The sequence below is a fragment of the Gymnogyps californianus genome, chromosome 2 (genome assembly GCF_018139145.2).
Source record: "Gymnogyps californianus isolate 813 chromosome 2, ASM1813914v2, whole genome shotgun sequence".
In the NCBI taxonomy this organism is placed as follows: Eukaryota; Metazoa; Chordata; class Aves; order Accipitriformes; family Cathartidae; genus Gymnogyps; species Gymnogyps californianus.
In genome coordinates this window covers 120,642,374-120,706,218 of record NC_059472.1, presented here as the reverse complement: position 1 = coordinate 120,706,218, position 63,845 = coordinate 120,642,374, and the positions used below count along the sequence as shown (strand labels likewise).

At 39.6% G+C, this 63,845-nt stretch overlaps 1 pseudogene; it reads left to right on the top strand.

The window, feature by feature from the left end:
• Positions 1–9,978: 9,978 nt before the first annotated feature.
• LOC127012682 (collagen alpha-6(VI) chain-like) lies at positions 9,979–62,320 on the top strand (annotated as a pseudogene).
• Positions 62,321–63,845: the final 1,525 nt, after the last annotated feature.

Below are 63,845 nucleotides of genomic sequence, written 5' to 3'. Positions count from 1 at the left end.
AGCCAACAGCGTATTGCTTAAAAGGGATAAGTATTGAAATTTGTCTTTCTTCCATAAACACCAAAATGTGCACTTTCTAAGTGTACTGAATAAAATAAAACAATACCTCAGAGATTTTAATGAAATAACATTGAATGCGAGACACTAATGTCAAAATGTTTTGATGCATTTACTTGCATTTATCCTGCTTATAGAAAATACCAAAAAGCATTTAGCTCTCAAATGACATAGACTTATTAGAACTTACTTCACTTTGATTTAGAGGATTTTCTACCATAGAGTCATTCTTGGCTTTTTAATTTTTTTCTGAATAATCCAACATGTGAATAAAATCAATCATTCTCACCTATTTCACTTCTGCTGTTAGTTCTTGAAACAGATGTAAGCCTATTCTCATAGTGTGGCTTCTCATATGTAAATAAGCATTGATCCCTTTCCCTTGTTACCAAAGGTTGGACAAGTGCATTCATTTTAGAACATTAGATTTTTGTGGTTGCTCTTGAGGGAAAGAAAAAGTCCTGAGGACATCTTCTGATTAAACATCATAAATGCTTTGCCCTGCAGAAGGGTGGGACTTAGCTGAGCTGTCACACTCCGCTGACTTACTCAAACTCTGCTGTTGCCCATTTTATGTCTGTAGAAGTCATGGTGCATTTAACTTTGTCACCTTGGGCCGCTCTTTGTAGAGGTGGCTGTACTCACCTGGAATTTTGTTCTTTGTATTTGTCTACAACAAGATAGATAAAATATCTCTAATAAATTTGCATGGACTGCTGGCCAAGAGTTCCTCAACAAACTTTTAAGGAACATACATGAACTTGGATTTCCAGAGCCTGGTGCTTTTGGCTCACCCAGAGGGAGTCTATTGTGAACAGTGACTTTGAACAGAGTGGACTCTTGTGAGGCTCTGCCAGCCTCGGGGCTATAATAATGCTGAGCAACTCAGCGCTAAAGGTGACAATGCCACCCTTAGCTCAGCTGAGGAAGGGTCAAAATGTCTCATGGGTTACTGCTACTGACCCAAACTCTAAGTGGGGATGAGTGAGTTGATGAAGCAACTTTGGGTTTTCACCTTTGGGTTTTCTTGCAAGTGACAGAATGGGACTGCCATGGAGTGGGAGATACTCTCTGTTTCTGTTCTTTTTCTACATTTGTGACTGGGAATGGTGCTTAAGGAGGGTACCTTAGCTGTCTGTTTGGGGGCTAGAGCTGGTCTCTTTATTTGGTGAAGCAATAAATTGAACCTGGGTTTGTTTTTTACTACAATATGTACAGTGCTTTTAATTCTAAAGTGTATAATATCTAGATTTCCAAAATGCTCTTCTCTGTGTCTAACAGCTGTTTCTCCACAGCCACTGCCAGTTGGCAGTAGTTTCTCTCCTCTTTCAAAATCAATGGCTCCCTCCCCTTAAGTCAGGTGTACATGAGAAGTGAGTTTGCCTTTTTTGGAGAACTAGGTTGGTTTTTACATGAGACTCACAGAAATCTTGTCTCTAAGACAGGACAGCTTGGTAGTTTGATCTCCTGTTTTCTTTAGAACTTTAATGTTCTCATTTTGTTCAGATAAGTAAATAATTCTTTTGCTTGGAAGAGAGAAGTGAAAAATCAAACATCTCTGTTCTTGTAGCAGAAGCAATTTTCGATATCTCAGGTTCTCTTTGGCCCGGGAGACATGGGGTCCCCTGCTGGCTCTCAGCTGCCTGCGATCCATCTCTTCCTTTCAGTTGGCTCTTGTTATCTGGGGCTAGTCTTGCTGCTGGCTCAAAATTCTTGTTTTTCAGTGTTTTTTTCCTTTTCAGACATATGGAATACTATAGGAATTCAGGTCAGTTACAGAAGGTAACATATGAAAAGAGTTATTTTGCGGGCAACTGACCAGACTTCTCTGACTGCTGGCTTCACTGAGTTGTGAAACATCAGCATTCAGCAGATGGTAAAATGTTTTTGTGAAATATTAAGTTCTAATGCCAGTGAAATATTCTGGTGTTGCTGCTTGTAGGCACTTAACAGGCTTTTGTGAGAAATCTAGGTGCTGAATTTCATACGTTGTCTGAGTTGATACTGTACTTTTGGTGCTGTGGGTGCTTAAACTTCAGAACATTGCTCTAGGTAATGGAATACATAGCACCTACTTTTTTTTGAACCCTTGGCATTCTTTTGAATCCTTGGGTCAGGGCATGCCCTTCCTCCCACCCTGTCCCCCAGGTGCCTTTGTGCAGCTATGCTGACATAGCCTGTGCTACCCTATGTCTTCTCCTGCAGCTGGCTCCAGTTTGAAAGCAGTTTAAACACCGTAGCTCAAGGCCTTTGTGCCAATGCTAATAAACTCTGCTTTTTAAAGACAGATTAATTAGTATAAGAATAGCTGTCCATTAACAGAGTAGAAACTGGGGTATGACTATTTGTACTGGGATATGACTGTCTGCCATGAGATAACATTCTCTCTTCTAATGAAAGCAGTCTTCTGAAGATGTACCCAGTGCTCAGTTGAGTGAATTAAGAGCAACCTCTCCCTGCTCAATCCCAAATTCCTCCCAAACTATAAAAGAAACATGAACCTCTCAGAAGTAACAAGGAAGTGGCTTCTTTATGGATGTTGTCAGAGGTTGTATTTAGAGAGTCAAGCCACACACTTATAAATCTGTTTAGGGAGCAATTTAGTTTTGCCACAGTAAACCTGTGTGTGGTGTTTATGCTGGTGAGGGCCTTAGTTTAGGTAATCTAGTTTAAAAAGTGCAAGAAGGGAGATCTACTAAACCTAATGCTACTACTGTCATATGTCAGCCCAAATGCGTGTATTCTATCTAAGTTTTGTAATCCAGAGTAGCTGAATTCTGAGGCCCAATCCTCTGAAAAGGAAGGTGATGAACAGAGAACAGATGTCCCTGGGACCAAAACACTGCCTGTGAGTTCTGCTGAATGAAAGTGAGTAAATTTAATGCCCTTGCTTATTTGGTTATTTTTTGTTATAAGGGTTATAATGATGTGAAAATGCTCATAATCTAGTACTAATTTGTAAAAGGTTTCAGATTGCATCTTATATTAATTAGACCTAGTGATACATATCTTAATTAATTTAAGGGGGCCAGATTGTGTTAGAGAGAGAAAAGATCTGAAGCACATTTGAGAGAAAACATCCAGCTTTCTGGCTTTGCGTTATGTTCTAGCTCCTATTGCAGAATTAGGCTGCATATCTGACAGGTGAATTGACCAGCTTTTCTAATGAGAAAGGAGCCCAGCTCATCTAAAACATGTAAGAGGTAAATTTTACCTTTTGTAACAAGGCTGGTACAAGTCCTGGCCATAACTTGAACCCACTGTGCATGGAATGCAAGTCTTATGCTCTTCCTCAAGACATGACGTGAATGCCATCGCATCTTGGCAAGGTGCAATGTATGTGCAGAATTTGAATTGGATTGGCGTAAGAAGTCAGTGTTGCTCTTTTCACTGACCCATAGAGCCTTGGTGCTTGCAGGGTTGCTGGTAGTGGCCTGGTGCTGTTTCCCAGCATGTGACAGGCCTTCAAGAATCCCAGGTCCTGGAGACCAGGGGGATAATGGAGCAAGGAGGAACTACCTTTGGTGGAAGAGGATCAGGTCAGGGAATGCTTAAGCAAACTGGACATATGTAAGTTCATGGGCCCTGACGGGATGCACCCATGAGACAGCTGAAAGATTTAATTGCGAGGCCACTCTTGATAATCTTTGATCAATCGTGGTGATTGGGAGAAGTGCCCAAAGACTGGAGGAAAGTAGATGTCACTCCTCTCTTCAAGAAGGGCGAAAAGGAGGAGCCAGGGAACTACAGGCCAGTCAGCCTCATCTCAATCCCTGGGAAGGTGACGGAGCAGCTAATCCTGGAAACCATTCCAGGCACAGGAAAGACAAGAAAATCATCAGGAGTAATCATCATGGATTAGCCAAGGGGGAAGTCATGCTTGACCAACTCGACAAACTTCTACGATGAAATGACTGGCCTGGTAGATGAGGAGAGAGCAGTGGATATCGTTTACCTGGACTTCAGTAAGGCCTTTGACACTGTCTCCCGTAAAATCCTCATAGACAAGCTAGTGATGTGTGGGCTGGATGAGCACTGAGGTAGATTGAAAACTGGCTGAATGGCCAGGCCCAGAGGATGGTAATCAGTGGTACAAAGTCTAGTTGGAGGCCAGTAACTAGCAGTGTACTGCCGGGGTCAATACTGGGTCCAGTCCAGTTCAACATCTTCATTAATGATCTGGATGATGGGGCAGAGTGTACCCTCAGCAAGTCTGCAGATGACACAAAACTGGAAGAAGTGTCTGATATGCCAGAGGGTCATGCTGCCATCCAGAGAGACCTGGACAGGTTGGAGAAATGGGCTGACAGGAATCTCGTGAAATTCAACAAGAAGTGTGACTTCAAGAACTCCTTTCTCATTTTTCGTTCAACATTAGATCAACAAAGGGAAGTGCAAAGTCCTGCACCTGGGGAGCAACAACCCCCTGCACCAATATATGCTGGGGGCCACCCAGCTGGAAAGCATCTTTGCAGAAAAAGACCTGGGGGTCCTGGTGGACACAGAGTTGAACATGAGCCAGCAATGTGCCCTTGTTGCAAAGGCTAATTGTATCCTTGGCTGCGTTAGTTAAAGTATTGCCAGCAGATGAAAGGGGGTGATCTTTCCCTTCTACTCAGCACTGGTGAGGCCCCACCTGGAGTACTGTGTCCAGTTCTGGGCTCCTCAGAAGTGGAGCAATGTTGACATACTGGAGAGACACCAGCAAAGGGCCACAGGGATGATGAAGGGACTGGAGCACTTCACAACAGAGCTAGGACTGTTTAGCCTAGAGAAGAGAAGGCTCAGGGGTGGATCTTATCAATATATATAAATACCTGAAGGGAGGGTGCAAAGAAGACAGAAGCGAGCTCTTTTCAGAGGTGCCCAGTGACAGGACAAGAGGCAGTGCGCACCAACTGAAACACAGAAGGTTCCCTCTGAACATCTGGAAACACTTTTTTACTGTGAGGGTGACTGAGTACTGGCACAGGTTGCTCAGAGAGGTTGTGGAGTCTCCCTCCCTGGAGATATTCAGAAGTCATCTGGACGTGGTCCTGGGCAACTGGCTCTAGGTGGCCCTACTTGAGCAGGTGGGTTGGACCAGATGACCTCTGGAGGTCCCTTTCAGCCTCCGCCATGCCGTGATGCTGTGGTTCTGTGACCACGTAGCTACTGCTTCTTTGGGAACTCTGCTAACTGCCAAAATATACAGCAGTTTCTCTCTTGTTGAGACAGGGTGAAACAATTTGCCACGAGAGCAAACCAGCTATTGTGATTTCAAATTTTTGCACAAAAAATTGCACAAAACCATTAGCAGGGCTTTGTGCAGTTAATTGGACACAGAGCCTTTACCAGTGTGTGGCAGACAGGAAGCCCTTTTCTCTTTACCACAAAGGCTCTCAGTATTTTCTCTTCTTATGTCTTGTTTTTCCATTCCCTTACCCCATTAGCCATTCATGTTGCTACCTCTTTCACTGAGGCTTAAGCTAGTATGTTTTACTTAATGACTAACCCCACATGTCCACAATGGAGCAACATAGTCTCATTTGTCATTTTGGGACATTCAAGTAAAAGTCTCCCATAACATGTGCAAGTACATGGCATCATGGCTGAACAAGGTAGTGTCATCCAAAGCCTGCTTGGAATGGACTGCACAGACCTCTAAAGCAAACTGAGGGCTTGGAGGGAGCTGTGTTTGCTTTCAAAATTTTAAGTTACTTTGTTGTGCTAAGTAGAATGTGCAACACAACCATCCACCCTTCCTTTTTAACAGGTCATATACATACATATAATACATGTACAAATACAGGTAAGCTCCAAACATCAGCTTTCCTAGCCAACCCTAGTCTTGGTTTCTCCAGAATAACTCTGCTGCCTGCAGTCGGGTTGCATGAGTGAATCCAGCTGGAAAACATGCTTCCAGCAGCAATTGCGTGTTCTGGTATCCAGCCACTGTCATAAAAGATACATAAAAGTTTCTTGTTAAATAAAACCTTTTAATTATAACCAGCAAAACATTTACATTCCTTGCTTCCTCTTCACTCTTCATCTTGCCAAAAGCAACCAGTTTTAGCAGGGTTTTCTGTAACTCTGAACAGGGGACAGCTGGACACATCATGCTTTATTGATGCATGACAAGCCAAACTCCAAGAGTCCAGTGGAGGGACATGACTGACTCCATACTGAGAACTCCTGCAAAGAAGGCAGATTTCCCCATGATTCATCTCTGTGCTTAGCAGCTTTGTCTTCCAGCAGAAGGACTGTGGTGCCCTGGACCAGCCCCACTGCCTGCTTACACCTTTGCAATGGCAGGCATAAAGCTTCCTTTACTATGAATAAATTGTTGCATAGTGCCTGAGGTACCTTAACCTTTGTATTGCTGAGGGCCTGCCATTTGCACACCTGTGGGTAGCAGTACTAACTGGGAGGTCACTGCCTCTGCTGTCTTTTCACCCTGTCAGATCTGCTGATGTAGCTGCTGGTGTTAAGGCTCCCTAACCCACTTCTGACAAAATAATCCTGGTTTGGGGAAAAACGAAAGTTTTGCAAGTCTCAGGGCTAAGCCTGAACATTTTACCTGATAGGATCTGGGAGCTCTGATGTAAGAAGTTTGGCTGGCGGATCTGCAGGGTGAGACACTTCCCTGGAGTGGAAGGGGGACGCAGAGGTTGATCTCTTCCTATAGTTTGTTGGTGGTCAAAACAAATTCTTTGTGACTTTAGCAGTGCAGCTGTTGCAGTCTGTACTTGTTGAGGGAATGCCACTAGCACCATGGCAAACCTTAGCTTTCCCTTAAGGCAGCAAGAATCCCTTGGGAACGTGCTGGGTTATTGGCTGTATGGTGGCAGTGGCAGAAATGAAGAGTATTTAACTTGCACTGAGACTGATTCCATTTTCATAACCATGTGCTGATAAACCTGATAACGCAGCACAGCAGAGCAGTGTTATACCAAGCAGTATGCCACTGAGGAAAAGAGGAGAAATAAGAACAAACTAGTAATAGGCATCTCCAAAAGGGCATTTAAGAACACATTTGGTCTGAATTTGTTTCATTTTCAGGAATGAAAGCATTGATTCTCTCTTCTTGGGAAAACTTGCTTTCAAAGTATAATGCCAAAAGGATTAGCAGTAGGCTTGACCTCATTGATTTACTAGAAATTACAAGAACAGATCTAGCTTTCTTTTTGCTTCCTTGAAAAAAAAAAAAAGATTAAACTGGAAGAGCTGTAAAAATTACACACAAAATGTTTCTTACTGAAGAAATAAAGTGAAATAAAGACATATATTCTATAGCTGCCACTGAATACAGAACAATATGTGTCCACGCCCCTTAAAATAAAAATTTCCCTTAAAAAATATAGGCTTTGCTCTGATTCAAAGGAATCACCCGCACAATAACAAGCCCTTCCTAGCAAGTTTTAATTCAAATATTTTGTAACCAAGAAATTAGATTTTTTTTTTTTTTCTTTTTTTCTATTTCTAGACCAGAGATTCTCTGTGCCCTTTTTATAGCCTCACGTAAAACTGCACTTCTGGAGACAGAGTATGTTATAGTGGTCATCAGCCATTCTTTCCTGTCTCTCCTCTTCCCCTCAGCTAGGCCAAATCTCCGAGCAAAGCCTGTGTTACTGTGGAAACCTGGTAGAAGTCTGTAATAAAGTTTTGTAAAGGCTGATAATTTCATGCTTGGATATTGTCATAGTCCAGATCTTTGTCAGGTCTGTCAGGTGAAGGCACTGTCCCAGTGCCCTGGAGATGGTGCTAATATTGTATCAGGCTGTCCATCAATGACAAATCCAGGAGTTTTCATGAACTGAGAAGCTGATTTGACAGGGTAACACCACGCTGGGATCTTTAGTCAAACAAGGTTTCTCTGCAGATGCAAATTCATCCCGGTGCCGCCTTCTGCTCATTGATATCAGCTCTGCTTTGTGCAAGGTCAATGTCCGCTGTCTGTTTTATCTTCCCAGACTGATCTTTGTGCCCTTTTCTACATTGTATGTGCTCTGCTCGTGGGACCTGCACTTTCTTATGAAATGAAAGAAGAGAGAAGGAAGTGTCCAGACAGCCTCTGAACCTCTGTACCAAGTTTCTTGACAGCCTCATAGCAGTGCTTCTCTCCAGCAACTCGGCAGGTCAGTCTGTTAGCAGGTGTACATCACTGTGTCTCACTTGAAGCCAAAGGAAAGATCCCAATGACTTTAGAGGCAGCTGGCATTAAGTCCAACTCACATTAAACCTGAATGCACCTGCTGGACTATATACACCTTTGCCATGTACATCCACTGTTTTCTGGAGTCAATTAGTGTTGTGAAGCATCTTATATGACCCATTTCTGCCCAGACTGCTTGCTTTCTGGGTGAATGCATGTTTCATGCTCCAGGGATGTCTGTCAGCAGTTTTCAAGACCTTAGGGAAAATCAAGGATTACTTACTTCCAAATCCCATCCCCCCTTTTTGGCGGGGGGGCGGAAATCTTATTGCTAGCTCTAAAGTGTTTCTAATGGAAGATCATCTCTATTTCATTTGAGAAGTACAGTGTTTGATTGTGAAAACCAGGGACTGTTTGATGTCTTTATTGAATTAAGACATCTGTTAGGTAGAAGCTGTGTATTACATCTTCCCAGATATTTACTGCAAGCCTGTACAAATAGCTGAGAACACATGAACAACCAGTTAACTTAGATCTACAGCAAGGGAGCTTACTGTAAAAGTGATGTGAAAAAAAAGATCAAGTGTTCTCTAGGGGAATCTAACGGGGAAAAAACATATGATTCCTCTTCTTTAATTAGTTTTCTTGGCTAGTTTAAACCACAGCTTTAAGTTCTGAAAGATTCTCTTTTCTTTACACTTTCAGTGACAAGAAGTCTCTGAGTTGCCACAGAATTCCCAAGGCAAGGCAGTGCTAGCAGCCACGGCCCCAGGAAAGAGCATGTCTGAAGGGCCATCAGGAGCCAAGTCTCTAGATAATTACTGTTGAAATGCAGAACTGCCAGTGCTGGCAAAGACGACGTTCTACTAGTGAAAGACCATGTTGCAATTATCCTATTCCTGTTCTGGTCCTGTCTCCCTGTCTCAGCTGCGCCTAACTTTCCTCTTCTGGTCCTGTCTCCCTATCTCAGCTGTGCCTACCTTACCCCCAGTATCTGTGATGGAGTGCAGTATGCTCTGCCAGACTCCTTAGATTAACAGAGCCCGAGCTCCTGAGGAAACAAAGTGCTTGTCTGTAACCTTGCTGGAGTTTTAAAAGAGCTACTGGCTTTATGCCCAGAAATACTGCATTGCTGTAGTCTACACTAGAGTTTGTCCAAAGCTGGCCAGCTCAGAGCAGAGTCTCCTAGCCAAGCAGTGGTGAAAGGAACCATTACTAGCAAATGCTGTTATATCAGAATTTATTGTTGATAAGGAAGACTCCCAAAATATTCCTAAACTGCATTGAAAAAACAAGGGTGAGCACAGCCAATCCAAGAAGACTAAATCATGGCTACAAATTATTCCAGATACCTTCCTCTCCCATCCACATCATTCCTGGCCTGTTCAGGCTCAGCTTCTGCCAGGTGATTTACGTCCACCAGCTGATCTTGCTGGAGGTCTGTGTTATAGCAGAAGAAGTGTCAGTGTCCTATATGCTGTGAAAGGGAGGCAGAAATTCGTAGCACCTGATTGCTGAGTCCCAGAGGCTCTAGTCTGTGTCAGACTGACTCATTCAGCAGAGGTGAAACAGGGACAAGTTTCTTTGCTAGCATCTCATGAGATTGGTATACTGTTATCCCTCACAAAAAAAAAAAAAGCCCAAAATACTCCTGTGATTTTGAAGGGAGCTGGAGTAGGCCCTGTGAAGGTGAAACACAGCTATGGGAGAACATACATCTCCTCCATAAATATCTTGGAGAATATTTCCATGCTTTTCCCTTTGTGAGGTGAGGTCTGTGGGTCAACATGATGCGGTTTGTTTACTTGTACCCTCGCTGCCCCTGGATCCAGAAAGCATTTCAGGATTTTGGTAAATCAAGGCTTTAATTTACTATCAAATTCTTATCATGGTGAAATTTCCTTTGAAATCAATGGAGATAAGTAAGTAGTTAGTGCTGTCAGGCCCATCACTCTGTGGGATTATCTTAAAAAAGATTTCCTATGTCCTACAATATCATCCACTAGCAACTTGAAGTGGAAATAAATGTGAGAACAACAAATTGCATTAAAAAAAAAATTCCAGTTGCCTAGAAATGCTCTACAACCCTACAAATATTTTCAGATAGCCTCAAAGGCTCTAGATAGATTTACAAGGCTTTATATAGATTTTCTTCTTACAGCACCTAATTTTAGGCTTAAAATCAACATATTTCTATATGTTACATAGACACAGAGCAACTGCAGCTTTTGGCTAACTGTTCATCATCTATACACTAAATCTGTTTTTTAAATTCCAAGAAGTCACTGTGATATTACAGATTTATTGAATTTTGAGAAGTGAAACAATGAAAGTGTGGTCCAAGAATGCAGGATAGCAAGGCCAGAAATACCATGGTGTTAATGAGGCATTCAGAGCCAGTGAATCTCTGTAGCAGCCCCTTTATTTTCTCTGATATATTCCAATGAGACTGTGCCAACGCCCCATCCCCAACCAGTTTGGTCAAGACTTGAAAAATGGTGACTGGGAGAGTCAAGGTGTTAGTCCCAACTAGGGAAGAGAGCACCAGCAACCTTGAAGACCCTGAAGGAGCTGCTGTCCACTGCCTCACTGCTAAGGATGTACAGGGCTGAGGGATGCCGTGGGTGACTGCACTGCCAAAATCCCAGAAGAGGGATGTCATGGAGGAGCGAGATGTGAATTCCAGAGCTGCTGCTCCTGATGTCTGAAGCAGCTCAGCCCTGAAGGTCAGCTTGGTGCTCGGTCCAGAGAAAAAGAGGTGGGAGGTGAAGAAGAGAAAAGGGAAAGAATAGGAGGAGGGGAAGACAATAAATATGTATTTTTTTAGAGGTTTCCAAACTACCAAAATGTATTTATTTAATACCATTGTGGGAGGATTTTCCGTGGCCAATTAACTGAAATCCTATAAAAAGGGTATCAGTCTCTATAAGCCATTTAGGGACCCTGATGGTCTGAAATGTTCCATTCAGACACCTTTCCCTTTGTCTGGTAAGTGTTACAAACTGGCTCTTCTGCTCATCAGAAAAGGTCTTCTTTAAAAAAAACAGCAACAACAAAAAATTTTTCCTTGTGAGAAATTTGTCTCTTTGTATTCATTTGCTAATACGTGCAAATGATATTATCCAAGTAAATATCAGTGACTTAATAAGTATACCTGATTACAATGATATAGCTGTGCAAGAAGGTAAGCTGTGCTATTTCATGTCAGTCCCATAGAGTGTAATGATCATTTTCAGTATTCTAATGAAAAAAAATCCATCAGAAAAATTGGACTGTATTGCATTGTATTTCCAAATGTTAAGATAACTTTTGTGTAGCATTAAAAAAGGAACATTAGTTAGCAAATATTTCATCTGGGCTTGTAGCTAGATATCAGGTTCTGAACACTAGTTCAATATTGCATGTGTGATCTGTAATGTATATTGTGTGGTCTATACTGAGAAGCAGCTGGAAGAGAGAGAAAAAGAAAGAGCACAACATCACCTGTGGGCTTTTCCTTGATGGAGTAGGCTTCTTACCGTTCAGCTGGACTAAGGTAATAGCTCTGTAGCAGATAAAATGGGAAGATTGCTTGTAGTCTTAATCTTTTCTTTCCCCTCTTTAGACTCCTCCTACTTTTTAAGTGTGTGTATTGCATTTCTGAAATACAGTTTTTGGCATATGCAGTAGACTTTGCACTGGAGCTTTAGTGTAAGCCATATTTCTTCCCTAACTGCATCCTCAGTGAGAGCTGTAAGAGAGTCAACAGGCATGCAGGCTTTTGAGTGGCACAGTAAATTTCTGTGCTGAAGATCAGACCTTGCTGATGTAGGGAACTTCTTACAGATATTATGACAGTGCATAATTTTCATATTTCAATTTACAGTACTAGAGTTCCACAGGATGAATGCATTTGCAAGGAATTAGAAGATATTACTCTCAGATTAGGGCAGCTTTTTATTACTTTTAAAGTGTTTGTCAGATAGGGTGTCCTAAACCATGCATTCCTTGCATGGAATAAACATTATTTTCCTGGAGTTTGTCTACCATCCAGAGGGACATTAGGAAGGGAAGGAGGGGAAGAGTTACGATTTGTTACAGGAGAAACAGAGTGATTGCGCCAAGTGATCTCATGTCCCATTTCAGGCAACCCCTGCGCGGTTGTGCTGCTTGGGGGTGGTGTGACTTTTACTGCTTTGAGCATTTCTGGCTGGCAGTTGTTTCATCCCGCTGCCTGAACTCTCCTTGGTAAGAGCTGCAAAGTAAAAGAAATATTAATTTTTAGCTGTATGCAGATTTTCTAAATCTGGATAAAACTTCTGTGGGATAAAGCTGTTTTCTCACCTTGTCTGAAAGGGCCATGGTAGACAAAGGATGTGTAGGGTTTCCTTTAAAAAAATCACTAAACTTTTTCAGCAGAAAGTCTTAAATAACTCTAAACATAGTTAGTGAAACTATGAATTCTCCTGTATTGGACAAACATCACACAGAGAGAAAGTTAAGGTTGCCAAAATGATCACTGCAAAGGTAGGAAAGCATAAACTGGAAGTTTCCTGAGCAATGTTAAATTGTGCTCCCTCTTGCATGTTAACTACAGACTTGTCTTTAATGACTTTCTAATTTTTCCCATGGCAACTCTGTGTCATGCATAAACAGGGTGTACGGGTGGCAAAATTGGTGCTGACAAGCAGTTCTGAATCTGCCAACTTCCAAATGATGGATTTTGCAGCTTTGTTGTGTGTTTTATTCCATTATTTGAAAAATTTGTTTCCATTTCCGTAACAACTGGTATTAAAGGGTCTGTGAAGAATTAGTTGGAGCAGAACTCCTGTGCTGGGTTTTGACAAAAATGAAATATGAACTGAATCCAGGCCCTTGATATTTGTAAATGAAAGAAGGCACAGGAAAGAAATTGCTTTCAAGAATTCAAATTCTGAAAGAAATTGAGTACTTGAAAGCATTTTCTTTACTAGGAGTAATGTAAAGAATTCATTTCCTTAATAAGAAATGTGAGATCTCAGCATTTTCTCAAAATGAAGTTACAGTCTGATCTTGAGGAATCACGGATGTGGCAGCCTCTGTTAAAGTCAGGAAGAATTTGGGATGTTGGGCAAGTCGGCATTTGTCTAGAACCCCATTAGTTAAATGTTGTAACAGTGAAAAGGTTTTTTAAAAGGTAAAAACTATGTAGACCAGCTTCTAGGTATAGAAACTGTTTAAGCTTTTGTATTTCTGTTCCTGGACTATCGCTGAGTGAGCACTATGTCACTTTATTGCCTCAACATTCTGTTCTTTGTGTCTGGAGACTTAGTTAAAAATTGTTAATGCTATGTTTTTGTGTGGCCTCTGCAGATACTACAGATATTGTCCTGTTGCTTCCTGGCCAACAGGACACAGAAAATTACACATTTCCTTACATGAAAGACTTTATTAGCAAATTGATATACAATCTGCCACTGGAATCTAACCAATACCGTCTTGCACTTGTTCAGTACAACGATGATGATCATGAAGAGTTTGAACTGGACACATACAAAACAAAGAAGCATATGTTGATGCATGTGCAAGAAATGCAAGCATTGCAAGGTGGGCCGCTAAAAACTGGCAATGCCCTCCGTTACATTTATGAAAGGTATTTTGAAGAACCAGTTAATGGAGCAGATAGAAATCAGGTTTTAGTGGTGCTGTCTTCTTTGCCTTCTGAAGATGATGTGGAAGAGTCAACGAAAATGTTACAAGACTAGAGTAAAAGTGATAGTCCTTGGGATACATGAAGCTGTGACACAACAACTGAGCTTGATGGCTACACAGGCATTCTCTTATTATTTTCCTAAGGAATGGGACCTCCCTCTGTTTTCTAAAAATGTCTTCAATATTATTGCAGAGTTCCAAATGGATAGCATTAAAGAAGTAGAAGGTAAGAAAATCAATAATGTGGGAGATGACATTTAAGGACTTAGACCTTCAGTCTGATGCTAGCCACTCTAGGCATCATGTACCTTCTCATCTCCAGCAACTTGTGTAATGTTCAAGGTACACAGGCTGCTGAAAAACAAAGAACAGGAATGTGTTAGCCAGGGTTTTCAATACTTTGCCTAGCTTTAGCATGTTTTAAAATAGGGAAGTAGGAATATGGATGAGATGGACATACACTCGTGCACATGAAGTTTTGCGCTTGGCATTATTCTTAAAACTTGGTGCTTTTACATGTGTAGGGGTGTGTGTGAGGCACTTGTACTCTGATACTAAGAAGAATGGAGATGAAGTCATCTTTTTTGCTTTTACTCATTGGTAATTGATACAACTAGTATCTGTTAATGAAATACAAATCCTTATGAGGCTATGGACCCTCCACAATTAGTAAATTAATGAACAGTCTTTCAGGACATTTGGCAAGTGTGAATTAAAGGAATTATATTAGACTCTCCATTATCAAATCCTTAATGGTACAGCTAAGAAACTTATACTTTTCATGTAGCATTGAAAATAGATTTGTGTATTGGGATTTTTCTTATATATATATATCAGATGAGTGATTAAAAAATAAAAACCCCTGTACTTGAAGATTTTTAGCATGCATGGTCCAGCCAATATCCTTACATATGTATCTTCTGGATCAATACACTAGAAAATACAGGCAAGAGTTGAAGTTACAAGAATATGCTTCATATAAAACCATAAACACTTCTGCTATTATATCTCCTAGCTTTTTCTGATCTTTTGGTCGTTTATTTTAACTTAAAATGAGGTTTTATCAGTTTGTCTTTCAGTAGCTTGTCATCTTTGGCTAAAAAAAACATTTTTACAAACTTGTTTTACTTTAAAGCAGAAAACCTTGTCTTAGAAAAAAACTAAAAACAACTGTTGATAGTTAATTATAGAAATAGCATAGAAGATGGCCACTAACATTGCTTTATTCTCATCCTTTTTCCACTGCAGTATGTGATGGAGACTTGGTTGCTGACATTGTGTTTATAGTTGATCATGGTACTTCAAAGTCAAACGTTGAAGAGTTAAAAAAATTCCTGCAAAACCTAACATCCTCATTTGATGTGAAGGAGAAATGCATAATTGGCCTGGTGATGTACACTGGACAAGAAGTGGTGTCTCATCTGAACACAGACACAAACAAAGCTGAAATTCTGCAGATAATACAGAACCTTTCTGCTGGATCAGGAAAAGCCAACGCTGGTGCATCTATTAATGTCACGAGGCTAAAACTCTTTACTGAAAGTGCTGGGAACGGAAAGAAGCAAGGGGTAGAGCAAATAGCTGTTCTGGTTACCCACAGACTCTCTCAAGACATGGTGAGTGATGTTGCTACTCTTCTGCGGAGAAGTGGCATGACCGTGTTTGCCATAGGTGTTGAAGATGCTTCTGATCAACAGCTGGTCTAGATAGCCACTCATCCTCAAGAGCAGTATGTTACCAGTCTCAAGGTGTTCTTTGATCTGCAAAGGCAAAATACAGTTTTTCGAAAGAAGCTCTTGAATCAAATACAAAACAAGCTCTGTGTCCTCTCTGAAAGAAAGGAGATTCTCAAAAGAGGTAAAGCTTTCCAAAAAACTTTGGTTCTTTCCAGGTTAAGGGGTTTTAACTGAAGACTATCCTGAACTATGATTGAGGTTTTGAGAACCTTCTCATGTTCTCAAGCTGAACTTTTCAGTTTGAACCTTTGAGAAGAGGAATTTGTATTTAAAGTTGAATATGGATTCACATTTTACTCACTAGCATACTGCTAAAGTTCAGTAGTGTTAAAAACCTGTTTATTTGTACCATTATTTAATAGGAAGGACTAATACTGGCAGAAACTTCAACTGTTCCTGTTAGAGAGTGAGTTAAAAACCTACTAAGGCACTGTTAGAGGTTGATCTGTTGGAAGATACTGCATCTGAATGAGATTTCCCTTGGAATGTTAACCTTCCAGTCAGTCTACCCTTTATTTTGGTCAAACCTAGAAAATAGACGAGAATGTGTACATCATGGGGTTTTTGGCAGATCTTAAGCCATCAGGGTGTATGTCCTGGCAAAATGAAGTGGCTGAAGTTTTCAGACTGGTCTAGAAGTAGTAATAACAATAGAGTAGCCTTAGATATTTTATTAAAAATTACCAGTGGATTTATTCCTAAAAACACTGAAAGTCAGTGGTTTCCTGCTGTGGACTACCAGAACATTAAGTGGACTGCTGCTGGTCCATGGAACCTTATTCAACAGTAAAATCAGTCATACTGGTTAAATGTTTAACATGGCTGTGTAATGATGCGTGATGAATTCTGATGGTTGATAAAAGTTGTTCTCAGAATTCTGGGAATTGCTGGATGTAGTTGCTTAAAAGTATTTCAGATGTGTTTGACAACTCCAAGCTATCAGTTTTGTTGTCTGTGGGGAAAACAGTCATATAGCCATGGATCAATAGCCTTTTGTTTCTTGCTGCCATGCCTAAGATGCCTAGCAGGTTAAGTTTGCCAACTTTTTTGTTACCAAATGGAGAATTTATCCATGTATTAGTTTATTATGTATTACAAAAGGAGTGGAGATAGGTGATCTGTGCATGCACACAACGGTGATGTAACGGAGACTTTCTCGTTCCACATAGGATGCCTGGACACAGAAGCAGCTGATATTTATTTGCTCATTGATGGTTCATCAAGTCTTGACTACTGGGATTTTGTGGGTGTGAAGAATTTTTTGAAGGAAATTATTAGGTTGTTTGACATAGGAATGAATAAAGTTCAACTTGGACTCGTGCAGTTCTCACATTTCAATTAACTGGAGTTTGAACTTAATAAGCGATTTGATAAAAGGGATTGAAAATATTCGGCAAATAGGTGGAAATACCAGTATAGGGGGAGCTCTAGCTTACATGAAGCCATTGTTTGAAAAGTCCAGGAGGCAGCGAGGAATTACAGTGCCTTGCCATCTAGTTGTTCTCACAGATGGAGAGTCACAGGACAGCGTGAAGGAACCAGCCATGAAACTCAGGGAAGACCAGATTAACATTTATGCCATTGGTGTGAGGGAAGGTAATATAACGCAGCTTTATGAGATTGCAGGAGTGAAAAACAGAGTGTACTTTGTACATGATTTTGACTTGCTGAAAGACATTAAAAATGAAGTTGTCTGAGAGATCTGTACCGTAGAAGGTAAGACCGTGCTTTCACTTTGTCCTGACAACACAGAAAATAAGCAGATTCCTTTTGATTTGATAGAGAAATTATTTCATGAATAATGTAAGATACCTTTTTTCTAGCTTGAACAATTTCACTGTCAGTCAGTTGAAGTTTTCAGAGGGTGATGGTGATTTTTGTGTAGCTTAAATGTTGGCCAATATCATGAAAACGTCTTATTTCCAGAACACACCAGGCATCTCTTGCCTGTATATTACAGACTTTATTCTCTGGTTGCCCAGAGAAGTTGTGGATGCCCCATCTTTGGAAGTGTTCAGGGTCAGGCTGGATGGGGCTTTGAGCAACCTGGTCTAGTGGAAGGTGTCCCTGCCCATGGCAGGGGGTTGGACTAGATGATCTTTAAAGGTCCCTTCCAACCCAAACAATTCTATGATTCCATGATTCTATGAAATTGAGCTACCAATGTCAAAGGCACCCAAAATCACATATCACTGTAGAACAGCTAGGTCTGTGAATGTATCTAATTTTGAACATATCTTTCTTAAAGCTAGCTATTGAGCCTGCTGTTTTTCTTATCTCAAACAAGCCAGTCTCTTTTATCAGGTGTAGATAGGCACAGCATACCCCTCAAATAGGATTCTAGAATTGAGATCTGCGGAAGTCAAAATAGGACAGTTTTACAATTTAAAGTAGTGATGTAGAAATAAGTGTTCTCTAAATGGTAGCGTTTTGGCCAGCATTCACCAGGAAACAAGCAAAACTTGTGTTGCACTAATACCTCCATCCCTGGTTTATTTCTTACAACCCTATAAAACATTAATGAAAAAATGTGCTTGAATGTGACCTACCAGCATGCAGGCTGTCCATTTGTACCTATCTACCATTTGGCTCGCCTCTTTGTGTAAAACAAGTTGCTGTTTCCTACCTTAGTGAAACGAAGAGAAAAGTTTCAGGTTTCTCAGGGTCCAAAACTTGATCAGCAATAGGCTTTAGATTTTTATTTTAGAAATTCCTTGCTGATCTTAAGATGCTGCTTCAGTTGCTTGGCTGTGATTTAATGCTGACTGATCGAATTGCAACTGATGAAGTTAATAATGCCCTTGTTCAGATCTGAGGGGGTAAAGTATTTTAGTCACAGTCATAACTTAACAATGAACTACTAAAATCTAGAGTTTGAAAAGCCTTATGCTGAATATTTTTCTTTCTTTTCTGTCTCTGAGGTTATTCTGTCTAACCTGTTTGTTTTTTCTCAAAAAAATGTAGAAAAATCTAAGCTTAAAAATATTTTTTTCCTTGACAGTCTGCAAAGAAGTGAAAACTGACGTCATTTCTAGTGGACAGTGCAAGTATTGGAAATGAGAATTTTCTGAAAATTAAAAACTTCATGAGAGAGCTGGTGAACAGAACAGATGTTGGTGCAGACAGAGTGCAGATTTGTGTTGTCCAATTCAGTCACAAACCAAAGGAAGAGTTCAAGCTCAACACCTACTCCACCAAAAGAGATATCCTCAGTGCTATTGATAGGGTATCTCCCCTTCAATCCACCACACTGACAGAAGAAGCACTGCAGTTCATGCTTAAATACTTTCAAGCCAGTAGTGGTTCATGTCATGGAGTTTAAAAAGTTCTCATCCTGATCACAGATGGGGAATTGCAAGGTGAAGTTAAAGCCTCTGCCACAGTGCTCCTAGATAAAGGCATTATCATCTACTTTGCTGGAGTTTTTAATGCAAACAAAACTCAGCTTGAAGAGATTAGTGGGAAGCATGAAATGGTATTCTATGTTGAAAATTTTGATATTCTAAGCCAAATAAAAAGCAACCTCGTTTTTGACATTTGCAGTAGTCCTCCTGATGATAGTAAGTATGGTAATTGTCATCTCATTATGCACGGCTTTCAGCTGCTATTTCTGTGGACTCCACACAGGGGCAAGAGAGGGAGCTTCTGATGACTCAGTCTTGTTTTTTTCTGAGTAGCAGTGTTGGAAGGGCCCACACTGTCACTGAATGCAGTTCTCTGGGGCCAGAGGCAACTAGGATGCAATCAGTGTCTTTGGCAAGAGTACATTTGTAATCCCACTTGAAATTTCTTATTCTTCTGTGTTCCCAGATGTTGCCCTTTCTGGACAAAACGAATTAAGAATTCAAGCCATTCTCTTCTTTAATTTTTTTTTTCCCCCCTATGCGGATTAAATGAATGGAGTCATATTAAACCACACTGGCAGGCAAGCTTGCATACAATATTTATAATCTTTACAGACCTGGCCAACTATGTGAACTGGATTGTTTTTTTCTTGGGATGATACCTTTAGCTGAGAGTGTAAATGGGGAAAGTGGTCAGGCTGCAAAAAGAAGCAGATGGGGTGTCCTGCTGCTGTGGCTCTCATGGATGTCAGCCATGCTTGCAAACATGAGACAGGATTTTAAAAAACACTTGAGTAGCAGCTATGCATTGTCTGACTCAGTTGCACTAAGGCATACTGTATTGCTGTGACAGTGCAAAAGACTTTAAAGCGTGTGTACTTTTTGATCTCTGTCTGCTGTATAAAGGTAGAACATAGAGTAGCTTGCTAAAACTTGGATTCAAAGTCGCTGCTTCAGTCATGGAAATTGCACTCATTTAAAAGAAGTGGGGTTATCTGTTGAGTTCAGTACTGAAGTCTACCCAGCATCCAGTTTCTGAGCTTTCAGAACTCCCTTTCTTCACCTAGGGGTAGGGGGGCGGAGAGGAGAGTGGGGAGAAGAGCAAAGCATGCAAGGGTGATTTATTCAGAGTCCTAAGAGGTCCAGTCAGTGTTTAGACATGTGGCTATGTCTTTGCGCTACTGTAATACAGAACTTGTAACTAAGGAGAGTTTTTGAGTACTACTACAATTAGCCAAGATGCTAAGCATCATTTTTTCTTCTCAGCAGTTTTGGAAAAGGCATCAGTAGCTTATGTAGTGAGAAAGATCAGGTGTAAACAGGGAAGCTTGAAATATAATGAGTTACAAGCTATCATCTGTGCTGCTCTGTATGTCTGTAACTGGGACAACACTGCCCTTTGGGGGGACCAGACCGTTCTCCCACCAGGGAGTAAGCTGGAGGGTGTTAGCCCAGCTCTTCAAAGCAATAATTTACAACACTGAGACAGTAGGAGGCAAACCCACTGCTATGTTTAATTCAGATATGAAATAAACATTTGGATTTTTTCTGCTAGATGTTAAGTATGAACTGACAAAATGTGCTGTATGCAAGAGAGGGGAAAGTTTCAATTAATATTCAAATCCTGTGGAAGGATAGCTTTAGATATTGTAAGCTAATAGAAATATTTCCACAGTATCAACTGAAATATGACAGTTTCTGTTGGCTCTATAAGCTGTGTACTGTGGTGTCCAGAGCAAAAGGACAGCATTTTTGATAACTAAGAAAACATTCAGTTTAGTCTAACTCTGCTCTGGTTACTGGAATCATGAAGTTCACACTGAACAGTCTCAGAAGAAGCAACAAGAATCTGTCACATGTGCAACTTATTGATAGCAACAAGACAGTTATCTGTGCATACACCATTCAGTTAGCAAAGTTATACAGACATTGCATAGAACTGAGAAATGGACTTGAGTTATAATAATCAGTAAGATTCTGCATAATTTTACACATGAAATCTTCACTTTTCTCTGTTTGTTTTTACAGAATGCAGAAGAGTGGAACGTTTAGACATTGTGTTTGTTATGGACAGCTCTGGAAGCATAAGCTCCTCACAGTACCAGGCCATGAAAGACTTCATGATTGTCCTGGTGAAGCAATCTGGTTGGCCCAGATGGAGTTCAGTTTGGAGCACTGAAATATTCTAATAAACCAGTAGTGCTCTTCTACCTCAATAAGTATACTACAAAACTGGAGATTACTGAGGCAGTCCAGAGAGATGACCCTCTAGGACAAACAACTTACATGGCAAAGGCACTGGTCCATTCAGAAACGTTCTTCACTGAAGAACATGGCAGCTGCATGAGCAAAGAAGTTCCCCAGGTGCTGATAGTGATAACTGATGGGGAATCCCATGATAAAGCCATGCTGGATGATGTGGCCCAGAGATTAAGGAGCAAAGGAATTACCACCTACGCAGTTGGAGTAGAAGGAGCAAATCGAAATGAGCTTCTGACAAGGGCTGGATCAGAGGACAAATGTTTCTGTGTGGATACCTTTGAAGGACTTGAGAACTTAACTGCAAATATAACAAATAATATATGTGATATTTCAGTACCAGGTAAGTGTAGACTCACTATTGGCTGTTGTGCTCAACTTCCTCTTCCCCTACAACTGTGTTTGAAGGAAAATCTTGCAAAGGCATCTGTCAGATCAATACAGATAATGTAATCTGTTCTGATTAATGTCATTTAAATAGCAGTCATCTCTGTTTCCTGCTTGTTCGGTTCAGCTCTCGTAGTGGCTACTCTTTCCTACCTTCTCCTTCTGCCATCTTTCTGAATGGAAGTAGCTATGGCTGCTGTGCTTTATTTGGAAGTTGGTCCTTTTGGACGATGGTAAGCATGCTGAGAGCAATTTGGTTCTCAGACAGGGGAGACACCTCGTCTATGAATCCTGAAGAGTCTCAATTTTGTATATACACATAGGATGGGATTTAGCCTACTTAGCTTTAGCTGTCTACAGCTGTCATGTGTAGTCACTGTAGTTTCCCTTTCTCAGAAGCATGGAGAGAAATAGGCATTTTTGATGTGTGTGTCACCTGACCTCTTTAGGCATTTGCATGAGGCTGAGATGAAATGTGCCCTTGCCCTGTGGACATTTGGTTACGCTAATGTAACTTTGTTTGCTCAGTAGGTAAGAGGGAAATGTACCTATGGTTACTCTGCAATATATGTGCTTACAGGAGTATGTTTTGTGTTCTGGGACTAGATGTCTGAATTTCCGTGTACATTACATTTTATATCCTTAACTTTCTTTTTGTAGATCTATTTGTTGGGGTTTTTTTTGTCATTATGACAAGTAGGATGTGGGAGGTAGAGGCAGGATTACTAATGATAGACATAGAATTGTGTACTTTATTAATAATATATTTTCCTTTATCTTCTGCAGACTGTCCAAAGAAAGCAGATGTTATTTTCCTAATGGACGGTTCCAGAAACATAGATAAAGAAAACTTCAGGATAATGATGGACTTTGTGACAAGTATGATCAATCCAGCTGTTAGTGTTCAAAATACCAAAATTGGCTTTGCATTGTACGGTGGTGTCTATAAAGAAGAGTTCAACCTAGGCATTTTTCCAAACATCAGAACAAGAATTTAAAATTCAAAGCATCAAACAAATGAAAGGACACCAAAGTAATATTGAAAATGCATGTGGGAAAGTGAAACTCAACTTCCAACCAGAAAAGGGTAGCAGAATACATGAAAATATCCAACAGATTTTACTGGTAATCATTGCTGGATGAACAACCAGTAAAGCTGCAAGAGCAGCAGAAAGCCTGAGGAAGAAAAGTGTTGATATATATGCCATAGGCATGGGAAACGTTGATCAGTCCCAGCTAACACAGATAACTGGATCATCAGGTAGGAAATATGCCATTGATGATTTTTCTAACTTGAAGACCATAAAAAAAAGACTAGTTAATGTTATTTGTGAGGATAATAATAGAAAAGGTAAACATCCCTGAATCAAACTGTTCTAAGATCTCCGTGTGCTGCTTTAAGTATGCTTCCCAGTTAGAGTGGTTCTTTAGAATACATTTGGCTGATCTTCTGCAACATTCTGAAAACAGAATAGAAAAATTCTTCTGACTCACATGAAGATAATGATCTCTGTGGAATAAGTTAGGTACATCCAGTCTCTCTAAAATTGCTGAAAGAAATGACCTGATGACTCTTTGCTCCCTCCATAGAATAAAGGATATGAGCTGACAAACAAATAGCCACCCATGTCAGTTTGCATTGTGTTAGCTTCTTCCTTGCTGCCCATGCAAATACTCTCCTTCCCTGGTACGTAAGGTAGTTCCCATTTTTTCCCCTTCAGGAAGGATAAGAAGACACACATGAACAGTTACTGTGAATTTAGTAAGTTTTCTGCAAGCTCATAGCCTACTGTACTCATTAACTTATCCATGTATTTACGTTCTCACTTCTGCAAATTTGAACTGATTGATTAAGATCACACAACCCAGGCTTGAAGATTTTAGTTTTAATTGTTTAAACTTCTATCTGAGCTTTAGAGTGTATAATTTTCATCCGCTTCCTTAAAGTACAGCTTTAGCACTTTCAAATAGGTTTTGTTTCTGGGTTAACAACAACTGTGATGCCATATCATCCAAACACTAGTTTGAGAAAGTTAGAAGCAGTTACAACTATTGCAAAGCAGAAATAAAGTACTACTAGCAATAGGTGTAATTCTTAAAAACATGTATTTTCTCTTCTTCTGAGTTGCAGACAGAAATAATAAGAGAAAGACATTAATCTCATAGAATACCCATGCAGTGGCTCAGTCATATTACAGATTAGAGTGACGTTACATCTAATTAAACAAGGGACATGGTGGCAGTACTTCTCATTTTGTGGTATGTGTGGCCATTTTGCTTCTGATTTTCCCGTTACCTCACATGCAGTGAGAAATTATGCTAAAATGCATACTGAGAGTTGGGGGCCCCTGCTCTGTCTGCTAACTGTGCAGAGCTGTGCATGCCACAATGAATGTGCAAGCACAGGTAAAAAGCATGATGAGGAGCAAAGAAGGGAAGTGATTTAGTATTAACCCAAATCTTAAACATTAGGCATAGCATTGCTTTTAAAGTACTGAGAATACTACAGCAGTTATGTGTTAACTCTCCAGTACAACATGTTAAAAACAAACAGCCCTCTGATCTTCTAAATGATACCTGCTCAATTGCCTGTAGCTGGGGAATAAGGGGAAGGAAGGGACAAAAACTGCTAAACCGAGAAGTACCTCCAGTGAAATAATTCCTGAAACTGATGCTGATGTTGCTATTAAGAAGGATGGGCTCTCAGATTTGTTATATAAGGATAATCACAGAAGACATTTTCAGTTAAAGGCATTTAGGGATTTTTTGACAGCTTTATCCAATATGCTTTTCATTTCCACAATTTTTCTCTAGAAATTAAAAATGCGTCTGAGTGGGTTTAAGATTAACATGTCTCTAAATGAATTGGAGACCTAAAGATTCATTTTAGGTAATCTACCTGAGGCTTGGAGATGACAGACTCCAGAGGCTCCTGCCTACTTAGCTGATGTGCATTGGTCTGGCATCATTGTGTTTTTTCTCTTCTGTTTTTCTTTACCTGAAACGAAAATTGTTTGATGCATTTATTTATGATTTTCCCTACAGTAGCTTGTTTTGTGGATGTCACTGTGGGATTTGGCATCTCATCACAGAGGGAAGGCCGCCACTTATTTCATGGACAGACTAAACTGGAAAAGCATTTCCCTGAGATTTTGCAAGCCCTCCTGTCTCTAAGGGACGTGAGCTGCAATGCTGAGTCCAAGGCACAGAGCAGCGTGGCTGTTCAAGTGAAGAATACTGTTATTCCAATATCCGCAAAGTTCTACGTCGACAGTGAATTTCTCCTGCGTGACCTGTCAGATGCTGTGATCAAAAGACCATTCCAACTTAATGTTGAACTCTTGCAGTCACTCTGGAAAACGTTTCAGAACGAGACCCGACAAAAGGTAATGTGATGACTTAGGCAAAATCCTTTCGTCAAAATTGTGTAAGAAAGATTGAAATACAGTTGTTCTTTGCTTCTGTGTGATTTAAATTCTCTCTTTTATGTCTTTGTAGATATTACATGTGTTTTCAGATGGTGTGGATGATGACTTAGAAGCACTCGAACAAAAATCTGAAGAACTTAAAAACAAAGGTATCTTTTTTAGAAAAGTCACAATGTTTCATTTCTCAGGTCACCTAGCAATGGGGTGAGAAGAGGTATTTAATATTTTTCTGCAGAAAGAGCAGAGGGAGATTAGCAGCAAATACAAGGAGTTATAGTCTCAGATGCCCAGTCAATATAAATCAGAATAGCTCTATTGAAGTGAGATTGACACTGCCAGGTAAGACTGTCCTCCTAGTTTGGCCCATATCTTTGTCTGTGGCCAGTAGTGGATGTTTTGGAAAACATCTAGTAACAGGACTAAGTAAACAGTAATGCTTCTTTGGGATGACTTCCCCATTTAGAGATTTTAGGATCTGAAACAATCTGTCTTACAATGTTTAACTAACTTTCCCACAGCCACAGATATCCGTGCCCTTCTGATGCGTGCAGGAGACTGTCATGCAAGAAACAGTGAAACACAGAACTGGAGATGGAAAGGGTAGATTTGCTACAGGGAGATGCAAGGGGCTTCTCAATTGGTACCAGTCCGTTTGGTATGTGCTTGTCCCTCATCCCATACAGACATCTGCAGTCTTCTCTTTTCCCAACAACAATCTTGCAAAGAATTACCTGTTCTGAACAGCAGGCAAGTGGCAAGAAGAGCTGTGGTGGAGTACAAGGGTGACAAGTGCAGGCAGTAAAATGGAGCATAACAGTCCTTTTAGCAATGATGCTATTAACTGCAGAGCAGTAACAATGGGGAGAACATGAGGCTTCTTTTGACGCTATGGCAGCCGCACGGGAAAGATGAGGAGATACATAGATATGCCTAACAGCTCGCTCAGCTGTACCAAAGAATGTATTCCTTGGGGTGTTGTGTATTGTTGGTCAGTTGTCCTATGTCAATCAGCAAATTAGGTGTAGAAGTGTGATTTGGGATTGAGTTTTAAAATACATTTTAAAATAAATTTGGTCTTAGGTTTGGGTGAGTTTTGTTTGTTTCTGTTGATCTTAATTTCATTTGCTGGGGCTGTGCACCATCATTCAGCTAGAGACTGCTCTCATCTCTGTTCGAGTGAGTCAGGAGTCTGTCTGCTAGATTCAGAGAACTTAAATCAGAGTAAATTCAGTTTTTTTGGATTTGAATCTGCTGATATTGCTAGCTGTGTTGTACAACTGTATAAAAGGGACCCAGGACCAAGCCAGAAACCTGGAAAAGTACTGCTTGTTGCTGTTGCTGTGACCAGCATATTCTCTGTGCATTTGGCTCCTTCCCTAAGTCTCACTCTGGAATCCTGATGTAACTGCATTTTCAACTCAATTGTTGCCTCACTGTGCTTTTTTCCCTTACAAAAGGAAACAGACTTTTCCCTGTTATTTCTCTGAACGGTCTGAGTTCAAGGGCAGTACTTCAGGACATTACTGCATCGGATATCTCTTTGCCTCTTGCTTTGCAACCTGAGGAAGTGTCTTGTGGCCACAGGCTTACTCTAATTTCACACTGATGTCATTCTAGATCAATGTAAAGACATGCATTCTTACAGCAAAACTGGGTTGGAGAAACAGAGAATTCAGATGTGTAATTTCTCTGATGTCTACCTCAGCTTTAGATCTGCTATTGTAGCAGATGGAATGATGACTTGGAGTCACCAATATTTATTATTATTTTAATGTAAAAAGAAGTGCAACCTAAAGCTTCTGTTTTTCCTAAGAGCTAAATGATTAAGTGAATATTTGTGTTGACACCCAAATCAACCATATGGTCTTGAATCATTAATCATTATTCAAATAGGAAGATTTTTATGTTGAGCCTTTTATTGGCTCTTTGTTGTCACTAGCACCTCATTTGAATCACTTACAGAATTGTGTACCATTAGAAGTGTGGCTTTTACAGCTGGCATTTCTAATAGATATCATTCACCTTCTTCATGATGCATGTATATATAAGGTACAGAAACTGGTTTTTAGTGGAACTGATATTTACATTCATATTTGTTATAATTAGGTTTGGATGGTCTTAGAACTGTTGTTCTGGAAGGAACCTCCAATTTTCAAAACCTCCGATCCATTGAGTTTGGAAAAGGATTTGAATATGGATCTCACTTAGATATTGGCATGACAGATATCGCTAGCAGGCTATCTAAGTTCTTGGTAAGTTATTTGATAAAGAACCAATGTACACAGTAAGATCTTGGGTAAAAGAACTGCCCAGTCAGACCATAAGTATGAAGTTTGGTAAATATGACTAACAAAGGAGTCATGCTATTAATAGAGCATGAAGTCCAGTTGTATTCTTATGGTGAGTGCTTCCAGTAAGAGCAGGAGCAGAGCCATGAAGAAATTTTTGGAAAACACATTTTCATCTGCAGTAATTTCTTCTTTTTAAGAACAATATTGCTGAGAGGACCTGCTGCTGTTTGTCCTGCAAATGTACTGGGGAAGCAGGTGAAATTGGAGATGGAGGAAAACAAGGGAAAAGGTAAGAATACATCCTAGCTTTGTATTGCTAAATTTGAATTGTAAATAATGATGGGCTGCATGTGGAAAAAAATCACACCTTGGGGTCCCCACCTGCAGGTGCCACAGCTAGTGATGAGCGCGATGCACAAAAATGGTTCTGCAAGTGAATGCAATGCTGCTGGTGAGTGTCATCAGTATTCAGTGATGTCTTTTACCTCTGGGAAGGCCTTTTGTCCAGCCTGATGCTATTACCTTGCAGATCAGCAAGAAGAGCTGTGGATAATTAAAGCAGGTTTTTCTTTTCTGAGCTTCTCTTAAGCTGCAAATAGATTTCCAATAGTCCCTTGCAGCTGGACTGCATGATTTAGGTGAGAACTCAACTGTCTTTTTGAGGCTGCTGGTCACTGAGATATATGATAATGATAAATGCAAAGGAAAAATCTTGTCTTAAACCAAAACATCTAGCTCCTTTACTTGTGTTGGTAATTTTAAATCTAAGCCAGTTGATTCTGTCACTGTTAGCTGTCTGCTATTGACTGCTTTGGAAAAAGGCAAGAGGATGAAGATGTTTATCTACCTATGTTTTATGGCATGATTTTGGTATATCTTCCAAAATCACAGCATACCCTCTGTCTAACAATGCAGGAGGAGGAATCAGTCGTCAGTTATGAGTGGTATGGAGGTTGGGGACCATTGTATAATTGATGAGCTCATCTAAAGATTCTAATACTGGTTTTGCTTAGCAACCTGCCTGCTTTTCCCTAGAACGTGTGTCTTTCAGAGATCTCTATTCAGAGCCATCAGGAAGTTCCTAATGACTGCTTGTGTTCCTAATGACTGCATTTTTTAACAGTCTTGGAACAAATTAGGGTAGCTATCTGTTGTTTCTGCAGGAGTTCCAGAAAAACAAAATCTCATGAGGACATTGCATTTAATTTTAATAGTAAAGATTTCCATTAAAGTCAATGGAAAGATGCCAATGAAGTGCTACAGGCTAGAGGTTAAAAGTTAACCCATACAAACAAGCAAAAAATACTTTAAACGAAATTATTTGTCTTTTGATTTTTTTTTTTTTTTTACTAACTAAATGTCCAGTTAAGGAATGCAACAGAGCCCTCCTCAACCTCAGATGTCTGTGACTTTTCTTGTGTTCTTTTCCTTTGATGTAGTTAAGAAATAGTGGAAAATTCTGTACTGTAGTTCAGTAGTGTAACATTTAATTCTATTCAATTTTAAGTAACTTATTTTGACAGCTTCCATAATAATTGAGAGTTCTGTCAAATGTGTGCATTAATTCTAAATGAAAACGTGCTCTATCATGTAGGTATTTGAAGAGTATATTTTTTCAAACCATCAGGAGTGCAAATACGGTAGAAAAATGTCCCCTGTATAAATGAAACATTACTTTATATACAGTCCCAATGTCCCTGTGGACAAACATGCTGCTTGTCACTCAATAATGGGTGTTACTTCTCACCTGTATGTTTCAGCAGCCATCAGCACTGCTGCTGGAGGCTTCAGATTTTCTGCCTCCAACAGCTGACAAAATGGGCGGCTCAGGCTTATATAGTGTTAGTTCATGTATATTTTTTGAGCAGCCATAGCTTTATTTTGTCCTCTAGCTCTTCTCTGCTTTTCCAGAGTTAAAGAATTCCCTTGAGTCTTTTCATGCTTATCATCTTGTCGCCTGCACAGCATCTCTTCCACCCTTGGTTCTTCTTTCATTATAAACATTAAGCAAAGTCCAAGATAGGTTTGCGGGTGCACTCGCAGGACAGCTATGCCCTGCTGCTATTTCTAATGCTCTGCCAGGCCAGATGGTGAGTTCCTGCCTTGCCAGGGCAAACCAGAGCCTCTGTCACCTGCCAGCATGGCATCTGTGATCTGGTATTTTTGCTTAATGCTGTGAGTTTTTGCAGAAAACTGAGTGACCTTAGAAGAAAGTGCTCCTTTGGAGCCTCAGTTCACAACCAGAACAAACTTTGCTGCTCCAAAAGACAAAGTAAAAAGCAACCCCTTGCAGGGTAGCACTTTGCAGTGCTGATGACTAAGTGGGGCAAAATTTGGGGGATCAGACACTCTCTCTTTTTAGCCTTCTCTCTCTCAGGAGAGAGTATATATGAAGGCTTTTCACTTTCCAAAAAGCTCTCACAAAATGATGTGCCAGGGTCAGCGCTTCCCCCGCCTGGCAGCATAATCTAGGCACACAGAAGAAAACAGCTACTCACACGAAGCCCTATCTCAGAATTTAGTATAATGGCAGTTGTGGCAGGCTAGATTTTCACTCTCCAAACATTAGCCTGTTGCAGAAGAGGCCTCTGAATTCAGGTAGGAGCTTCTTTGTGGCCTATGAATCTTTTTTTGCACAGAGGAAGGGGAATCAGAGATTGAAAGAATGTTCTCTCTTATCCTGTGTGTTATACAACAGGGGTCATTTAATACTGAAACATTAGGAGCGCTCATTAAGCCTGTGCTGAGACTCAAAGCCTAGGACAGCTTTCTGGTGCAGCTTTCATCTGTGTGGAGTCATAGGACAATGGAAGTGCCCACCTTGGATTCAGAATGGTTTGTTTTGCTGATTATGTCTCTCCTAAAACAGTTCTCATAAATCATAGACATTTTAAGATACTATCCCCACAACTTATTTGTTTACTAGTATCCCTCTTTCCTCCTGGGCTCCAAACCAGGGTGAACAGTGCACCCTCAACTCTTATATAAAGATATGTCACATGAACTCCTTCAAAAATAATTGGACTAGAATAAAAAATAATATGAAAGAACAATGTTAAATCAGAAACATTAAGAAATTTTGTAAGTTTTGTGGTTATAAGGAATATAGTCTGAAAAGAGTTCGACTTCTAAAAATCTGCCTGGACTACACAAGGAAGGACTTGTCCTGCTTTCGGCTGGGATAGAGTTAATTTTCTTCTTAGTAGCTGGTACAGTGCTGTGTTTTGGATTTAGTGTGAGAATAATGTTGAGAACACTCTGATGTTTTAGTTGTTGCAAGTAGCGCTTATCCTAAGTTAAGGATTTTTCAGTTTCCCATGCTCTGCCAGCAAGCAGGTGTACAAGAAGCTGGGAGGGAGCATAGCCAGGGCAGCTGACCCCAACTAGCCAAAGGGCTATTCCATACCATGGAACATCATGCCCAGTCTAGAAAGAGGGGGAGTTGGCCAGGAGGCGCGGATTGCTGCTGGGGCATCGCTCAGCGGCTGGTGAGCAATTGCATTGTGCATCACTTGTCTTTTCTTGGGTGTTATTTCATTTTTTTGCGTTATATTCCTTTTCATTACAATTATTGTTATTATTATTCTTCTTCCTAGTTAGTAGTTTATTTTCTTTTATTTTAGTGATTAAACTGTTCTTATCTCAACCCACAAGTTTTACTTTTTTTTTCCCTCCTCCTCCCCACCCCACTGGGAGGGGGGGGTGAAGTGGCTGCGTGGTGCTTAGTTGCTGGCTGGGGTTAAACCACGACAGGACTCTACGTAGAAGCTCTAAAATCTCTGCCATATCTGTTCAGAAGTATTTCTTGGCTAACATCTAGTTGGGGCTTATTTTTTAAAGTACACTCCTTTCTTACAAGGACAGATACCAGACTCTCTTGGGTCAAATCCTTAGTTTGGCATATGTCAAAAGTAATGGCTTGGAGAAGGCATGTTTTGTCTTGTGGGTGGCAATTGCTCTTTGGTCTTCCTCAACATACTTTCTTGCTCATCCAGACTGACAAATGTGGAGCCATTAAAGCAATCGGTCTCATGCCAGTGTGGAGAAGCTCCAATCATACAATCATAGAATGGTTTGGGTTAGAAGGGACCTTTGAAGATCATCTAGTCCAACCCCCTCACCAGCAAAGACAGAAGAGCAATTAATTGACTGCTATTGATACAGAAGGCATTCAAGAAGAAAATATTTGAAGCAGAAGAAGCCGGTGACACTTGTTTAGTACCCAAACCAATGAAACATTCTTCATAAAAATGCAAAATAAGCATTTATGTATGACAGATTATGAATCTTGTACAAGATTTTTTTTTTGTATCAGCTTTTAAAGATTCAGTAATTAAGGTATATCTCACTGTTGTCTTGAAATGTTTAATTAGTTGCTGGAGACACTTTAAAACTTTGAAAGAGCTTTTCCTGGGGCCTACAGTGAAAGAAAATTGTTCACCCTGGAGCATCTAATAAAAACACTGGGCCACCTTCAAATCTAAATGTGGGACAAATAATGCATTAGTGATGACTTAAACTGTTAGTAACATCAGGGGAAACATTAGGAGAAAAACAGTCAGGAAAGAAGTTGTTTGTTATTCGAGTTTTCAGCAGTGTTTGAAGCCCAGAGTAAGCAGAGGGACAGAATATGCAAAGAACAATATATTGGCCCATTTAGTTTTTCCAGAATTCCCCAATAGTTTCTGAAGGTCAACAAAGTATTATAGCATTATCTCTCATCTTTTAACTTCAGGGACCCAATGGTGTTAAAGGCAACCTGGGATATCTTGGAGATGAAGGAGAACCAGTAAGTTATAACACTTTAAAAACCTGTGTTTGTGAAAACTAAAACTTTTGAGCAGGGAAAAAAAAAAGAGCATTTAAACTAGCTGGATAGTGAACTTACAAAGCTCTATTACCTTTCAAGGTGAGAACTCCCTCACGTCACTTGAATAAAACAGAGACAAGATCGTAAAATTTTCAGTAACATTTTTTGGGATATAATGGACATACATTACAACAACCTGACTAGCTCATGTATGTGGCTGGGTGGGTGCTTACTTAGCAAAGCTATTTGGGAACTTATTTTTATTCCTGTAGAAGACTTCTGCAAAAAGTGGTTTTTTGTTTTCCTCTTTTTTTTTTTTCCATGTTTTCCTAAGTTGTTATTAAAAAATCAAAAACAGTCTTGTATGGGGAAACTAAAAGTAAACAAATTGAGACAAACCCAGTCATTTTCTGCAGAAGGAACTGTTAATAAGCCAGTTCTGGCCAGTCAAGACCACCTCTTTGATCTAGGCACCCATTTTTAGATATTTTTGGTTGTATCCAAATTAGATGTGTTTTTTGAAGGCCATCCAAACCATATCCTCTTGATTTGACCCAGGTGTAATATTTATTGGTGCTGGTAGGTTGCTGAAACCAAAAACATGAAAGGGAAAGAAACTGGGAAGTGCACTGCAAGGCTATGACCATCTCTCAGATTGATGGATACGTTTGTTTGCTCCCAAAAGAGCAAACAGTTTTCATCTATATAGCTTTTGTTTCAAATTAAAAAAAAAATGGTAAATGAGCAAAGACCCATCAGTGGAAACTAAAAGTAACTACAGTGACAGTAAGGAAGTAGCAGAGCAGTATAATGGATATTAGACAGGAGCACGGCCCAAGCTGTCATCAGGAGGATGCAGTAACTGTTCTGCTGGTGTTGTCAGCCAGTTTGTAATAGTTTGTAGGCATTGCTCTGGAAGACTGCTCACTCAAGAGCAAGTCTTGATATGTCAAGATGCGGTACTCCAAAAACAGGCCTGCAGATATGTAATGGCATCATCACGTTGTATTTGCTTTACTTTCATCATGCTATGCAGGAAGAAATTTTTCAAGGAAAATCTGTCAGCCAGACCCACAAATATTAGCTCTGCTCTGTGAGATTTCTGTAGTTGTATGTAGTTTCAAATTTAAGATGCACTAGTATAGTGATACTTTTTTACAGGAGTCAAATTTGTCAAAATGGTAGCCGGAGACTTGGGATTGTAAGTGTAATGTGAATATTAACAGAACAATGCATATGGCTAAAAAGAAGTCAAAATTATAGCAGAGGAAATTAAAAATATTTTAATATTTGCTAGGATACTGCTGATCTATTTGATATTTCATAGGAGGTCACTGAATTATGAGGATCTTGCAGTTGCACATTTCTCTGTTGTTGCAAGCTCTTTAATCCTCAGTCAACCAGGAACTTTACTGGGGCTACAGTTCTTGAGAAGAAGGCTTTCCAGGACTACAGGCCAGATCTCTCTAACAGGTGAATTAGCTGCCAGCTTGTGTAAACCTCACATAAATTTAAACAATTGGATTCTTCTGGTCTCTCTTGCAGGGCCCAAGAGGACCACCTGGACCACAAGGAAGACAAGGCAACATGGGGTGTCCAGGCAAAAGAGGTTTAAAGGTTAAACAAAAATTCTGAAAATACTGTTTAATTGTGATTTAGAATAATCCTTCAATGTTTTTATTACATGTTTTTCTAACTTTTGCCATCTTTTTTCTTTTCAGAGGTTTCAAGGATTTGTTGGAAAAAAGGTACAGTATGACTCTAGACAGTTTGTGAATGCAGTATTCTTTGGGCTTTGTCCTGCACTAAATAGAGATTTTGAGAGTTTTGCAGAGATGTCAGTGAGTGTGAAGTCAAAGTTAGGTTTTTTTAGGCTGCTTTGCAGATGTCTGCTGCAGTGCCCAGTTTATGGTTGTGCCTAGGGAACACAGGAGAAATGAAACGTCAAGCATTAATTCCTGTGTTTAGTTTTTCCTCTGTTTTTTGTTTGTTTTTGTTTGTTGGTTTGTTTTTGTTTGTTTATTTGGGGTTTGTTGTTGGTTTTTTTCATCTCGGTCTATGTCACTCTTCTTGCTGGAGTTCGTAAATGTGCCTTGGTTGTTTAAGTGAAAAATTCATGCACATTTGTATTATTTCAGGGTGACAATGGGGAAGATGGGAGTGATGGAATTAGAAAAGAAGAGGTACATTATTTTCTTTCTTTTGCCTTCTTGACCTCAAAGTTACTGAGTGATAAAAATGAATTAATATACCATATTTTGTCTTTAAGGGATCTCCTGGGTTTCCTGGAAAGAAAGGAGAAAAGGGTGACATTGGATATCCGGTAACGTTTTGTTATCTTTTATTGGTCGGGGTTTGGATTTAAGAACAATAGTATGGCTATTTCATGAAACTGTCCCTGTGAGAAATGTCTTTAATAAACTCTCAAGCACAAGGAGTAGACCTTGTACCACAAATTATTTGCACATTTTTTGTTTGAATTCCTATCAGGAGAGTTATTGTGGGACTTCGAGCATCTGAAGAGCAAACTACTGATGAATAGCCAGTGGGTATTTTTGTAAATAGGGTATATACCCAGAAAATAGTTGCCTGTAGGATTTTTCTATTTAGAAGAGAATTTGAAGAATAATTAGATCTGTACCTTACAGTCTTCTAGGTGGACATTTTCTCATATTTACTGAGGGATAAAGTAATTTCTGCATATGACTAATTTTTATTTGGCTCCAGATAGATACAAAGCCTCCTACCTCTGTAGTACCCTGGCAGGTTCACATACATGAGACAAGGTGTTTTATTATCTGTGTTTGCCAACATCAGATAACGTGTTTTTCATAAAGCACGGAGCAGCACTGTTGCCTTTCCAGTTAACCTTGCAGTCTGAAACAAGGTGTGACTTAGGACTCCAAATGGCAAAAAGAGATACTGCCTTGTGGCAGCTTCAGTAGGCAGTCAGAGGATTGACCATTTGTCTTTTCACTGATGAGACACCATTTGTAGAAGGGCTAACTGAAGCAAAAAACCCAGCCTGGTAGACACTGGACATTTTGACTTGGTCCATGTGATAAAAACAATCCTCAGTGGGAACCAAGGTGATAATTCAGGTTGTCAGTTACAGTTTAGCCTCCAGAATTCAATGCCTGCTGTTAGGGATGTCAGGCTGATGGGTAGCCACCATGCAGGTCTGTGCATGAACAGTTTGAGCTTGCGGGAGCAGCAACTGGATACCTGTTTCAAGTGTGGAAAACAATACTCTCAAATAGCTGCTTGGTACCTCACTTCCAGAAGAAACTGTCTTACCCTTTCTTGCCCTTATACAGGTGCCCAAGGAGGCATAGGGCTGATTGCTACTCAGAAGACTCTGGTTATTCACAGATAAGGCACCATTGCATTCAAAACATGAAATGTGTGTTAGCGTACGCCTTTCAGTGATGTAGTCTACAAAGTTCTTTGATATTTGGAATAATTTCTGTTTCATTACAATAAGTATTTTGAATTTATTCTTTAGTTAAAAAAAAAAACAAACACAACAAAAAACAAAACATGAAACAAGATGTAGAGCACAATGCCCGTTTCTATATTGCTTCCTGTCCAAGAACCCCCAGGTTTCTCATTTTTTTGGGAGTGGAATTGGGGAAGAAACTGTGAGTGAGACTATTTAAAAATGAAGGTTGAAAGGTTGAAAGGATGGAACTTGGATCTATGTCTTGGCAACTCCTACATGAAAGTAGTGTTTTAGGTTCTTACTGAGATATATTCTGCTTTCAGGGAAGTCCAGGGCCAAGAGGACCCTCTGATGATCATGGCCAGAAGGGCTTTCGAGGAGATCCTGTATGTTTTTTGAAGTGCATCATTATTTTCTAGATGCAGACTGTCTTCTTGTATGTACTCGTAAGACTTTATACATAGTTTCCTGTGCACCAGAGCAAAACCAAGGTGTTCTTCCAGTGTGTTCAGATGATATTGCAATGACTGTAGCATGTCTAATACATGGGCTTTTTATTAACCTTTCATATATGTAAATCTCTCTATTGTTTTGCTAAAGAAGAATATTTTACAGTTTGTAAGTAGTTAGTACTACCAAGTCCTTGATCTGTTCTCTCTAAACAGAACTCCTTCTAATGTTGACAGTAATCATATGCATTGACTAAGGACTGACTTTTTTATTTAACATCACAGATTTTGTAAGAATATAAGCGTTCTTACTGGGAGGTGTTTCTTTTTTTCAGGGTAACCCTGGACTGAACAGTGCAATAGCAGGAGCAAGAGGCTTTGCAGGAGAAGAGGGGGAAAAGGTAATTCTTTAGAAATATGTGGAATTTCTGTAAGGTATCTGCTTACCAGTTATACAGTTCCCTCCTCCTAACTGTGCTATTTTAAATATATCTTTGCCAAGGATATGGGAACTTATCAAACACGATGCTAACAAAGGTCTGAAAGGTCTTCGATCAGAAATACCACTGAAAAGGAATGAATACCACTGTCAGGATCAAACCTGCAAGGCAATTACAGACAGCTGATCTGATTCCAATGTGCAAATCATTTGAATCTTCCAATTTTAAGAGAAGATGTTATGATAGCCACTGAATCGCATGGGCTCTGGAACATGGGAACTCCTCCTTCCCAATCACTGAAGCCCAGTCGAGTGCACACTAAGACCTAGGGGGTCTCTCTGTCCCAGTCCAATGGATGCCACTGCTGCTGCTCCTGTTTGTAGGTTTGGCCAGTAGTGAGGTTCAGCCTGTATTCCGGAGAGATGTATACACACACAGAGGACACCAATGCAGTCAGACACACAGGCTACCACACAGAGCACTGCCTTTAGCAGCATCCACAAATAACACTACCAGAACTCCTGTGAAACATAAGTACATATAGCAAAGTCCTGTTCCTCCTCTCTGGAGGAGGAACATATGTCCTAACTGTTTAGATTCGCAAGCACAACCATATTCACAGATCCCTCGGATATCAGCATAGCTTCTAAATCCATTTAAGATCTGTGCCTGGGCCGTTGGCAAGGGAACTGAATATTCTCCTTCCCTTCTGAAGTCAGTTGCAGGGGAAGCTCAGCTGCCTCCAGGGAAAAGCAGCAGCCCCACTTGCACTTAGAGTGAACTGAAAACAGATTTTGTCAACCGGACGAGAGACCTGAGAAAATGGTCTGGTGTAAATCCCTTGCTGCTTTCAGGGAGAGTTAAAAGACTGGGTGAGCCTTTTTTCCTGTGATACAACAGTACCAATGCTTGCCTCTTGTGCAATGCTTTCCAGCAAGAGTATGCCCTCACAAGCAGTCTGTGTCATTGTCCTCACTGCAACGAAGGAAGAAATTGAGGCACAGAACGAGGAAGTAACTTGCCCAATGTCAAAGAGCAGGCTAGAAGCAGAGCCAGGAATCTGCCAACTCTCTAACCCCCAGCCCTGTGCTCTTAACAAGGGCCTGCAGGAATCTTTCTGAGAAGAGCTGTAACAGTATTTGCCAGTTCTTAGTGCTATCAGCCAGGCCCATTGAGAGATGTGTAACTGGTTGCTTTTGGTGGTCAATGCTATTTACTGAAAGACTTTGACAGAGGATGTTGTTGTGTGGAAGTCCCACAAGACAGTTTTTGACAGTCTTAAAAATTTGGCATGCAAAAATGGACAAAAGAAGAAATGAGAAATTGCAATGATGCTAAGGAAATTAAATTTTCCGTGTAGAGGGTGAGAGAGGACTAAAAGGCTCACGTGGCTCATCAGGAGGTGTAGGTGACCCGGTAAGTTCCTTAACAGAGGAAGCTTGTACACAGTGAAAACGAAAAATAGTTCTTAACTTGCTTGGGCTTGATTTAGTGGGAGAATGCTTTTTCGCCTCTGCCTTGCATGCACTTTTGATAGCAATATTTAATTTGATGAGTAGCAGTACTCTTACTGTTAAATAAAAATACCTTTTCCTAAGCAACATTCAGAATGGCACTGGAGGCCAAAACTGGACTACTGTTTTTATAAGCATTTCTTTTTTTAAAAAAGCATAAATTTTGCATTTGTTTATCTTTCAGCTGAAAAGTTTTAATGAAGTAATCGCAACAAGTTATCCACTTTTAACAGCATTCAGATGATACCTAACTTGGCCTCACAGCCATTTTTTTTTTACCTTGTCCTAGGGAATACCGAGACAAGGGACAATGGGGACCAGAGGTAGGAACTATTCTTTTCTTATTTCTGCCCTTTTCCACGTAGGAGCTTAATCAAGAATTTTGAAAAAGAGAATTCAAAGTAGATATGTTTAAGAAACATTTTTTTTTTAATTGATCAGGAGCCTCATCTGGACTTTCATGTGTATGCTTCATGCTGTTACACTAAAACACCTGCAGGAGTATGTTCCAAGTATTGCATGGATAAAACTGCAAATTTTAAGTATTTATAGCTTGCATGTAAGTATTGTTAGATACATGTAACTTCTTTTCTCATTTGTTTCTATCAATTTTCAGCATTAGGCCCTCGAAAGCAGAAGGCGCTGCTTTTAGTGCTCAGGAAGTCTTTCCCAGTGACTACAGTATTAAATGATTTTTAGTGCCTTGCATATTGTCCACACACAAGATTTTATTTCAAGAACATTATCACTGTGTGGTTTCAGGAGTACTGTCTTTGGATTGTTTTTGCTGTGTTGATTACTAGTTCGTTCTGGGTCTGTAGTGTTTAATATGTTGAAATCAGACTGGTTAGATAGATCCTCTGGAATTTTTCTTGACATCTGTAAATGCAAGGAAATATGTTATCCATAGCAGGAAGATGTAAAGAAAAAAAATAGACCTTTTTAATTGTGGTGGGTTGACCCTGGCTAGATGCCAGGTGCCCACCAAAGCCACTCTATCACTCCCCTCCTCAGCTGGACAGGGGAGAGAAAACATAACGAAAGACTCATGGGTTGAGATAAGGACAGGGAGATTGTTCAACAATTACTGTCACGGGCAAAACAGACTCGACTTAGGGGGGGGAAATTAATTTATTACCAGTCAAATCAGAGTAGGGTAATGAGAAATAAAACCAAATCTTAAAAACACCTTCCCCAACTCCTCCCTTCTTCCCGGGCTTAGCTTTACTCTTGAATTCTGTACCTCCTCCTCCGCAGCGGCGCAGGGGGACAGGGAATGGGGTTGCGGTCAGTTCATCACACATTGTTTCTGCCGCTCCTTCCTCCTCAGGGGGAGGACTCCTCACACTCTTCCCTGCTCCAGCATGGGCTCCTCTCTCCACAGGTCCAGAGGTCCGGCCAGGAACCTGTGCCAGCGCGGGCTTCCCATGGGTCACAGCCTCCTTCGGGCATCCACCTGCTGCGGCGTGGGGTCCTCCATGGGCTGCAGGTGGATATCTGCTCCACCATTAACCTCCATGGGCTGCAGGGGGACAGCCTGCCTCACCATGGTCTTCACCACGGGCTGCAGGGGAATGTCTGCTCCGGCGCCTGGAGCACCTCCTCCCCCTCCTTCTTCACTGACCTTGGTGCCTGCAGAGTACTTTCTCTCACATCTTCTCACTCCTCTCTCCAGCTGCAATTGCTACTGTGCATTAACCTTTCCCCTTCTTAAATACGTTATCACAGAGGCACTACCACTGTTGCTGATGGGCTCGGCCTTGGCCAGCGGTGGGTCCATCTTGGAGCCGGCTGGCACTGCCTCTGTCAGACATGGGGGAAGCTTCTGGCATCTTCTCACAGAAGCCACCCCTGTAGTCTCCCCGCTACCAAAACCTTGCCACGCAAACCCAATACATTAATATAATAAATCCCAACATGTTACTGTCTGTTAGGTCGCATGAGAAAACCTTAATGAGACAAAGATTTGTTGTCATTTAAAAACAGGGCAGTCGTGGACAGCCTGATCAGTATGGCTTGCAAGGAAAACAAGGATACAAAGGACCTCAGGTAAACATTATTATTATTCACAAAAGAAATAAGCCCCAACACTAATGGTTTGTGTGTGTTAACTGAACTCTTTTGTACACTTTGTTTTTTAGGGACAAAAATGCATCAATGGTCAAAAAGGACAGAAAGGGAGACCAGGACGTAAGGGTCCTCCAGTAAGTAATGTACTGAAAACATGCCGTATTGTTTGGTTGTAAGGTACTGGATGTGTAACCAACTCAGGATTGCAATCTGAATCTTTTTCTTTACATTGATTTTTCAAGTTTCTTTTCAGTACATGGTATTGACCAGAAAAGGAGATACATATTGCTAAGAGACAAAAGCAATAAAAAATTTCCGTAAAACTTAATTATTACTGATAAAATATTAGCTTTCTAATAATGCTACCTTCCTAGCAGTAATGGAGAAAAAAGTGATAGCGTAAGGCACTTCTCCTGCATCAGTATTTTTTCCAAGCTGTGATAAATTCTGCAATTATACCTAATACATTGTTGTAGTTATCTATAACAAGCTATTAACAAAGGACTTCAAAGTTTTATTATGTAAGCTAAGACAGAAAAAGAGAAGAAAGGTTACAGATTTTGTCATGCAGAAACTATCAAGTATGAATTAAGGTTATTAATCTAACAATTACCATCATTTTCGTTCATAGGAATTCTAATTCTTTCATTAGCAAAAACCTGTCTTAGAGAGGTTTTCTACCTTTGCTCCTTAGTCTTCTTTCTGGGTGTAAATCTTGTTCCAAGTGCTGTAGCACAGGTTTTTTTGTAAGGGCTTGCTTTCAAGAGCAGTGACGGTATGAATGTTTTGTTATGAGTGTATTAACCTTTTTGTTGTTCATGCTCTGACTTCCTACAACCTCCTGTGTGTTGTCAACGGATCTGTATAATTGTAGTTGAATACTTTAATTCAAAAGCTAAGTAAACAGACTGATTTTCACAATCCAGTGGAGTAATTTGGCCAGACAGGCTAGAAGTTGGTGGTTAAACACCATATATAGAACTAATACCTCTCAAATGTGTGTTCCCGTAAGCCCTCAAATTGGCTTCCTGGTGATAGGCTTCCCAGTAACACCCAAATCCCAGGAGAGTCTCCTGCTCACTCACTTCTTTCTCTGAAACTACCATTCTCTCCTCTGTCAACTGCCAAACATTTCCCAACTCCCACACAGCCATGTGTTTTCATGAGCTCCCTTCCCTTGTACTTTGGACATTTTTAGGGGGATGTGGAGAAAGGGAAGTATAGCTCCTGCCTTTTGTACTGAGTAGATCAATGGTCATGAAACCAGCTCAACCTCTCCTTTCTGGTCTGATTGCCAGAACAGCTCTGAACTCACCAGCAGGGCTACTGGGTGGAAAGCAGCAGAGGGGTGAAGGATGTTACTCTCTGCAGGCATTTTTTCACCCAGCTCATTTGTACAGTGTAGCCCCCGCCCACAGAAATTCTCCCCTTTCCTGATCAGTAGCTGTCTGGTACACTAAGGAGACGATGCTGAGTTCCTACCCATGGCAACCTTCCCAGATCTCCCTCTGTGCCTCACTTTGCTATTTTCTGTTGTCCTTTTGAAAATAAATACTGTCAGGATTCAAGCAAATTGTTGCTTCTCAGTAAAAAAGAGTGAAAATACTAGTTGCTCTATATGAGGCAGTACAAGCTAAATTGCTTATATGGCTCCAGTTTGTTGGAATGCCAGTTGATTAGTGGCTTATAGGAGATGAGTCTTGTTTTCATTGTAACATTGTTCCCTGAGACTTTGGTGTTGAAAACATAATTACATCTATGAAAGGGAGGGGTCGTATTGATGAGAGCGGATGGCTGCTCTCTATCTAATGTCTCTGTGTTTTCTACAAAATTAACACCTGATTTTTTTAGAACCTCATCCTGTAGAATTTGAAGATGGTGCTTTTGGATATGGCCTACCTGGACAAAAAGGAGTAAAGGTAAAACTGAAAGAGGAATCATAAGGAAATTATTATTTTCTCCATTATTTTAGAAGTGATTTACAACAACAGGGAAAGCTGGGGGAAATGCAAACAACAGGCACCATTTATAGCTATTTGAATGTCATCCCAAGGCATATGGGATAGAACTCTAACCTACACAACTCTTACCTACACAACTACTGATTTTGTTTCTAATTATCACTCACTATGACTAATTCACTAGCTGTTCTATGTGAGCACATACCTGAGACCAAACAAGGAATTGCTAAAATCGGTGTGGTTCACCGTGGGTTTTGCACCCTTAACTTTAGACTGTAAGGTCCCTGTGGCCAAGAGCCATCATTTGTCATGTCGATGAAGCTAGCTCATGTTGTGTTTCTAGAATATATTTCTGGTAGTGGTTGTAAGATGCAGGAGGCTTCAGTAGATTTTTAGACAAAACTTGATGCTTTCAGAAGCAGGATTATATGATGTTTTGGCAGAAACATCAGGCAAATCACATAGCAAGTTTCCTTCTAGTTTTACATTCCTACAATTTATAAGAGCTGGTGGCTGCAAAAATGTCTTTTATTCAGAATATGTCTAAAGGAGCCATTAAGTTCCTGTATGCAAACAACTGAAACACAAGTAATGCTATTCAAAAAGTCATTGGCAAGGTCCTTGTGAGAAGTGAGCAGTGTGGCCTTGGCAGTTTCCTTGGGAAGAGCCAGAGACTGTGGTGAAATTCTGAGCAAGGAATGTGCAGGAAGGAGAAGACAAACTGGAGATGCTCATCCCGCACACTGACAGAAGCATTATTGGCTTGGTCCTGAGAAATACTGGAGAGAGATTTTGAATCCAGCAATGACTAAATGAGCCGTGAGCCTGTCCTTGAATTCAAAAAAAGTAAGAGTTGTTATCATCCTTAGATGTTGCTCATATAGCACCTTGTGTCCCTACAAGACAATGTCTCCTGGCCAACACCAAGCTCTTGCTAGTATGTTTTTTGGAAATGAAAAATACAACTTGGCATATCACCACCAGCAAATACCAGCCTCTGCCCTACATCTGATTTACTAGAAACATGCCTCAAGAATTTTCATGTGCTAAGATTGGTCCCCTTTAGCTGCCAGTGTAATGGCAATTTCAGTCTTTATTCGTGACTGGGACAAGCTAAAGCTGTAAGTAGATCCTCATCGGCAGTGGGCTTTTTGTGTGTGTGCATGTATCTTTCTATATATTTTACATATGCAGTGTATATATTATACATATAATGTAAGTATTCATACATACACATACAAAACAGCGTGTTACTTTCAAATGCCAATTAAAAAACAACACTGGGATGACACTGTGAATTTAATTATCTCTACTCTCTATGTTATAGGGAAATAAAGGATTTCCTGGAGATTTGGGACAAAAGGTATATGTTGGTTTTTTTACCTCAACAGTTCTCTGGCTTTCATATATGTTAGCTTAAATAATCTGTTCTTTACTGCTTTGTGGTTATACGAGTGTAACTCAGATGTAGCTGATAGAATTATGCCATTCCAAAAATGGCAGATACTATTGCCAATATTTCTTTTTAAAAATGAGAATAGTTTTTGTAGATAACTTTCCATATATGGAGTGAATTTTCCTGGCATTTTGTGAAAAGATGTAGGATTCGGTTTTGTTAAAGGAGCAGGAGGGGTAACCTGTGTAAGTGGTAAACAACTGAAAGCTTTCATCTGCCATTCTCCCCTCTCCAGCCAGTGAGCACTAAATAAAAATGGAGCAGGTGTTTTGCTGTGTTTTGCTAGGAAGAACAATCTGATGCTGGCTGCTGTAAAATGAAGCAACTTTCACAAAGATATGGAAAGGGAAGACCCAAATGGCCTGAATGAGCCCTAACTTTGAGGGAAACAGGCTAGATTGAAATGATTTTTGGGAAACCCACCTATTAATTGTTTGCCTTTGTCCCTCCTATAGTTCACCTGGTAAAGTTGCTCCATGTGCAGTCTTTTCAGCAAGGTTTGAATTTATTGCATCACTTTAATTATTTAAGGAAAGATAGTGTTGTAGGCAGAGGCTTCTTCTGACCTCCAAGGATCCAGAGGCTGCCACACAAGTGGGACTAGCAGTGGTTTTTCCTACTCCTGAAGCTTCAGACCAACTTGCTTATAGACAGGAACTTTGGGAAAACAGCTTCTGCCTTCCCTACAATAAAAGTAGATGGACGTAGGAGGTCTTGCTCTGCTGCATTGTATGACCAGAGTGAATTCATTCAGGCTAACTCTGTGCTACTAATATATGGACAAAGGAGAAAAAAGAATTTTGGAGAGAAATAAATTAGAAATTTATCAGCAGAAGTCCTGACCTTCCTTTACTTTCAAGTGCTTAAATTTTGCAAGTCCAACAGTCTGTTGACATCATGTTTTATATGGCAAGAGTTTAAAAAAGGGAACTAAACCACAGAAATAATAATTTTCTGAACATAAAAAAAATAGTTGGTAATTTATAAAGTAAGATAACAAGCCAGCTTGTTGTGTGTTTCCATGTGTTTCTAAATCCAGCTAATTCATTCTGGCAGTCTTTATTTAATAAGCTTGTGTTTGATATATGCCAACCATTAATATCCCTATGGACTTGTAATTAATTTTAAGTTTCTTGTATTGAAATGCCAAAATACATTTAGCTGGGAAAAAAATCTCTTGCCCCTCCACTGTTTTGCAAAACAAAAGTGGTGTTTATAGAAGTTTTTGATAGGACCTGTTTTTGTAATAGGAAATTCATGATTGCTCAAAAAATTACAAGTGGAGGATTTCCTTCAGTTAATTTATTAAGTAATACAATAATGACAGCTGAGTGAAAAAACAAATTTCTATCTCATGGAAAAATGCAATGCTTCTTTTTTCTTTTTCTTTTTTTTTTTTTTTTTGTCCCAACTCAGGATCACAGATTTAAAATCAGACTTTCAAGAAAAAGATTGAGCCTTTTTTTCAAGCTGAATGTGAAGTATAGAGCCTCAACCAGTTCTAAAACCAATGAAAATGCTGGATGATCAGATTGCAGAAATAGGACAGAGCTGTGAAATTGGTCTTATACATTAGGCTTCAGCTAATAAGGCTGCTTAACATCTATACTCTCTGTGGATGCAGAGCTATGACCACAGCAAAAGCAGAGTCATTCTGCTGAACATCATAGCTTGGAGACAATGTGGGCAAGTGGAGTGCCAGATCTCAGACCCAAACCTTCGTGGTAAATGGCTATCTGTGTATGGAGTAAAGAAGAGTAAGGAGTGCCTCACGTTCTGACAGTTTGCTGACTGACATACATTCCCCCATAGATGTAGAAAATCTGACAGGGGCTTGTTCTTGTTGATATCACTGGGCATTTTCAACATTCTGTGCACAGAAATTACCTGTTAATATTTTCTCCGATATTTTTACTTACACAGTAATTAGGGAGTAATTAGAAGTTCTGTTAAATAAATTGAACAGCCAGCACTTCACTGTTCTCATGGGAAATAAGTGTGTGCTTTAGTAAACAAGTACATAAATCACATTTTGGAAGCAGCACACTTCTGCCATAGAAGGTATTATTTGGAGAGAATACACTGCAGTCAACAGTATGGTTTTGGCAGATTAGAGGGAGAAGTTCTTTCACTTGTGTGAAACAAGATGTTGCATGTCTTTTGTTGTCTTATGATGCTGCATTAAAGTAACAGCTGCTTCTCATTTTCTTTTTCCCTGGTAAAAAAAATCATTGGCTGGTCATTGCATAGGTTTGGTTTGGGTTTTTTTCATGAACCCATGACTAATTTTTTGGGTGCAATCTTTCATATGCCTGTGTTTCAGCGGGAAAATGCTGTTGTAATTTCTTGACAAGTTTGCATTTTTATCAGAAGAGCCTGTTTTCACATTTTAATGACATTCTTTTCCAATTAACTGGGATGAAGCTGGGGACAAGGGAATTGCAGGGGAACATGGACTAAAAAGATATAGAGGCAGAATGGCAAGTACCTTATCATTGCTGTTCTTTAATGGATATTTTTTTTTTTTCATAAGCTTCTCCTTGATGTGCTGATTGCACACTTGTGTTGATTTTTAGATGTTATGTCTGTCATTTTCAAAGGCTGCTAATGCTGGCCATGCTCTGTCCCTGTGTACGTCATACTAAACAGAAGCAATGACCATTTCTGAATGTCCTACCTGCTGTTCCAGTTCACTTTCCTTTTATGCCTTTTAGATAAAAAACTGCTGTAGAAGAAATTTGCTGGTTTAAGAGCAGTGTGGTGATCCCATTTATTCCCCATTAACTCATTTGTCCTCATTTTTTTGCTGCTTGTGTGTTTCTTTCTCCCTTTTTTCCCCAAGCTTTTGCATGGCCGAATATTAACTTCAGATCTCCTGTGCTGTGATGGGGGTGACGAGGGCTGGCTGCTCCCTACAGAAAGGAGAGCTAGTAGCTGTGGGTGGTAACAAACTAGGAAGACTTCAGTCCCACTGAACTGTTTTTACTCAGCACTGCTTTTCCAAAAAGGTCAGAAATTAAACAAGGCTCTTACCACCAAAAGCAAAGATGTGCGTGTGCTAATTTTATTTTGAGGACTGTATTTCTAAATGGGCTTTGAACGTATTGGATGAATAATACACTTAACAAAAATGAGCTGAACTACTAGAAGAAAATTGGTGCTTTGATGCTATCCAGTTGTTTATCTCTTAAAAGTGAAAATGATGTCAGACCTGACGCTCTTCTTTCTTACTTCTCATTTACACTTAAGTCAGTGGAACTTAAGCATGTAGCAGACAAAAGAAGAAGGAAGGAAATCTGTTGATTTCCAATAGAAATTTAAATTTTATGTCACCTGTGTATGTTCTTCAAATACCACATATGTAACATGCTACTGTTATAGGGTATTCCAGGACCTGCTGGTCTGGAAGGCAGTCCAGGAGACAGGGGATCCCCAGGATGCAGGGTAAGACCTAGACTCCATAGATTTTGCCGGTACTGGAAAATACGTTTGTTCTTTTTAATTTTGAAGGCAAACTGAGGAATAAACCAAAACATTTTCTTCCTCTTGTGGTGGTCTGGAGTGGTAACATGTGCAATGTTCTGATGGTTCTGATGACTGCCATTGACGTGTTGTGCATATATTGTGAATTGCATGATTGAATTACACTGTGAACTTCAATATTTTATTAAAGAAAAAAGATTGTGAATTCATCTGTATATGAGCACAAATCAGGTACTTCTGAATGCAAATGGCTGATTGTTTACCTATAAATGTAATTTCCATAAGTCACCATCTAAATGCCTAGCTTGTGCATGTTTGAAAATTGTACCTGACTCATACTTTGAGCCTCTCCTTTTAACTAATGCAGAGGACAATGCTTACTGTATTTTTTGGCTGTCAGTAGCACAGTAAATTTTGCAATTATGTGTTTCTAACAAACCCTTTAGAAGTACCATTGTGGGAGTTCAGTGGTGTGTCTCAAGTCTCAAATGAAAGAGGCTCACTTGAGAAATATTTGTTTCCTCTTTGTCTTTCAGCTATGCAAATTCAACATGGTATAAAAGAGAGATTGGGTTCTTTTTTCTCTTATTAATTGTTGCCACTGCTAAGAAGTGTGCAGCTCATGCTAAGCTGATAGTTTCTGTGTACATCTTTGTCGGATATGAAATGATATACTGTGAATTTCTTATAGCTTCAAAATAGGATCATAGCTGAAATTAGTTGCAACAGCCATGTACAAAAACGCCTCAAAGTACTAGAGGTCTGTCCTTGCAAACAAAAATACTGATCTTTTCTCCCCTTTCTGAAATAAAGATGTACACAGATAACAGGTAGTGGAAACCTTCAGTTCTACTGTAGACTTTCAATATCCCCAAATCATGGTAGACGTTAAAGCAAATACATAAAAATGTGTAATGCAGTCAGCCCTTGGCTTTGGTTGTTTTTTTTTTTTCCCCTGTGATTAGTAAAATGTCTGAACAATTAGGTGAGATGAAGATAATATTACTGTAATTTTTTTTTTTTTTTAAGGGGAGTAAAGGACTGAACAGACAAGCCTTTTTTTCTGCACGTATCTCTAGCACACTCCATGTTACAAACACACACAGTGCACCACCATCTCATTGGGTAGTCATGTGCTCATGTATGTCTTTTTTGTTCTTGTCCACAGCCATGTTAACTCATTGACTACGTCCTCAAACACAGCTGTAAACTTTCAATCTTGCTTTGATATTGTAAGCCCAAGTATTACCACTTGCTTTCTTCCCTGTCTTATTGATATCACATTAGTTCTGTGTTCAGCATGCCTGTGAATTTATGGTCTTAGCAGGCAGGTGCTTGAAAAATGAAGTTAGGGCTCAGAATGCAAAATTTTTTGTTGTTGTTATTTAGAATAATTTCTTTTGCCAAAGTTACTGTAATATCATTTCTTAGAAATGTTAAATGTCTTGGTATCCAGTGGTTCCAGTTACTGTGAAGTAAGTTTGCATTATTTTTTCCTAGTCTATCTATCCTAATTACTTAGGAAGTGACTGTGTCAAATAGTGGGAGTTTCTACAACTAATGGTATATTTATATATCTGAACTCTGGTAGAAACCCCTCAATGAAAATGTTTGGTCGAGAGCAGGGCCAGGTCCTGCTTGTCCTTTTACTCCATTCTCCAGTAAAACCAAAGGGAGTTTTGCAAGCATACAAAACCAAAGGGAGTTTTGCAAGCATACATAGCAGTGGAAGACAATAATGCATGCATCCTAAGTCACGGAAAGTCTTAAAATCTGCAGAACTAGGGAAATTAAATTCAGTGCATATTCCACCAGTAATTTCTGCTTTTATTTTTAAAGCTCTTCAGATGCAAAATTTTTCAATTAAACTTTCTTTTTGTCTTTCTTTAGCTTGCTGGGATGGTGAGTACTGCATACTCCTATGTTACTGTTACTAGACAGGCAGAGTGGTGTGTTCATTTGTCAAACTGACCTAGCATAGATCTCATAAGCTGTGAACTACTTTGCCTTTGTAGTATTAGGCTCCACTCAACCAAACATTCTGAGCTGTGTGTTCCCTTCACAGGGGTTAAATCCTATGTCGAGGTGAGGTGTTTACTGAACTGGAGCTTTAGTTTGTTAATCCATGTGTAGGATGAGATATATCCACTTTTAATTTAGCTACCTAAAATGCAAGTGTTTAGTCACCAGATGTTTCCTCTGCAGTTTGTCTCTCTCCACTAATGACTCAGTGAGACTGAACATGTCAATATTCATAGCTGTGGTAGGTGTTCTTAATTAAAGCCATCAGATATTATTTGGCCATCACTAGCTCAGTTTCAAATATCACATCTCTGTGATTGGCTATACTGAGCCTAAGCAAACTAGGGCTTCATAGTTTCTGTATGCTCTAAGGTAGCATACTGTAACGTAGACATTTCTCCTACTATGCATACGTTCTCTTGCCATCTAGATAAGTTCTACTCCCATTCTGCAGGTGGAGCAGCATGGCATAGAAAAGTTAAGCCTAGGAAATCTGTGGAGAGCACAGTTAAAGTCTCTGAAGTCCTAGAACAGATCTGCTGAGCCATCTAGCACATCTGCTTCCTTCTTCCTCCAAAAACAAATGTTATTTACTTGTCTTACATATTTACTTACCTTCTATTTTTTGACATTTTCAACATTATCTTATCCCCTTACCTTGCTGTTCTGTAAAACTTCTCAAAAGCTCACATTTGCTTACTTGTGATAAATTTCTCCTGGATATGCTTCACTGCTATGGTTTCAAAATCAAGGCATACTCTTTTTGTTTAAAGCCAATAGTGGTGATTATCATAACCACTACTGCATGTATGACCCTCATTTCCATTCCCTGAAGAGTAGGTGTAATACTAAGCAGTTGAAGCTTCTCCCCGCAGTAACATGGTGCTTGACATATTTGTCCCTGTTTTATACCCAGTGCATGTGCTGACATGTATTTGGATGGTACAATATGTTGTGACCTGTTCATGTGAAGGTAGGTAGGAGAAACTGAACTGAAAAAAGAGCATTTAAAACTCAATGCAGTTCCCTCAAATCTTTTATATATCACAGATTTCTATTTGCAATAAAGGTTCACAGGACTTCTTAGTGCCTTGTATCATTTCGTTTCAGCAATATTTGATTTAACTCCATTGGTAAGAGTATTGTTGGCAATACCAAAATAGCATGAGTTCTTCCTTTGTAATTTTCCCCTGTTATCTATGTGGTGATGTTCAGTTCCTGTGCATATTTTTTTTTTGTTGTTTCTACTTGTCCCTGAGAGATACAGCTAGCGTTATCCTTCTCTGACCCTTTATAATTCTAACTATCTTGCAGCTTCAGCACTGCAGATTAATTTTCTTCCTTGTCCCTTCTCTGACCTTCTTTTCTGTTCTTAACTTCACTCCCACCAGTTCCTTCACTGCTTTACACTGAGCTGCTGAATAATTTTATCACACCTATTAATTTAAAACTTCTCCTCTTTATTTGTTCTGATTTCAATACTGCTGTCCTTTGTTTTGCTTTTTTTTTTTTTTAGTTCCTAACTATCCTCTTTCCATTATGGCTTAACGTCCCTCAGTACTTGGTGTGTTCCATGCCCAAATGTTTCTGATACCAGTTATGTATAGGAAATGATAATGGAATTTTTCTCCTACACTGAATTTGGCTGGAATGATGTCAGTAATCTCCTCCCTTTATGACAGATAAATGATCTTATTATTACTGTAGTTATGTTACCTGCTATAGCCTGTGGTTTTTAAATTACATTTTTCTTCATGCTGCAGCAGATTATTTTCTTCAACACGATTTCTGCTTTTAGATGTAATATAGTGGCTGGAGTAATTACAAGATGAAATGTGTTTTACTCCAGAAGTGTCACATGCATTATCAAATCTTAACAGTGCTCCTAAGAATAATGTAGTAATAATAGCATCAAATCAGTATCTGAGCCGCATGGCAGTACCTCAGTTAGTGCAGGCCCAGCCCACACTGTGCCCAAGAGGAGCTTTAAAAGGGAATATTGTGTGCTGGAAATACAGGATACTTCTACGCAACCCAGTGCAGAGTGTTCCAAGCTCGCTCTGAGGTCGGTAGTGTAGGTTCTGCCTCTGCAGGCGCACCCAGCAAGGGGGGCACAGACTGCAGCAGACTCGCATCCCACTGGTTCAGGGTGCAGGTGAATGTGGAGCCTGTCAGAATTTGGACAAAACCCAAGATCATTTCTACTCCTGGTCCTGTTGTTGTCCTGCTTGGGTGATGCTGGAAAAGCCACTTTTACTCTCTGTGCTGCAGCTTCTCCATCTGTAAAATAGTGCTAATGTAATTTAGCACTATTTTTCAAGTATCTTTGTAAACCCTCTTCATACGAACAAGCAATTTGTACTCTTCTATGCCTCACACTTCAATATAAGTTAGGCAGATTTTTATCTGGCTCCCTCTTTTTCTTTGTGCATGTATCAAGTGCAGGATGTAGTTTAGCATTATATCATTTTATGTATGGCTTTTATGTGCATTACTCTCTGTGTCTGAGATGCAAGGGAACAAAATAATTTGGGGGTGTTTTTTGTTTCCTAGGAAAACTGAAATGCCCAGTATATCCAACAGAACTGGTGTTTGCCTTGGACACGTCTAGGACACTCACTCCTGAGACATTTGAACTAATGAGAGAGATTATAATAGCAATAGTGAGTGATGCCAGAATCGGAGACAGCAACTGCCCAGTGGGAGTCAGAGTCGCTGTTGTTTCCTACAACTGTTACCCACCACCTGATTCACTTGTCAGGGTTTCACAACAAGAATAAGCTACTTAACGCACTAAAAAATGTTTCTTACCAGAGATCCTCCAGTGAACAGGACACTGGAGGTGCGATGAGATTCGTTACCCAGAATTTTTTCGAGAGAACTCTACAAGGTCCTAATGTGAGAAAAATAGCTGTGGTTTTCAGCCATGGACCAGCTGCAGATGCATCTTCTGTTAAACAAGCTGTCCTGGAGATGAGTGCAGTAGAAGCCGTTCCAGTAGTTATTGCTTTTGAAAGCACACCCCATATCTCCTAAGCTTTCCTGGTAAGAAATTTACTAAACTTTTCTTCTTTATGCTCAGTGATGTTAGTTTAAAACAAGAAACCTTAAATGTATTAGATCATGCTTATCCCACATGTAATGCTCTTGAGCATAGTGACTCACTTGTATCAAACTTTGATCCAAATTCTGCACACAAGTAGCTGTCAGTTAATCTTTAGTAATGCTAATGAAAGGTGTGGAAATACTGGAGATTTTATAAGAATAGCTTAGCAGACCACACAAAAATGTGTCAAAAATTCATGGGTAACTTTATAGAGGAGAGATTTCATGGTCAATAACTTTCTGGTTAAAGCATCTGTTACAACTCCAATACTTTGGAACCATTCCCATCTGCTTATAATCCTATGAAGCAGATCATGGAAAAGCAGGTTCTCAGCTCTCTAGATGGTTCACTCTAAAATAATAAAAACTCACAGAATGTGTTTAGTAGAAAAACCTTCAATGTACCAGCAAGCCATGCACAGTAAATGGCTACGTGCAAATTCCTTGTTTTACCACTTGGCAAAGAAGCTACCAAAAGAGGGTGGAATTATGGAAAATGCTTCTAATGCATAATAAATTATTAAGAGTTAAAAACCCCTCTTGTTCTTTGTACTAGCATTTCCATAGCTTCAATGTATATGAAATATGTGTAGCAATGAATAGAAAGAAAAAAATCAAAGAACTAAAATATTGAACGCTAGGTAAAACACTACTAATATCTGATATTGGCATGTTTGCATGCTAAGTTTTTTCAAGAACTAACCACAGGAATAGTTAAGATAACAAGAACTATCTGGACTTCAGGAGTCAACTCTTATGAGGATAAAAATGTGGTGTTTTAGCACTGGAGATTTCTGAAGAAGACAATTCTTCCAGTGTACCTGGAGCATGCTCTATGCCTCCTTCTTGTGGCTCTGTTACTAGATGTAAGTGGATAAATGCAACATTAGTAAAGGACATCCACTTTCACTGCCAAGCATACTAGGGATTCTAAAAACAGTTTCTCAGATGAAAAGGCAGGCTTTGTTTTCTAGGCCAGCGTGACTTGAGAGCTTTTACAGAGGCTCCTTTTCATCACCCTTTTGGAATGCTCTTTCCTAGAAACAAATGCAATGTGAGTAGTAAAGGAGTGTGGTCATCTCTCCCAAGGTCTGTATGTTGTGCTTTCCTGGCAAAGTATTTCAGAAGCTCTTTCTTCTTTTCAGTGGCAAATGGTTCATGTGCTGGAATTTGTTTTTCTATGAAATAGCATTGAAATGAGGTTGCTGGCTTTATCTCACAGAGTGCTTATCTTTTAGTTTAAGTCTCACTTTCTTACCTAGGGTCAATGCAAATAAAGATTCTTCTCTGCCTATTGCATTATCTCTTTGCTTCCAAGTTCCTTCCCTAATTGTAAAACAATTGTCCTGACAGTCACTTCTACAAATGAAATGAGATCACATACTTGGAGACACAAAGTTAGGAGTAGACTTGTGTTTGTAGATTGGATTTTCAGTATTCTGGAATATGGCAGACATTGGCTGGAGTTTTGTCCCAGAAGTATCTATGGCAGTTCAAGTATGTTCTCTTTTTGGTGTTTATCATGAAGGTGTCCTAAAACCACTGAAATGTCTGTGGAAACATTATGGGTCAATGTGTTTGGAACTCTGTGAGAGTAGAAGGGGTAATTTCCTAAAACCTTCAGTTACCAGCACTGTACTGTCTTGCTAAAGACCCTTAGGTGGATGCTTTAATACGAAATGTATAAAACAGGCCAGCATTAGTGATGTATGGGGATGTGCATCTTGAAGGTACATCTCTGTCTAGCATCATCTTTCTATCACTTGTGAAGGTGTTCATGATCAAGAATGGTGCTAAGTCCTTCCCTCACTTCTTCTTTCATGGGCTTCTGGGAAGTTAAACTTATGAGGTATCATTCTGGAAAAACTTTTAAGAGGGTACTCTGTCTCAAGGCTGCATGCCTGCCAGGTGTCCTGTTTTGCTTTGTGCTGCCTCATATTGGATGAGGTTCCTTGTTGTGAGGAACTGGGTGAAGAAGGAATGGTGTGGAGCTGCTGCTTCAAGAGAAAAACTGTAAAATGTCTCTGCTTGTCTGTTCTGGTGCAGAACAATCTTCTCATAAGTAGATGTGTCTGTCCTACTTTTACCTATGAGTGAATGCGCATTCACTTTACAAAATAAGTTCTCAGGAACGTGAGTAGCAGTTTGCCACCTGATGTGCTTTCCTCTTGTGACCTTATTGCCCTTTCTCTGACACTTTTCTAAAGAAAATGGATGAAAGGCCGATAACTGGGCTTCTGCCATCTTGCCTTAGGAGCACAGTGCAGGGAAGGGACACTAGGAAAATGCATACTGTGAGGCAGTGCGTCTGACACGATTCATGCACCGTTTTCAGAAAGGAGAAACTGTGAAACAATATAGGAAGTGTTTGGAGCTGGAAGACATAGTTCAGCTGAGTAGCCTGGCTGCTTAGTTGGATGTTGTGGCCCACATTGCAAACCTCTCCTATCCATTGTTGCAATAACTGTATTAGAGTTACGTTATTAAGGTAGATGGCCCTTATCACTGATGACTTCAAAATCCTCAAGCCAACAAACTGTTTCTCTTGCAAAGTATGAGGTGAATCAGTGGTGCCCATAGAGCACCTAATGAAAATTCAAAACCTGTTCTGAGGTGGTTTCTGCCTTTTTCTTATGTTTTAAGTAATAAGGCTCAAAATTATTAGTAGTCACGTTGCTCTTAATAGGGCATTTTGTGCAAGTGCTGCAGGTAGACTTTATCCTCTAAAATAAATTGCTATATACTGCAAATTCACTAAAGTATCGATTAATTTTTATTATTCTGCTGTTTAGATGTTATAGTCTGGTCACTTGCTGTAAAGAAAAAATGTTAGAAAGGATTTCATAACTGTAGCACTTCATTTAATACTGCCAAGTGGTCCTACAGGGAAATATGATTTGTTTATTATAAATGTCCTAGGAAATCATGTAATTTCATTTTAGACAGAAAGGTCCAAATTCAATTACATATACTTGGCATTAAAGAATATGTTATGGAGTGAGGGTGTATTTCTATGGAATAATGTAAAAGAGATTATGCAATAACTATGAATTTTGTGTTGAGAGTAAATTATTTTTCTGACTGATGAGGAATGAGAGAAAGGATATATGAAAAAAGAATTGTAAGCAAGACACGGAAGATTTTTACATTAAGAAAATGGAGTTATTGATTTATATTGTGTTAATGTTCACCAAAAATAATATGTGACCTTGCAGAAATTATAATACTGCTACATAGGAAGGATTTCATGAATTTAAAGGATGTATTTCTTCCTTTCTTCCCTACCTTATAGAGTAAAACTGTTGTTTTAAAATTTATTAGGTTGAGTTTTTCTAACATACAGTTGAAACTCATGGAGCAATGTCCAAGATTATTTTAGCCTATTAGGTTTTTATTCTGACTTGCATAATTAAATAATGTTATCTGGGAAAAAGACTTCCACATCACACATAGTCTATTAAGAGACTGTATTAGGTACAGTGGGACTCGTGTGGAAAACACCAAAGGGGGGCTGCGTTTCTCATTAAGGCTGAATTATTTATTCCCATTCCTGTGGTTTCTATTGCCGATGAGTTATTTGAAATGGAAACCTCTTCCTTTTCCTCAGATGTCATGCTCAGCTTAGAGGTTTACAGATGAGAAACTGAAGCTTACTGAATATCTCTGTTCTTGTGCATATGCCTCGGGCCTCCTCATGAGACCAAGCCCAGCAGGATCTGATGTGCCACTTCGTTCTGATTCACTAGTTTTTTAGTTCCAATTTTACTTAGTTCCTAAAGCATTCATTGTCTTCCATCCACACATCCAAAAAGGTGTGACTTCTTTCTAAAACAAATGAATTAAAAAATTCACTTTAAAATGCCACTATAAAAGATTATGTAGTGTGGTTAAGGTATACATACTCTGGGATTCAGCACAGATTTAAACTTTGTTCACCTTGCAAAATCACCACAAGGTGCCAGTGGTCACTGCTGCTGCTTCCCTGCGTGAGAAGAGTCACATCCTAGGCGGATAGGAAGTTTACTGTCTTTCTTCCTCCTGTAAATGTGAGGAAGTTCATTTCAAGTTGCATCTGTTAGAGCAGAGCAAGTAGTGTGAGAGGGCAGACACAGACAGGGCACAGGCAAAAACAAAGAACTGGTTTTGCTGTTTCAGATCTGTCTGTAAGGAAAAACAACAGTTGTCTGGAGACAAAGTTCATAAGCGAGGATGAAAGTGATCCAAACAGCGGGTACCAAATGACCTGGAAGCCTCCCAGGGGTTTTGGCCCAGACAGATGATATTCTGGTCATTACATTCCCTGTATTTATGATAGTGAACTCAAAAATCCTCCCTTTGTTTATTGTGAAGGGAAGACTTGTTGGAGTAACTCCTGAAAGGTGAACTGTAATGATAGATACTGGGGAAGGAAGGAAGAAAGAAAGGGGAAGGAAGGAAGGAAGGAAGGAAGGAAGGAAGGAAGGAAGGAAGTTGCTTCCCCAAAGTAACCACAGCTCTTGAAGGTGTTATTGGTGTGGATAAAGCTCTAACTGTTTGTTATCACTGCTTATCACTATCCTTCCCTTTAAGTTGAGAGAGAACCCAGGCAGTCATACCCATTGAGGGGTTTGTGCCTTGGCACAAGGACACAAGAAAACGCGGAGCTTTTGTGGATTCAGAGCATTCTGGTCTCTTTCCCATGAGGTGCATAAATATTGATATCTAGCAGAACCAGGGTGTCTGTAAGATAAGGAACTTGCGTTCAGGAGGGTATCAAAGCTCTGTGCAGTTTCATGTGTATGCCAGACTTCACTGGCAGACTTTATGACAGTTTAGTAATATATAATCATGTATGGAAACAATATGTATGTATAAATATATATATCTAAACACGTGGATAGATGTTTATGAAATATGTAAGGTTTTGTCAATAACATGATTTGATTTCCTTTTGTGTCCATTGGTAGCTTTTAGAAATATTTTAAGAAGAAACAGCTATATTCGAATCCAAGTGTTGAAGTAATATTTTAAAGAGGGCAAGAAAACTGCTATCAGAAACCCTTGGTAGTGTTTTAGATAGGTTTCAACTTTGCAAGGGGTCGCTGCATGTCAGAGGCACAGCCGTCAACTCAGATTGCTTAGTTTGCTTTTTCTGTAGATAATTTTTCTACCTGAACTTTTGCCAGACATTTTGACCATGTTAAGTATTTTACGTATGAAAATCTTTGTATGTATGTCATGCATTTTATCACACTCTGAGAATGCAGAATTTCCACTGGGATCTGTCAACTAAGGATCTAGCGTAGACACAGATAGATAAGAAGTCTTTTGCTTGTTTCACAATAGCACTAGAAAAATGATTTTGTCTCATTTTAGGGCTTAATGAGGAACAAGTCTATATGAGATTACCACAACTGGGATATGTGCAGTGTCTGCAGTGCATCCCTCTCCCCCCCACCAATGGGTCTTCTGGGCCAAGTTTATGCAGTAAATTTATACTTCATCAACACCAAGAAGTCATAGAGCACTTACTCAGCAGTACTTACCTGCTGTCTTTATTTTTTGTTTCTAGATGGATGATTCTGGATTGTTTCAGGTGCTAAACGTTCGTGGTGGACAATATAATGAAGCGTTACAAAGATTTCAGCTCTGCACTTTGTGCTATGGTAAGACCAATACAGTATTTTGAATTATCATTAAAGGACAAATACAGTATTATGTAGAGTTGCCCAGTGAAAAGCAGTGAGATATGCAGAAGGGCTGAGGCATTCCTCTGGCCTTACATAACCCTAGCAAAATTATTTGGCCTTGTTTCTTATTGATGTGTTGAATTCCTAAGTAGAATCTGTTTCCACTGAACATTATTTACTGGCAGCCTATCATCTGCATTGTCATGGCTGCCAAATCCATTTCAAAGGAAAACACTTAAATTGGAAGGACATGTTTGTCCACCTTAAGCTTCATCAAATGTGGTGTTAAACATCTAGACCCATTTCCTTGCTGCTGTCTTTTTGGGACTTTCTACCTAGGATGAACACATGCTTTTCTTTCAGGGTATTTGAATCCTTGTCTGACCTGAATGTCTGGCTGAAAAGAATACATTTCCTTGAATTGCATCCTAAAAGCAACTGTTAATTAAATGTCACAGAGCAAGGCTACCAGTGTCCTTCAGCTTTAAAACCCTGCATGACAAAGTTTACTAACCTTTAAGAAGCTCTAGCAGTGATAATCAATGCTTTCTTCTGTGAAACCAGTATCTTGCCAGAGTAGTGAAGATAGGTAATAGGGCTAGAGCCTACATCCTTCTCTCCTTCCTTTTCCTTATTCTTCAGAAGATCATTTCTGGTCTTTCCATCACTATGTAAAGCTGGAGAGTACCCCTATGTATTCCTACTGGGACACACAGTGGTCAGAAAGATTAACAAGGAATACAATTAACATAATTAAAAGGAATACAGATTAACAAATATTAACAAGGAATATCTCATTTTCACTCAGCTAACGGTCTGACATTCATGGCATGTGAAGTCCTCTGACTTCTTTATCATGAATCTGTGCAGTACAGCAGCTACTAGCACACCTAACAGCTTGGTAGAAAGACTTGTTATTCTGCTGGAATCTGGACAATCTACTTGTATGTAGTGGGTCTGAGTTGGATTTACTTTCCATAGAAAGTCCTTTGAAAGATTAGCAAATGTTTTAAAAGTCTTGACTGCAGTAATTTTGCAATTTTTGGAATATTGATCAACTTTGACTCCTGACGAGAGTCCTCAACAATGTGGTGAAGGTCACCAATATGACAAAGACTCTCTTCTGTGAAGAACATCATTGTGAAGATTGACCCTTGTGCTTTCTGCAATACTGGGATACTATCCTTATCTCGAATTCCTTGTGCCCCACGTTGGGCCCATAAAGGACTGTAGTGGGTTGACCCTGGCTGGATGCCAGGTGCCCACCAAAGCCGCTCTGTCACTCCCCCTCCACAACTGGACAGGGGGAGAAAATAAAATGAAAGGCTCATAGGTCGAGCTAAGGGCAGTTTAATAAAGCAAAGCAAAGGTCACGTGCGAAAGCAAAGGAAACAAAAGATTTTATTCTCTACTTCCCATCAGCAGGCGATGTTCGGCCACTTCCCGGGAAGCAGGGTTTCAGTACGCGTAGTGGTTGCTCCGGAAGACAAACGTAAAAAAACGAATGCCCCCCACTTCCTCCTCCTCCCCCTAGCTTTTATACTGAGCAGATATCATATGGTATGGAATATCCCTTTGGTCAGTTTGGGTCAGCTGTCCTGGCTATGTCCCCTCCCAAGATCTTGCCCACCCCCAGCCTACTGGTGGGGGGGGAATGTTGGAGAGACAGCCTTGGTGCTGTGTGAGCACTGCTCAGCAGTAGCCAAAACACTGGTGTGTTATCAACACCTTTCTAGCTACCAATACAGAGCACAGCACTATGAGGGCTGCTGTGGGGAAAATTAACTCCATCTCAGCTAGACCCAATACAAATTGCAATTCTGAAAATGCCATTTTCTTTTCTTGACCCAAAGTGCTTTTTCAAAAAGCATTGATTTCTCTTCTTAGTGCCATAATATTTTAGGTTTCCTCAAAAAGCTTCCAGCAGTTGTATTAGTTAGGAATAAAACTTCCATTTGATTAGCCACATAAATACATTCTGACATGTTGCCCAAATGATAAAAAGTTGCTACAGTTGGTGTGTGTAGTGATCTCTGTCGTAACAATTAAAAATTAACATAAAATTAGATACCTTATCAAATACATACTGAAGTAAACAGGAGAGGTTTTGGTTTTTATTGATTTTAATGGGAAGTAAGAACCTGATTTCACATTTTTTTCTAAATCTTGCTTTTTTTTAAACTTGTCCAAAAATAAACAATTATAATGTAATTAACTCTATTCCTGTGATCTTTTTTTATTTCAATAGGAAACAGAGCACAAATTGTCTTGCAGAACCTGGTGTGTAATTATGTGTTTTGAGTCAGCCTTTAGTTCCCTAGCATGCATTGAGGTCTTTCTAGTGGTTTTGTTCTTTTTTTTTCTTTTCTTTTAAATTGGCCATTCTAACACTTTAGATCTGTGATCACATTCATTGTTACATATTTGCTTTTTGATTTATCTAAAAAAATGCTAATTAATTCTACATTCTTTTGCAGACAAATGTGAACAAGATGCTTTTTGTGAACATCCCAGGCCTATTTACTGAGGGCATATGTGGATGCTGCATTCATTCTGGATAGTTCACAGAAAATGAGTGGTGCTGAATTTGAACAAGTCAAAGACTTCATGAGCAAAGCAGTCACTGCATTCAACTTTTCCTTGGATCCAAAAACATCTGTTGTAGGAGATAAAATAGCTGTGATGAGCCATGCACTATCAGATTTCAAAGCAGACATAGGGAAGAGGCCAGTAAAGAAAGAACCTGACTTTGTTACCTACTGCAGTAAAGACCGAATGGGAAGATACAGTAAAGAATCTCTTCAACAGCTGAATGGAGAGGCTGCCGTCGGCTATGCCATACATTGGACAATTGCTAACATTTTCTCAGGAGCTCCCAATCCAAGACCACTCAAAGTTATCATCGTTATGTCTGCTGGAAAGACAAGTCAATGGGACAACGGAATATTAAAAAAATTTCTCTGCAAGCTAAGTGCCAAGGCTATGCACTGCTTGCAATTTGACTAGGAAAGTCCTGTGACAGAAATGAACTGGAAGAGCTCACAAGCACTCCTCTGGAACAGCATTTGGTTCCAGCTTGGCAGAATCCACAAGCCTGAACTAGACTATGTAATGAGGTTTCTGAAGCCATTCATATGTTTCCTCAGGAGTAAGTTATCACATCATAGGTGTTGGGGTTTTTTTTGTTTGTTTCCCTGTGAATTTTCAGTATTCTGCAAAAGCACTGGATGGATAAGATTGGGGTCTGCTCATGGATGTGCATTGCTGGGCAGGTTATATTCGTTCTTCCTTCACAGAGGTCTTCAGCCTCGTTCTTTGGGTAAAATGAGGGATTATATCCATCCTCCTTCATTCCAGGAGTCTTTATTTTGGTGACTGACATCTATAGGGCCTGTTGTTTGCCATCAGTTTCACAAAGAGTTTAGCCAGGAACAACTGATGGAATGGATGTGGCTTTGATGCTGAAAGAAGCTCTGCTAAGATTGCCTATTGCCATGGAGGACAGCTGTTTTTTCTTTACCTAGAAATATCCCTGATTTTGAGAAATAAATATTTGGTTATAAAAATGTTATTTTCAAAAGCACAAACACTACCAACTTTCTCATGCAGAGCACCCTCACCAACAGATAGTTAAGGTTTTCCATTGCATTTAGATTCTAACATCACTGAGACCTATGGCTTCCAATAGGATAGAAAATCCTTAGTGCAGTTCTTTGAGTGACTTTGTCCTGATCATATATTGTATATTCAGCAAGGAAAATGTAGAGCTAGAGAGGAAAATCAGCCATCATCAGGGTTGTTTAAATAAAGGCCAATGGAGAATGCAAATGGGAACTGAGTTCACAATTCATTTTATAAGGCATATATGGAAATCCTGCTAGACTGCTACGAGTTAGAGGACAAAATTGACTGTGGGGCTAAATGCTTTATATTGGAGTGAAATATTGACAAGTGCCCTGCTCCATTAAAGATCAACTCCAGCTGACCTTCAGTGGGATCTAGGTACTTCTGCCTCATCACTCAGCTTTGGAAGTCCAAGACCTAACTTTTTTGCTACTGTAAAAATATATAATCTGTCTGTCAAATGAAAATGAGAACAGTCTAATGATTGCCTGTATCCTCTACAAAGTGTGTTAAATTGTGAATGTAGACCACATAAAAAGACATCGGACATTATGTTATTCATAGATTTTGTTAGTGGCTTTTAGCTAAAAAGTCAGAACAACTTCCTAAGGAAATAAATAAATAAAGTATAAACATAATCCTCACATTCATCTAAACTTAAGTTTATTTAGGTCCTTCATTTATTCATTCAAGTTAATTGCACTTTTTCCTGTTGATGGGTGCAGAATGAGACCACCGTAGCATTCATCTCTCTATATGTAGTGTTTGTGATATGTGTATAAAATTAGTGAAGTCACTTAATTTGCAGCTATTCTTGGATAAAAGGCAAAGCTTTGCCAACATCTTCTAAATCCCACAAAAATTGTGAATTTTATTACTGTCTTCTGAACAGGTGAGGACAACTACCCACCAGAAGAGCTCAAGGGAAAGTGTCGCAGACTCTGCTTTCAGAGCCAAAGACCTGTGTAAGTCCATTACATAATTATTTGAATATCGGGGTGTTAATGGTGAATAAGATTTGCTTTTGGAGCATTCTCCTTATTGGGTGTTTTCAACGAGTTTTTTGTTTGATTGGTTAAAAGTCTGCTTGATTAGCAAAGATAAAGAGTGGAACTGGAGCTGTAATAAACACAATAACATTAGAAATTGACAGCGTACTGTGTTATGTTTTAAAACAAGTCTAAAATTGTTGTAAAAAATTAATGATATCCCTTGTATTATTTTCTGTTTTAAACATACCTTTGTAGTCACCCAAAACTATTCATTGTGCCCTTCTGAAAATTTCCAAGTGCCATAATATATTTTAATATTAAAATGCTACTTTTTTGTTACATGAAGCCTTAAATATAGTGAGAAAAGAGAAGTCAAAACTGAAGAAATCAGTCACTGATGGCAGCCAGTTTTGTGATTCCTCCTGCCAAAGGCATTGGATGGTTCTGAAACTGAATCGGAGTGCAAAGGGCTCGCTTTCAATGCGGAGATTCACTAGGGAACTGCCTAGTAGGACACACACCGGAAAAATGCTGCAAAAGGACTGCGAGGCCAGTGTTCAGGTCAGCAAAGGAAACATGAAGGCTTTATGAAACATGAAGTCTCCAAGCCATTGTCTTCAGGGTTACTTCCCTGAAGCACAACTAAGAACAATGTGAAAGTGCCTGAAATTTTCCTGGTTTGCATTCCTACTGTATAGACCGTAAGGATCTCTGTTATGTAGGCAGGCACATTGTCAGCATAGATCTACTTGTTAGGGCATCTTTAGCATGAGCCTGGGGAAGAATTTGAATTCTTATATTAGAAAAAAATGGTGGTGATAATGAGCAAAATCAAAGCTTTTGAAATCCTTTCCTCCTACTCTTGGAGGAAAATAGCTACAGCAGCTGGTTGAGAGTTCTTGTTTCTGTTTTCTTATGTTTAGAAACACCATCTCTTATTTGCAGTCACCCTGTTCTGAGTTTTGTCTAGCAGCAGTTCACATATACATTACATTGGATCATGGCTGATAATAGCAGTATCATTGACTTGTAACAATCAACTTTGTTTCTTATTCTCACTAAAGTCTGTGTTTTCTTGAGAGCTACATATATGTTCTTCTGCACTTCTGTGCACTGTGCAAAAGCATTTCTAACCTTCACTCACATTTTTTTTAACTGTATGTGGATTAATTTTTAAGACTTAGTTTTTCAAGAGAAGTGAATGCAAGCAGTCAGGCAAGAGAACATTGTTCCAATACCAAGAGAAAATATGTGTTTTCTTGTTCTGGATATAAAGAGGTTGCAGTTCTCTTAAATGGCATCTTTTAAGGTGGGAGAAGAACACCACACCAGCTGAAAATTTATTCTTTTTTTCAGCATATTAAATTGTAATTTCAGCCTATTTGTATTTCTGTTATAATTAGGCATTCAATTCTGTCAACAGTCTTGAGCAATTTTCTGAAGAAATTCGCTTCCCTTCTGAAGCTACCTGTGAATGTTTTATCACCACACATCCTGATTGT